Below are 72,089 nucleotides of genomic sequence, written 5' to 3'. Positions count from 1 at the left end.
AAGCGAAGATTGCTTCACATTATTATTTTGACAATTGTGTTAGAAATATTATTTTGACAGTTGTTTAAAAACATATTAATTATTTATCACATTAGGGGCGATTAAGTTACATCGATTGCTATGTATTAATAAATGAATAAAAAGTTATACTTAAGTTATACATTATATCTTCATGTTTCAAGATTTAGTTTAATATAAGGCGGGTGTTTTAAAAAAACACAATTCTAAGAACAAAAAAGAGAAAACTGAAATCAAATATAACATTAACAAATTCAAGAATGCAAATTATTCAAATATTCAGTAACAAATTCAACCAACACATGTCTACAACAACAAAGGCTGTAAATCACAAGCAGCAATGGATTCTAGCAAGCTTGTATGAGGAACTCCAAATACATCCAAATATGTCGTCAAAGGATTCTCTGCCTCAAATACCCAAACAAGTTCATCAACATCGTGCCGAGACTTGTCGTATACAACTATAGTTTTGTCATCCTCGGGCTCAACAAATGGATTCTCCATTTCTTTAGTTGTACCTCCTCCAGCAATTACAAACCCCATAAGATCCAGTTTGTAAGCCGGGATGAATTTCCCTGCAAATATAAAGGTGTAACTGTCGAAAGGTTTCAGCAGTTGAAAGAAAATACAAAACATTTTTAGTAATCATGGAGAATTGAATATCATATGGAGGAGTAGTAGGAATAAGACAAAACTTACATTGTTCAAATACCGCATTCTGCCAGCTCTTGGACCGCCCACAGTCCCATGATTATCTTGCTGCACCTCGTATGGTTCCTCGTCCACGTAACAGTTAAATCTGATTGATGATTTTATCCCTGTACAAAAGTAATAGGTATTTTTAGTTTCATATATGTGAAAATGAATATTGAGTTAAGAGTAAAGGGTTAAGAATAACAGAGTCTCACAATCAATGGTAAGGACCCAACTCCCGTTCAATATTGCCTTCAATACTTTGATAGTGCGACCGCATCCACCATTAGAATCGGTGGATGCTATGACGTGGGTCACATCGTCTCGCCACCTCATTGTCACCGTGGCACCACATGTGTTAGCATATTGTTGCATCAAGTGCTGTTTAAGAACAATCATAAATATTTCAGATAAACAGGATGAAAACTTAAACAATATGGAAAAAAAAAGGGAGATATGTCAAGAATAGTACTATCACTTCACTTGTTAATTGATTTGGGCATAAAATCCAGTCTTTGCCAAAGTTTTGGACGGATGCTGTGGCGGTTGCCTGCACGTGCATGAAAAAAAACCGGTATTTGTTAGTATTTACTAGGGTTTCATGGAAATAATTTCCCAAAACCTAACACTAGGTAAGTTTTCCTAAATACGATGGATTTACATTGAAGGTGACATTTTGAGAGTAGGGTTTCCTAAAGATTAACGAGACAACGACATCACATAACATAATCTAGTTTAGTAGTTCCATACTATTAAATATGAAAAGTTACTATTCAGGAATACGTACCATTGTGGAGTCGTGAAGATGTTGATTCTGGTTTGGTCGACGGGGAGTCGGTTGCGAATCGTCGTGAAAGGAGGCAGGAAGAGAGAGAGATGAATCGGGCGGAAATGATTATAAAATAATCATATTAGGGGGTATATATATTCATGTAACCGGGGCGAACATGTCTTCTTTCGAAAAGCGACTATTCATTCCATGTCACATGACACAGGGACTAGGGGCGAATAAGTGTTCTCTCGAGAAGCGACTATTCAATCCATTTTACATGGAACATGGTCTAGGCGAACAAATATTCTCTACCAACAAAAAAAATTAAATAAAAAAAATAAAAAATATGAATGAATTAATTGAAGCGAATATTATATCGCTGCATGTCATTTTAAATTAATTGAATTAACATTTATTAATAAACGGAAATAAAAAAAACAAAAAATAAAATAGCCAGTAATTGAGGCGAAGATTTGTTCGGTTGCTGCATGTCATCTTCAATTAATTGAATTAATATTTAATAAACGGAATATATAAAATCCAAATCATTTTGGTCTTTACATAGACGGGTAAGTGTCTTTCCATGGTAGGCAAACGATCTTCTCATGGGTGGGTATGGGGGGTTTACATGAGGTTTTATTAAAATTAATTTAAGCAAATATATCTTCGCTCATGAGGGTCTCCAGGCAAAAAAAATTAAATAAAAAAAATATGAATGAATTAATTGAAGCGAATATTATATCGCTGCATGTGATTTTTAATAAATTAAATTAATATTTAATAAACGGAAATATAAAATCCATGTCATTTTGGTCTTGACATAGACGGGTAAGTGTCTTTCCATGGTAGGCATGCGGTCTTCTCATGGGTGGGTTGGGTGGTTTACATGATGTTTTTATTAAAATTAATTTAAAAAAATACATCTTCGCTGATGAGGGTCTCCAGGCCAAAAAAATTAAATAAAAAAAACAAAAAAAATTAGAGCCATGTAATTGAAGCGAATATTATATCGCTGCATGTGATTTTTAATAAATTAAATTAATATTTCATAAACGGACATATAAAATACATGTCATTTTGGTCTTTACATAGACGTGTAATTGTATTTTCATGGAAGGCAAGCGGTATTCTCATGGGTGGGTATGGGAGGTTTACATGAGGGTCAGAGCAACGGGCGTGGAAATCTTCGCTCCCATCGCATCTCCCCCTTCCCTCTGACACGGTGCCCTGAGCGAAGATATCTTATCCGTGTATCATATGAATATTATATAATTTCCTGGCGTTAACAGGCGCTGCCGTTAACGGCGTCTTGTGTGAACCCGGGATGAAACCCAGATTCCGGATTCTCCCTCCCTCTGTCTCCTACCCAGATTGTTTTATTATTAAAATAATAATGCTGCAATCTGATTGGTCCTCCACAGGGGAACACGGCAATCGGTAGCAGATGATCTGGATTGAATTTTTTCACTAAATATCATTGTGGCATAACTTTTCTTCGTACTCTTGTTGATGGCCGCATCCACATCTGAAATAAATTAGTTTTGATGAATCTATTTTTGTGTTTCCTCTAACTCACTTCATTTTTGCGATTTTTCTTCTAGGTTTAGCTTAACAATATGGTCGGAATCCCTGTACGATGATGGTAATAATTCAGTTTTGGTCCATATTTTAATTTATGAATGTAAGATTATTTTGTGTCTTCCATATCTCTTAGCATATCCCCATTTTTTCCAACTAACCTCCTCTGGCCTTTCAATATTTTCCAAATTTAAAAGTATTCATTACTGCAAAGAATAATTATTGTTCTGAGGATACTTGATTTGAATATTTGATTTATATCAAATATTTTACATTGATTGCACATGATCATGCTAGTGGTAACATTTTTTAAAAAATTCATTTGTTTATACCACTACTTCATGAACGATTCTCCATGTATTTTATTTTTATTTTTTGTGGACACTTAAGGTTCCAAAATTTTCCATAAATATCAAAATCCTTTTGCAAATTATTCTCATGATTGATCTGAGTCTCAATTAGATAATCATAATTAATGTTATATTGTCCAGCATTAGACCAAGTCCAAACTTTAATGTCATATTCCTCTACACCCACCCGCTAAAAGGATTCAAAATATTCTAACATTATTTCATTACTAAAAATTTGTAGAAACTTTAATGTCATATTCCTCTACACCCACCCCCGCTAAAAGGATTCAAAATATTCTAACATTATTTCATTACTAAAAATTTGTAGAAGAATTTCAATATTTAAACTTTCCTATTATCAAGTAAAAGTTTATTAACATGAGTTTGAGAAAAATTACATGTGTTGTTTAGTTTGGTACCTTATGGACTCCATTATTGTTCACAAATTTTCATGATGATTTAACTTTATCTTTAGCATCCCAAAATGACGATTTTAGAAAGTGTACGATATTTTTTTTATTTCGTCCATATCTTCACTCTCACATCTTCGAATATATATTTTCTCTTTCATACTGTTTTGAGTGTTTTCGATGCATTTTCCAATTTTAGGGTTTCGCTTAACGTCTTTCATTTTAGAGCGTGAAAGGTGTTAGATATATTATTTTATTATCTTTATTAAAATTCAAGGGTATTTTAGTCTATTAGCACTTAAGGGTATTTCAGTCTATTGTAATCATTAACTATATAAACTCTTTCATTACATTTAGTTTATTTAAGTTTGCTAATAAAAAACCCTAGCCTTTATCTCTTTATTTTATCATGGTATCAGAGCCTCCATTTATGGATTCTCTTTTTTCAACCTAAATCATTCAATCTACATCTTTCGATTTGAATTTGGTGTTTGAGTCTACAATCGTCAATGGTATTTTTTTCGTTTTCACTTCCTTTTGATTTAGCTGATTTTGTTTGGAAATTTATATTTATGTCACGTCGTGCCGCATCGTGTCGCGTCGTTCCATATTCGTATTATTGTATTTGTATTGTCGTTTGGGTATTTGTATTTGTGTTGTGTTGTGCCGTGTCGTGTCGCATCGTACTGTTTCAACCTAAATCATTCAATCTACATCTTTCGATTTGAATTTGGTGTTTGAGTCTACAATCGTCAATGGTATTTTTTTCGTTTTCACTTCCTTTTGATTTAGCTGATTTTGTTTGGAAATTTATATTTATGTCACGTCGTGTCGCATCGTGTTGCGTCGTTCCATATTCGTATTATTGTATTTGTATTGTCGTTTGGGTATTTGTATTTGTGTTGTGTTGTGCCGCGTCGTGTCGCATCGTACTGTTTCGTGCCATATTTGTGTTGTTGTTTTTGGGTTGTTGTTGGAAATTTGTATTTGTACCGCATCGTGTTGTGTCGTACAATATTTGTTGTTGCTGATTTTGGGTTGGTTAAACCAGGTCTTTACATAGTTTTGCCAATATTTGTGCTGTTGTATTTGGGTTGTTGTTGGAGATTTGTACTCGTCTGATATTGGTAATACAACTACTGCTCCAATCATGGATCCATATATGTTTGAGAAGTTTAAGCAGTTTAAGCAGTTCCTCGCCTCACAACCACATGTCATGTACGCCTCCTTTCATAAAGGTTTGTCCTCGTCTGAAAATTTAGGTAAATCGTCTCCCTTATGGATATTAGATGTAAGCGCATCTAATCGTATGTCTTCTAATATTAACTCATTTGTGTCAGTCAATTTTGTTCCACCATCTTCCGTCATGACTACCGATGGTACTCCAATGCCATTGGAAGGAATTGGTTATGTATATACATCTTGTTTTTCTCTCCTAAATGTCTACCATATTCCATGTGTTTCTTTAAACCTTGTATCTTTTAGTCAATTGTGTGATTCTGGTCTCACAGTTTTGTTTACTTCTTTCAATTGTTGTGTTAAAGACCCACAGTCACAAAAGGTGATTTGGACAGGCCGTCGAAAAGGAGGACTTTATGTTTTAGATGAACTCAAAGTATCAGATGTTGCTGCCTCCACCATTGACTTATCATCATTTCGTTTGAATAGTTCATCTTCGGAATTTTATCGTTGGCATTCTCGTTTGGGTCATGTTTTTGGATCTCGTTTAAAGTTTTTAGTATCCACTGGAACTTTGGGTAGTTTAGAAGTCATGACATTTCTGATTGTAGAGGTTGCAAATTGGTTAAATTTTCAGCATTGCCTTTTTTTTATAAAAGTGTTTATTTTTTCACTGCTTCATTTGATCTCGTGCATTCTGATATGTGGGGACCTTCTCCTGTTCCTTCTAAAGGAGGTTCTCAATATTATGTTTTGTTTGTTGATGACTTCACTAGTTATACTTGGATTTATCTAATGAAACGCATGTTTAAATTTTTTACTATAGTCACCAATTTTTGAGCTCTTGTGAGAACCCACCATTCTTCGGTCATTAAATGTTTTAGGTGTGATTTGGGAGGTGAATACACTTCTAATGATTTCTCTCAGTTACTTGCCTCTGATGGTACAATTCACCAAACCTCATGTACTGACACTCCTCAACAAAATGGTGTGGCTGAAAGAAAACATCGTCATATTGTTGAAACAACTCGTTCTTTTATGTTATGATTGCTATTAGCCGAGGTTCATAGTGTGTTTTGGGATAAGCAGTTCTTACCGTTGCTCATGTAATCAATAGAATCCCAATATCTCATAATTCAGGTTTGTCCCCATCTAAAAAATTATATGGTCATTCACCTAATTATTCCTCGTTGCGTGTTTTTAGCTGTATTTGTTTTGTCCTTCGACAACATGTTGAACGTAATAAGTTGTCTCCCCGGTCTGCCTTATGTGTCTTTCTAGGTTATGGTGTTGGTAAAAAGGGGTATCATTGTGTTGATCCAGTTAGTCAAAAATTGTAAGTTTCGTGTCATGTTGTGTTTTTAGAGCACATTTCATTCTTCTTTGTTCCTGCTAGTTCAAATCATATGACCCACAAAGATCTAGTTCGTATTGATCCCTTTGACACTAAGCTCGATGAATATATATCTGATACATTAGTTCACGTTATATCCATCTCCCATGTCCCTACTCCTACAAACACCCAAATTCCGGATGAGATTGTGCATCCTCTTCCTAGTCTATCTGATACTTTGGTTCATGATACATCCACCTCTCATGTCCCTTCTCCTACGATCACCCAATTGCCGGATGAGATTGCGGATCTTCCTCCCCGTCACTCCACTCGCATTCATAAGTCTACTAAACATCTCGATTTTAAGTACTCCTCTTATTCTACTTCATTTACTTCCTTTGTCACTTTTGTTCATCGTTTTTCTGAGCCTTCATCCTATAAGGAGGTAGTTCGCGATCCCCTTTGGCAGACTGCTATGGCTGAGAACTTACTGCTTTACATCAGACTCATACATGGGATTTGGTTTTACTACCGTCTAGAAAACATGGCATTGACTCTCGTTGGGTCAACAAGATTAAAACAAAATCAGATGGTTCCATTGAGCGATACAAGACTCGACTTGTTGCTAAATGCTATTCTCAAAAATATGGCATGGATTATGAGGAAACATTTGCTCCTGTTGCGAAAATGATGATTGTTCGCACTTTGATTGTTGTTGCTTCGGTTTGCCAATGGAAAATCTCTCGAATGGATGTAAAAAATACTTTCTTGAATGGTGACCTTCATGAATAGGTTTATATGACGCCTCCCCTAGGTGTTCCTCATCAGCTTGGTGATGTTTGTAAGCTTCGCAAAGCTCTTTATAGTCTCAAACAAGCACCACGTGCCTGGTTTGAAAAGTTCTCTATTATGATCACTTTGCTTGGCTTTCTTCCTAGTCACCATAATTCGACTTAATTTGTCAAGCATACAACAACAGGACGTATTCTTTTATACTTATATATTGATGATATGATTATTACATGTGATGATCATGATGGTATTGAAATATTGAAGTCTGAGTTGGCACATTCTTTTGCTATGAAAATTTTTGGCATGCTACGTTATTTTTTGGGAATTGAGGTATTCTATTCTCCTAAAGGTTATCTCTTATCTCAATCAAAGTATATTGCTGATTTATTTGAGCGCACTCAACTAACCGACAATCGAACTATTGATACACCCCTTGAGACCAATGTTAGATATTCTTCGTCTGATGGAACTCCTTTAGAGGATTCTAGTCTTTATCGTACCATTGTTGGCAGCTTGGTATATCTTATTGTAACTCGCCCAGACATTCCACATACAATTCATGTGGTTAGTCAGTTTGTCACTGCCCCTACTATAGTTCATTGGTCTGCTGTTCTTCGTATTCTCAGGTATCTTTGGGGCACTCAATTTTACAATCTCATGTTTCCTTTCAAATATTCATTAGAGTTGCACGCCTACTCTGATGCAGATTGGGCTGGTGATCCTACGAACCGCAAGTCAACCACTAGATATTTTATTTTCCTCGATGATTCGCTTATTTCGTGGAAGAGCAAGAAACAAGATGTCATCTCTCGGTCTTCTACAGAAGTTGGGTATCGTGTCATGACCTCAACTACCTGTGAAATTATTTGGTTACGTCGATTACTTGCTGATATGGGTATTTAACTTTCTCACCCTACTCCGCTACATTGCGACAATTAGAGTGCGATTTAGATTGCACAGAGTTATGTCTTTCATGAGCGAACCAAACATATCAAGATTTATTATCATATCACTCGTCATCATCTACAAACTCACACCATCACTTTGCCATTTGTTCCTTCCTCTTTGCAGATTGTTGATATTTACAAAAGCACACTCGGCTTCGCGCTTTTGTTTTCTGACTGACAAACTCTCAATACTTATTGTTGTTGAATCGTGAGTTTGAGAAGGGATGTTAGATATATTATCTTTATTATCATTCAAGGGTATTTTAGTCTATTAGCACTTAAGGTATTTTAGTCTATTGTAATCATTAACTATATAAACTCTTTCATTACATTTAGTTTATTTAAGTTTTCTAATAAGAAACCCTAGCCTTTCTCTCTTTATTTTATCAAAAGCATCTATTCATAAGAGTAGGTTTAAACATTCAAATACTTTGTCTTTAAGAGTAATCTTCGCGGTCCAAAAATAGTCGGTTCCATGCCTTACCTATCCTTTCGAGTCCAAATATAATTTATATTTCTAACTTAATTAATGATTCTATTTGATTCATTTGTCAAATAATTTTTTTTTGTTTTCAAATTTGTTTGAGTTACTAGCTCCAAATCTATTAGTTTTGTTGTGTTGTTTTGGTTAAAACATTTTTGCTCATACTATATTCAAAAGAAAACGAAAAATATTAATCATAGTTAGAAGACTTACATGGATTCTCCAACAACTTTTCTTTTTTTCTTTCAATCTTTTGAATGATTCTTTAAACATCTTGTAACCATTCGTAGTTTCTTGATCATTATTCTGGATTGTTGTTGATCCATTTGTTTGATGATTCATCTTCGTTATGTTAGGTTTACAAACTTCTTTTGAACCGTCAAGTAAGTCGTTGAAGTCAAATGTATTATTTTCTTTTATAACCTCGCTCTTATACCATGTTGAGATTTATGCGTAAAATATATTAAACTTACCTTATTTCAAGAACGATCACAAACAAAGATAAAATTAAGACTTAAAGAGAGATAGTAGAGAGAAAAAAACGAAAAAATAATGTATGTTATAGTTTATGTTTTGTTGATGATAAGTAATAACCCGATCAATTTATATATACATAAATTTAGGAAACATACTTAATTAGCAAAATATAAAACTATAATAATATTCTATACTTTAAATAAAAAAAATCTTAAATATATAATATCTCAATATTTATCATAATATTTTATACTTTAAATAAAGTATTTTTCCTAAATACATAATATTTCAATATTATAAATTAATAAAGTTAACAAAAGTTTAACATATATATTGCTATAATACAATTATATAGCTCAAACACAAGAGTAATCTATAAGAGATTAGAAGTTACAATTAAATATATATATATATTGTCAGGTCGAGAGAAGTGGTTAATTTGGATATGTATGTCAGAGTAAATTTATACTTGGGTCGGGTCGTGGATTGACCCACCTGCCCATTAAATTAAAAAATTAACTAAAAAATGTGATATACACAAGTTTCAAACTTACAACCTCACAATATAAATTTAACATTTTAACCAATTAGGCTAATAACATTTTATATTTTAAAATTGATAAACGTATAACTTTTCTAATAATATAACTTCAACATTTTAAACAATTAAATTAATAATATTTGAAATCTGTTTATATAATTTATTATATATATATATATATTCATAATTATATATATATAACATTCCATTTATATAATTGTTAGTCATATCAATTATATATTCATACATAAAATTATAAAAAGAAATCAACAATCTTATGTGGTGTAATGGTTAAGTGTTCATTATGTATAATATAGATCGAAGATTCGAATTTCACCTAGTGCAAATTTGTAATAGTTATAAATAGAGAATAAAGAATATGTTGGTTGAAGGAATTGGGTTAGTAAGTGGGTGAGAATAATTTTGTTATACATATATAATTCTTATTTAAAGTGCCTAGATTACCGGGTTGAGAGCGGATAATTTGAATATATATGTAAGTGAAACTAAATTGATACTTAGGTCGGGTACGTTGATCCAACCGCCCATAAACTTGAAAAATTAAATAAGAAATGTGATATACACAAGTTTTGAACTTACAACCTCATATTATAAGTTTAACATTTTAACTAATAAGACTTAATATTTTAAACTCAACTTCAAAATTGATGAATGTATAACATTTCTAATAATATAACTTCAACATTTTAAATAATTAAACTAATAATATTTGAAATCTGTTTATATAATTTATAATATTTATATTTATAATTTTTTCTTCATAATTATATATATATATATATAATTGTTAGTCATATTTTATAAAATCAATAATCTTATGTGGTGTAATGGTTAAGTGTTTATTATGTATAATAAATATTAAGGATTCGAATCTCACTCGGTACAAATTTGTAATAATTATAAAAAGAGAATAAAGAATAAGTTGGTTGACGAAGTGAGTTAATGTTGTATGACTGAAATAAGTTTATAACCTTCAGTAAGAGGAGATGGTTGAGTAATATAAAATTTGTTGATGGACGAAATTGACTTAATGAGTGAGAATAATATTATTGGTTGACCAAAGTGAGTTAATAAATATTGGTAACTTGGTAAATAGTCATACATATGTACGAAAATCTCGCAAATTCTTATTTAAAATGTCTTAATTGAAAATTTTAACTTCTAACCAAATATAAAAATACAAAATAAATTTTAAAAAAACATATATATTACCGTAATATTTAGTAGAATGAGATTATACATGAACTTAATTCATTCATCTAAATCACCTGTTTTCAATTTCATATCTCATCTCTATATTCATTTAATCACTGACAAGATTATCTATAAATCGCCTATTTTTAATCTCAAATTTCATCTCTAATTCCATTTAATCATGGCATATATTTCATTCCATCATGCCACAATGATAGTCATTTATTTCATGCTACAACTTTCAAACTCTTCTAATACAACCACTTCAAAATTAAGTGGCTTTTCTACCTATCTCATCCACGGAGATTCATCAGAATCCCAATTTTATCAAGAAAATCTCAACGATACAACTCGTATGGCCGATTTAATCCGTCAGTCTAATTCCCGCCTGTCTCGTTACAATTCGGTCCTAGAACTCTCCAAAAACAAGGAAATAAAATCTAATGACATATATTCGAGAATTATGAGGACTGGTTCATTGTACCTCATGGAGATTTACATTGGCACACCGCCAGTCAAGCAGTTGGTGGTCGCCGACACCGGCTCCGAAGTCACATGGACCCAGTGCCTCCCATGTGTGAATTGTTATCAGCAAAAGAAAATCATGTTTAATTCTCAAAAGTCATCTTCTTATAAAGTATTACCATGTAACTCGGATACATGTAAGGATTTGGGCAATATGCGTGTTTGTAATGAACTCTCGGAATTAAAATGTAGATATAATGTATCCTATGCTGACGGTACAAACAGTTTGGGAGAACTAGCCTTGGAGACTTATAGATTAGGTCGCATTTCCATTCCAAATGTGGTTTATGGGTGTGGGAATGACAATCGAATGAGTACTAAAGAGATCACCTCCGGTATGTCCGGTGTCTTTGGTCTTGGAAGGGGGCCTCTCTCGTTCCTTGGTAAACTTCCCATATATTTGGGTAGTAAGTTCTCGTACTGTCTAGTATCTCATTCTAAACGAAATGTCAGAAGCAAGCTCAACTTCGGCACAAACGCGGTCGTGTCTGGGCGCGGAGTGGTGTCCACCCCCTTGGTCACCAAGCCTTCCTCACCATTATATTACCTCACATTGAAAGCAATCACCGTAAACAATATGAGAATTCTGTTCACAAGAGAAACTAGATCCATGAAAGAAGGGGGAGTTGATATTATTGGGAAGGGTAACATCTTAATAGACTCAGGCACGCCGGAAACTTATTTGCCGACGACTGTTTACCAAAAATTGAAGGATGCACTAGAAAGTGTGATTCAGGCCGACTCAATTCCAGTTCCAAAACATCCTTGGATGCTTTGCTATAAATACAACAAGAATTTGAGGATTCCTTCTATCACCTTCCATTTTGATGGTGGTGCTAACTTAACTTTTCCGAGTACGAGCACTTTCACTCGACTAGAGGATTATTTGTTAATGACGATGATACCCAGTAATAGGCCATATTTGGAAACTTTTTACAAATGAACTTCTTAATCGGCTATGATATTGATATTGGGAAAGTCTTTTTCAAACCAACTGATTGTTCGAGTTGGTGGAGGAGAATAGATGGTTCAGATCAGGAGTGGAGCATGGCCCCATAAGATCGATCAGTTTTCATATATGTTTTTTTTAATTTATTGCATGTTTACAAAGAAAAATAAAAGCAAAGTCATAAAGTTTGTTATATTACAAAGAATAAAAATCCTATGAAAAATGGTTTTACATAAAAAAAATATGGATACTATATTTGAAATTGACATTTATAGAACTATTTTGTTCATTTTCTTTTAGTATTATGTTTTAAATAAAACTGTAATCTCCTTGACATGTTTTGTGATAATGGCATAGTGTTAATGTCTCCAATAATGTGTTAGAACATGGTTCCAAAATAACCATTAAAAGAATCTTATTCATCTATAGTTTGTGTATGAAAATGAAAAACATATTACATGAACATTGGGAATGAAATCAAAATCAAAACCCAAATTAAAAGTAAACTGTATGAAAAATCTTTTCATATATATATATATATATATATATATATATATATATATATATATATATATATATATATATATATATATATATATATATATGCAAATCGGTTACTAAGATATGCTTTAGTATCTTAGTAAATCTTATACTTTAAAGTGCAGTAACATTTCTAATCGTGCAGTAACATTTGAGTTGGTCAAATTAAAGTGGTGTCTTGAAAGAATAATTGAGATGAAAATCTCAAGGTTCTTCATCACAGTCAAATTTGTTTAGTGCTAAAAACCGGAGAAGACATGATAGTAGATGTGAGAAAGATAATACGAGACATAAGAGTCAAAACAAGTCTAAGTCAAAAATACAAGTCAACTTAATGATACCATTGTGGTAAAAGTGGACACATAAAGAAGAATCGCTACAAGCTTAAAGAATGAAGTGAACGGATCTAAGTAAAAGAAAGACGACTATATATGAAGATAGCGTCTAATTAAGTAACAACATATGATCTTATCACTGTTCACGATAAGAATACAATTAACTTTGTATGCGATGAGTCAACTTGGGTGTTTGACACAGGAGTTGTCATGCATGTTACGTCAAAGAAAGATTATTTTAAATCTTATACTTCTAGTAATTTTGTGTATTAAATATGGGTGATAATGTCGTAAATAAAGTTATTTGTACTGACGATGTTTTCCTAGAATCCAGCAATGGATCGAAGTTGTTTTCTTAAAAATGTTCGACATGCTACATATATGAGGTTGGATTTGATTTCAACTATAAAGCTTGATGATGATGGTTTATTAAGTTCTTTTGGTTATGGAAAATTGAAACTTTCAAAATATAACCTCGTTGTAGCTCGAAGAGATAAGTTTACAAATTTTATAAGGATAATGTGAATGGTGTACGAAGTAAAGAAGCTTTCAAATGACACTTAAGACTTGGTCACATTAGTGAAATGGGTTGAATTTGAATGGGTTGAATTTGATGATTAGGAAAAATACTATTTCAAGCTTAAGTGAGAAAGATTTGGAGAATTGTTCTCATTGCCTTGTAGGAAAGCAAATTCGAGTATCTTTCAAGCATAATCCTCCTTAAAGAAAGTTAGAACTCTTAGAGTTGGTGTATTTAGACGTTTGTGGACCTTTAAAGGTGTGAACTATTAATGGTGCTCTTTACTTTGTAATGTTAATGGATGATCATTCTAGGAAGCTTTGTGTTAGGATCTAGATCGGGGCTGGCGGACCGGGGTCTGGCCAGTTAGTACTTTCACTCAACGGTTGGCGCTAATCCGGCTAGAGATTAACACCGGGTTTCAATACTACATAAACTGTCACAAACCCTTGAACCGAGAACATAGAGCCGACAGAAAGTAAAGAATAAGACACAGGTTTTTATGGATGTTCGGAGATAAAACTCCTACGTCACCCCTTCTTCTCGAAACCGCAAGAAGGATATTCACTAAGGAATACACAAACACAATATCCGATCGACACTTATTTGCTGCTCGATAAACACTCATACAATTCTCACAGAAATTGTAATCTCACTTCAAATGCACACTTAAGCTTTTTAAACTTAGAGAGATAAACGCAACTTGTATCTTGGGTTGTTGGAACTCTTAATTGTTGTCTCTTGTAACTACAGAACTGCATTTACTCCTTTTCAGCTCCTTCTTTTATAGGTGAAATGTGCAAACGGTCACATTTCTTCAACGGATACCTTCAGGGTAATCCTTGAATCTGATTGGTTGAGCAGAGGTTCAGTGTTGCAGAACTGACGGTTTAAGCTTCCAAGGCATAGGTCAAAACGGATAGGTTTGTCTTTTACTTAATATAGCAACTGTCGGTTGGACAGTTGCCTGCACCTGGAGGGTTGCGCCTCTGACTTATTCCAGAGTGGAAAGATCTCTTCAGGCAATCTTCTGCAACCTGTAGAGTATCATCAGACTTATATGGATATGTCAATGTTATAGTCTGTTCCTTTGGTATCATCTTCTGTAGATACTCAAAGTATCTGTTTGCACCGATTTGTAAGTTGTACTTAGTTTGATATTCTTGGCTTCTTTCTCTAAGTAGTCTCTTCATCGGTTTTCCGGTTGGATGCATTTCGGTTTAGGATGTCTACTGGTTGTTCATAGCTTCAGGTTAACCGGATAGCTTTCCGGTTTTGGATACATCCTCTACTTCTTCTTCTAACCGGTTAGATTCTTTGATCGGTTGGATTCTTGACCGTTCAATGTTTTTGACCGTTCCTGCACAGGAAGTTTATTTTTGTTAAGTTCTTATTTTTAACCGGTCTAATTTATCTAACAATTTCTCCCTTTGAGATTATTTTATTTAAAATATTCAAAACCATGTAAAGAATTTAGAAGTAGTCCGGTTGTTTTTAAAATTTGTTTGGCCGGATTTTTTAAAAAGACTTAGAAAAAGTTTTAGAAAAATTTTGGAAAAATTTGAGAAAAATTTTGTCTTTAAAGAAAAATTTTATCTTATCAATTTCTCCCTTTTTGATTATTTTATTTAAAATATTCAAAACCATGTAAGAAGTAAAACGTAGGCCGGTTTCCAAAAGTACTTTATATATATATAAAAGTAGGAAATATAATAAAGTTGACATAAACAATAGATAATTAAAACTTCTATTCCCTCTTCTTAGGCATATATCTCTCGAGTAGGTATTCAACCATCACTCCCTTTCCCGGATTGCAAGGATCGACGTCAAATCCGGAGGCAGATGTTTGACCGCCCGAGGTTCCGGTGAATGGTGAATCCTGTGAGGGAACCGATCTAAGTGGAATCGCCTCGATACCCCGTGCTCTTTTGTTCAGCGGTATATCTTCTTCCTCAACCTCTTCAACTTCTGGTGGAACTGTGTTGGTTGGAGGAGCAGCAATCGGTTCACCAATGTTGGCCAACAGCTGTTGAGTCTGTTTAGCCGCTGCCTTCTTGGAGGCCTTTCTCTTTCTGGTTGCCGGACCGGTTGATGGAGCAGCCGCCTTTGATTGCTTATTTGTTGCGGCTATATCTTCTATTATCAAGTGTTGTTAGAATAGCGGGCTGCGTCCTCATTTGCTTGAACCGCTTGTTCCGGTGCGGCATTTTCTACTACTTGAACATTTTGGGCCAGGTCTGCATCCACATGTTCCCTTTCCTTTTGTAACCGCACGTTTTCGTTTTCAGCTTCTTGGAGCTTTTGAGCCGCGATCTCATTCGCTTTCTCAAGCGCTTCGTCGGCTGCTAGCTTGGCCGCGATCATCTCTGCCAGCTATTCGGAGACCGCTTGTAGCTCGGCTTGGGTCTGGGCATGCTTCTCTTCAAGCGCTGCCATTATTTCAAGTATAGAACCGGCCTGGATACCGGATTGAAGCAGACCTTCTTCAAAAGTTTCCAGCTTTTGATCCGTTGATGTGAGTTGTTGGGCGGTTTGATTGTGACCCTCTTCAAGAGTCATTAGCCTTTGATCCATTAAACCGAGCCGTTGGTCGGTTTGATCAAGACCGTTCTCCAGAATTGTAGTTCTCTGTGTCGTGGAGTTGAACAGTTGGTCGGTCAGGCCGTAGTTATCTTCAACGGCTGTAACAATTGTTAGGATCTAGATCGGGGCTGGCGGACCGGGGTCTGGCCGGTTAGTACTTTCACTCAACGGTTGGCGCTAATCCGGTTCGAGATTAACATCGGGTTTCAATACTACACAAACTGTCACAAACCCTTGAACCGAGTTCAAGTGCGGAAGTGGTTTGTTTCAGGTTGAACCAACACACACACAGGATGAATAAAGATAGAATATGGAGAATATCGGTTTGGAAATTAGGAGGTCGGTTTAAGGTTTAGTGAATTGGTTAGAATGATGTAAGTCGGTTAGTATGAGTCGGTTAGAACACAGAGCTGGTAGAAAGTAAAGAACAAGACACGGGTTTTTATGGATGTTCGGAGATAAAACTCCTACGTCACCCCTTCTTCTTGAAACCGCGAGAAGGATATTCACTAAGGAATACACAAACACAGTACCCGATCGAGACTTATTTGCTGCTCGATAAACACTCGTACAATTCTAACAGAAATTGTAATCTCACTTTAAATGCACACTTAAGCTTTTTAATCTTAGAGAGATAAACGCAACTTGTAACTTGGGTTGTTGGAACTCTTAATTGTTGTCTCTTGTAACTACAGAACTGCATTTACTCTTTTCAGCTCCTTCTTTTATAGGTGAAATGTGCCAACGGTCACATTTCTTCAACGGATACCTTCAGGGTAATCCTTGAATCTGATTGGTTGAGCAGAGGTTTAGTGTTGCAGAACTGGCGGTTTAAGCTTCCAAGGCATAGGTCAAACCGGCTAGGTTTGTTTTTTACTTAATATAGCAACTCTCGGTTGTACAGTTGCCTGCACTTGGAGAGTTGCGCCTCTGACTTATTCCAGAGTGGAAAGATCTCTTCAGGCAATCTTCTGCAACCTGCAGAGTTTCATCAGACTTGTATGGATATGGTAATGTTATAGTCTGTTCCTTTGGTATCATCTTCCGCAGATACTCAAAGTATCTGTTTGCACCGATTTGTAAGTTGTATTTAGTTTGATATTCTTGGCTTCTTTCGCTAAGTAGTCTCTTCATCGGTTTTCCGGTTAGATGCATTTCGGTTTAGGATGTTTACCGGTTGTTCATAGCTTCAGGTTAACCGGATAGCTTTCCGGTTTTGGATACATCCTCTGCTTCTTTTTCTAACCGTTTAGATTCTTTGATCGGTTGGTTTCTTGACTGGTCAAATTCTTGATCGTTCAATGTTCTTGACCGTTCCTACACAGGAAGTTTGTTTTTGTTAAGTTCTTATTTTTAACCGGTCTAATTTATCTAACAATAGCTTTGGATTTATATTTTGAAAACTAAATATTAAGTTTAAACAAGTTTAAGAAATTGCATGCTCTTGTTGAAAGAAGGACTAAAAAAGAAGATCAAGTGTATTTGTTGTGATAATAGTGGTGAGTATTGTTGTCTATTTGATGCATATTACAAACAATATAGGATCAGTCATGAGAAGGAATCTCTATAGACTCCTGAGCTGAATGTCCTTGAACAAATGATGAACATGACAAATATTAAGAGAATTATATTTTTATTTTTAGAAATAAGTTTCCCCGACATTTTGGGGTGAAGCATTACACACGATGGTACATGTTATTAATTTGAGTCCTAAAGTTTCTTGGACGGTAACATTTCAAATAAGCTATGGACAAATAAATATGTTTCTTATGATCACCTACGAGTATTTGGATGTAGGTGGTTTGTTCTCATTCCAAAGGATGAAATATCAAGGTTGGATGTGAAGAGTTAGAGTGCATCTTCTTGTGTTATAGCCAAGATGAGTTCAACTACAAAATGTATGATTTAGTTGCAAAGAAGCTTGTCAAAAGTCATGACGTTATCTTCTTTAAAGATGAAACTATTGAAGAAACTAATAAAGCTAAAGACAATGAGTTGAAGGGAAAATATGAGTCGATAAATTTAGATAAAGTTCATTTATCACATTCATGTATTTTAACAGAAAATTGGGTGCAAGAGGATGATGTTCACATGGAGAATGTTAGTAGAAAGTAAGATGAATTACCTACAATTCTAATTAGATGATTTACGAGAGATCTACAACCTTCAACTAGATATTCTCATAATAAATATATGTTGGTGACAAATGGGGGAGAGCTAGAGTCATATGAATATGTTATTGATAACGAACAATGGGTTGATTCTATGAAAGATAAAATAAAGATAATCATACATTTGAGTTGGTACAATTACCAAAAGGAAAGAAAACTTAAAAAAAAAATAGGTGTGTGTATAGACTGTAGCAAGATGATCATGCTTCAGCTCCACGACACAAAAGTTGTTTGATTGTCAAACGGTCTAGACAAAGAAATGGTATTTATTTTGAAGAAATATTTCCCATGTTGTTAAAATGACTTCAATTAGAATTGTCTTGAGTTTGGCAACTAGTCTTGATTTGAAAGCTAAACAAATGGACGTGAAAACGACTTTTCTTTACGGTGATTTAGAAAAGGAGATTTACATGGATCAACTTGATGAGTTTAAAGTCAAGAGTAAATAGAATTGTGTTTGACTATTGAAGAAAAGCTTGTATGATTTGAAACAAACTCCATGACAATGCTACAAGAAGTTTGAGTTATTCATGTAGGAACACAACTATATGAAGACTACTTCCGACTATTATGTGTTTGTGAAAAAATTATCTCTTAATGACTTTGTTATCCTCTTACTTTATGTTTATGAGATTCTTATTGTTGGTCAAAGTGATGTTAGAATTAATAGGTTGAAACAAGACTAAGGGAAGTCCTTTGCGATGAAGGATTTTGTACCAGCGAATCAGATTCTTGGAATCAAAATCAGTTGTGATAAAAAGAGAAATAAATTATGCAAGAAGTTAATTTGGGTTAAGAAATTACTATATGAACTTGGTTTTGTGGAAGATAAAGACATGCTTTTTTTGTGATAGTTAAAGTGCGATTTACCTTGCGAAAATCTGAAAATTTCATTATAGATCGAAGCACATTGATGTGAGGTATCATTGAATACAAGATGTACTAGAACAAAAGTTGATGGTTTTAGAGAAAGTGCATACATATGATAATGACGCTAATATGCTGACCAAAGCACTACCAAAAGTCAAGTTCAAGTTTTTTGTTGTTCAATCGTGAGTTTGACAATAACCCTTCCATTGTTGTGATGGGGGAGTTTGTTGGGTTATTTGTTCGGGCTATGTATTAAAAAGCCCAACTTATTTAGAAATTCATTTGTGTTAAATAGGGGCATGATTGTCTTTTTGTAAAAAGACTTTTGGGCTATCCTCATTCTACTATAAAAGTTGGAGGAAACGACCTTATCAAAACACATCAGATAGACATCAAGTATACAATTATAGACACTAAGTCGAAAAGCTTTGGAGATTTTAGGTTTTTGACGAATATTCTGGTAGCAAATTCTCTCATCATGAATACATGAATAAAATGATCGGAACGAATGAAACTATCGGCACGAACAACACGATCGACATGATTTGCACTATAAGAAGGTCGTGGTTCTCTTATTGTGATCACGTTGCTAGTTGCTTAGTGTCGCTTGTCAAACGTGCGCACGATCAACACAATCGGCACGAACGAGCGTCTATAATTCCTAGGTCGGTCATTCATCTACAAAGCTTGGTTGGAAGGTTAGGGTTTCTGGTTTACCATATTCTGTATAGCTAGGGTTTCTAGTATACCCTATTCTGTAATTTCTCTTCTTTGTTGCTTTGTTCTGTTTTTCACTAAAATGGGAAGAAAGAAAAGTAATAAGTATAAGGAAGTCAAAGAATTTGTGATTGAAGGTTTAAGGGAGGTAGCTGAAAAGAAAATTGATATGATTGCTGAAGAAATAATCCAGGAAAAAAAGAAATGCGGCAAAAGTAAGGAACCAATTGCTGTTAAAAATTCTGAAGAAAATGCTATAGAAAAATAGGGGAAAAGAAGGAATTTGAAAGGTTGGTTATAATGAAAGTGTCAACATGTTTGGTCTTAAAAACCAGATTACCAAACTTTTAATGCATGCTAAGAATGAAGAAATCACAATCAGTAAAGAGAAAGCTCAACAAATAACAGTCCAACTCAATATTCATTATCTTCATAATTGAAATTTACTGAAGAAAACAAAATATGTGGATATAGTTAAATGGTAAGTTGATGCAATGAAGGAGCTGACGAAGCCTCCCAAAACCAAGACCTGGACTATTAAGAGTAATTCAACATGGAAAGTCAACGAGGTATGGAAGAATAAAGCTAAATTTTTTTTTGAAGATCATGCCTACAAAGGAAAAATCTACTTGGGATATATCCAAACAAAGGTAGAGGTACTCAACTCTCCTTTTGAATTAAAATTTCTTTCTAAAGTAGAGGAGAAATGTATTGATGACTAGGAGTTTGTGGTAGTTAGAAACTTTATTGGAAAAAAAAGAGTATCATTCCCAAATACCAAAGAGGCTCTAATTAAACAGTGGGGAGAAAAAAGAGGTTTGAAAAAGTTTTTGCAAACATACATGACCTCTGCTTCCTGCAGTTCAAAAAGGGCTTCAATTTAAAAGAAATCTTGGAGAATGGGCATACTTACATAGGATCAAATTGCATGAATCTAGAAAAATGGTCAAAAAAGATGAATCTACAAAACAAGCCAAAAGAAACTGCCCAAATTTGGTTCAAGCTTTGGAACATTTTAGCCCACATGTACAATGCTGAAGCGATTAGTCACTTTGCATGTACAATTGGGAAACTATTATATATGGACCCAATAACTGAAAGAGGAGAGCACTTGTCCTTTGCTAGAATTAACATTGAATTACATCCTAATAGTGTCCTGCCAATGAAAATGGTAGTTGTTGACAAAAAAGGAAAGCACAATGTCATGGAGATCTCTTATGAATGCAAACCAAAAATGTGAGTAGAAAAGCCATGAAATAGAAAAGAAAAAGAAAAAAACAGAGGAGGCTAAACTCCAAAATCAAACATTTGTAGAAGAAAGCAAGAGGATTCTGAGAAAAAAGAAAGCAACGAAAGAAAGAAAATAAAGGGAATTAAGGTGAAGAGGAAAAGCAATTTTTTTATGATGCAAAGGGTTATGATGAAAATGGAAGATGAACCTCAAGTTGTTGTTGAGGAAATTTAAGATGAAAACACCCAGAATTTCAAAGTTGAAACACAGAATTCTAAATCCGATAAAGAAGATTCCAAAACTGATGTGGAGTCTGAAGCTGAAGTTGAAGGTAATGATGAAAAAAATACAGAAATTCAAGTTGAAGATAACAAAGATAAAACCCTGAAATTCTTATAAACAATTTCTTTCTATCAAATCAGAACGGACTCGTACAAAGAGAGAATTCAAAATGAGAAACAACAATACTCATCATCCTCTTCAATACAATCTCTTTTTATCGTTAGAGGAAGAGGAAGGGGAAGAAAGCCTCTTAATGAAGATAGATGGCATGCGAAAATCCCATGCTGGGATGGTTATGTTTGATTGTAATCTTTATTTTTTTAGAATGTATGAATGCTACTAATCAGTTTTTTTAGGGTATTTTGATTGTCATCCTTAATCATAGCAAGGGTTTGTCTTGCTTTGATTTCTGACCCTCCCACTTTGGGGATTTTAATGAAATGGTTTTAACCGTTTTCCCAATATACACTTAAAGAGAGATAGAGATAGTGAGATCTCTTTTTCGTTTTAACTTTTATCTTCATTTATTTCATATTTAACATTTGATTTTAGTGAAACTCCTTTTGGACAAAAATCTCGTGGTTTTACTCCTTGATTTGAAGAGGTTTTTTCACGTTAAATTCTTGGTGTTCTTGTGTTCTTCATATTTTTGTTTATGTATGTTGTTTCTTGCTTCTAAGTATCAAATCAAATTTGGAATAGTTAATTATTACAAGTGTAATTATTCCCTTTATTCCCAATAGAAAATCTCTACCAAATATTTTGATCTGAAATTGAAAATATTATTTTTAGTACAGGGATGATAAACAACGTTGAAAAACATGAAAAACAACTCTAAATCTAATAATTTTTTCTCCATTAGGTTAAGAAAAAACGGACAAAAGTCGAGAAAAGTTTACCAACATAATTCGAGGGTATGAGCAACAAACTACTCACCAATGTTTAAGAATATTATTCCCATCACAAAAATCCAAAATAAAAAATTTGATTAAACTAAATAAAATTTTATAAGGGAGAAAACAAACCATAACTCAAATTTATTAGTAAAAGAGAAAAAATACATAATTACTGTTCATACTCAATTATTCTATATATATTAACATTGAATATTATTATTAATATTTAAATTTATTATTAAATCCATTTCAAATTTAAATATATATATATATATATTTAAATTATTATTATATATAATAAAATATAATAAATATTCACTTAATTATTTTCATAAATATTTACTCAATACTAATTAATGTAAAATATTTTAAGAATTACAGTTTAAAAACTTAATAATTAATAAAAAAATATTATAACAATTTTATTTTAAAATTGTTGACAATATCTCTAAGGATAATATATTGTTGACAAATACAATAACTTAATAATTAATAATATTATTGCAGTAATCTTATTTTAAAATTATTGACAATATTGTGGAGGATATTTTTGGCCTAGTCTAGTATGACAACTCCCTAGACAATTCTCATCAATTATGGTCTTTAATGAGTTATTCCTCATGTATTCAAAGGATCATAGTTTAAGATTTTCAATTATTTTAAAATAACATGATTGTAATAATTTTTATTAATTATTGTAGTGTAAGATTGAGTAAATATTTATTATATTATATATTATATTATATAAAAATAATAATTTAAATGCATATATATATATATATAATTTAGAATGTATTTAATAATAAATTATATAAAATAGCTTGATATTAATTATGTTAATTGAAAAAAAAATTAAGTCCTTGTTCGTATTTTTTTCAATTGATGGTACACGAGCTTTTAACTTTCATCTTCCTATTGAAAGTTGTTTAAGAGGATTTCAAAAATCTTTCGTTTTCCTTTAGCTTATTCTCATATGTTTGATTGACACTGGTATTTGAGATTTTTTTTTCGGTGTTTTTGTAAAATAAGATATATTTGTAAGCATAAAAATTTAATATACCCAAAAAAAAAGTCATACCAAATATTAATAGATCATCTATATATGCTTGAAATATTAAGAAACTTATACACATTATGGAAACATATTCATAAGAAGACATCCCTAAGAAAGATTATTTCAATAACACTTTTATGAAAAAAATAAAAATAATTTTATATCCGATAAATTCGTCTTGTTTGTTGTTGGGAAGGTAATGAATACGGACTCCAGAAATAACCAGAAACAGAAGTTTTGAATATAAAAATTGGAAGTCTTATTCGAATTACAAAACTTCAAAATAAAAAAATTGACCAGTCGAACTGAACAAAACACGACCTCAACTCGAATCTAAGTAATAAAAAGATAAAACGAGAAAATTTTATTTTTCAATTTATCGGATGAATATATATTTAGAATAAAAAGGAAAGAAAAAAACTTTACAAATTTTGTTGATATAGACCATTTATACATTCATTTATATCTATATCCAGCAAACATATATAAATATTACTAGTCTATTTAGAATGTAATGACAATCAATTATGTGAGTATTGAGTTAAATTTTTTTAAATTAATCACATTTAATAAGATAGTTTCTTTTTTTTTGGAAAAACGATTAAAATTATTTCATTAAAATTCCAAAAGTGGGAGGGTCAGAAATCAAAACTAGACAAACCCTAGTTATGATTAAGGATTACAAATCAAAAGACCCTAAAAAAACTGATTATTAGCATTCATACCTTCTAAAAAAATAGAGATTACAAACAGAAAAGATTACATTCAAAACTAACCATCCCAGCCTGAGATTTTCGCATGCCATCTATTTTCATTGAGAGGCCTTATTCCCCTTCCACTTCCTCTTCCTCTTCCTCTAACTATAAAATGAGATTGTATTGAAGAGGATGATGAGTATTATTGTTTCTCATTTTGAATTCTCTATTTGTACGAGCCCGTTCTAAATTGATAGAAAGAATTGTTTTTGAAAATTTTAGGGCTTTCACCTTTCTTATCTTTAACTTAAATTTCTGTATTCTTGTCTTCCTTATCTTCAACTTCATCTTCAGACTCCAAATCGATTTGTAAATCTTCTTTATCGGCTTTAGAATTCTCTGTTTCAGCTTTGAAATTTTGGGTGTTTTCATCTTGAGTTTTCTCAACAACAACTTGAGGTTCATCTTCCATTTTAGGCTTAATCCTTTGCAATACTAAAAATTTTCTTTTCCTTTTCACCTTAACTCCCTTTACTTTCTTTCTTTCGTTGCTTTCCTTTTTCTCAGAATCTTTCTTGCTTTCTCTACAAATGTTTAATCGTTGAGTTTAGCCTCCCCTGTTTCCTTCATTTTTTTTTGTTTCCTGACTTTTTTACTCTTCTTCTTTAGCTTTATCACATTTATTGTGCAGAAAAATATTACAGAAAGCACACCTTTTTAGTTTCCATTCATAAGAGATCTCCATGATATTGCGCCTTCCTTTTCTGTCAACAACTTCCATTTTCATTGGCATGACACTCATAGGATGCATTTCAATGCTAATTCTAGCAAAGGACAAATGCTCTCCTCTTTCAGTTATTGGGACCATATATAATGGCTTCCTAATTGTACCTGCAAAGTGACTAATCGCTTCAGCATTGTACATGTGGGCTGGAATGTTCCAGAGCTTGAACCAAATCTAAGTAGTTTCCTTTGGTCTACTCTATAAATTCATCTCTTCTGACCACTTTTCTATCTTCATGCAATTTGATCATATGTAAGTATGCCCATTCACCAAGATTTCTTTCAGATTTGAGCCCTTTTTGAACTGCAGGAAGTAGAGGTCATGTATGTTTGCAGAAACTTTTTCAAGCCCCTTTTCTCCCAACTGTATAATTAGAGCCTCTTCTGTAGTTGGGAATAATACTCTATTTTTCCCAATGAAGTTTCCAACCACCACAAACTCCTAGTCTTAAATACATTTCTCCTGTACTTTAGAAGGCAGTTTAAATTTAAAAGAAGAGTTGAGTACCTCTACCCTTGTTTAGATATCCCCAAGTAGATTTTTCCTTTGTAGGCATGATCTTCAGATTTGTTTTTTGCTTTATTCTTCCATACCTCGTTGACTTTCCATGTTAAATTACTCCTGATAGTGTAGGTCTTTGTTTTGGGAGCCTTCATTAACTCCTTCATTGCTTCAACTGACCATTTAACTATCTCCTCATATTCTATTTTCTTTAGTAAATTTCAGTCTTAGAGATAATGAATATTGATTTGGACTATTATTTGTTGAACTTTCTCTTTACTGATTGTGATTTCTACCTTCTTAGCATGTATTAGGAGTTTGGTAATCTTGTTTTTTAGACTAAACAGGTTGGCTTTTTCATTATAACCAATCTTCCAAATTCCTTCTTTCTTCCCCTGTTTTTCTACAGCATTTTTTTCAGAATTTTTAACAGCAATTGTTCCTTACCTTTGCTACATTCCTATTTTTCCTGGATTATTTTTTCAGCAACCCTGTCAATTTTCTTTTCAACTACCTCCCTTAAACCTTCCATCACAAATTCTTTGACTTTCTTATACTTATTGCTTTTGTTTCTTCCCATTTTAATTAAAAACTGAACAAAGCAATAAAACAAAAAAGATGAGCAATTACATAATAGGGTACACCAGAAACCCTAGCTATACAAAATAGGATAAACCAGAAACTCTAATCTTCCAACCAAACTTTTTAGATGAATGACTGACCTAGCAATTAGAGATGATATTGTGTCATTCGTGTCGATTGTGTTGATTGTGTCGATCGTGTGCACGTTTGACAAGCGACACCGAGCAACTAACAACGTGAACACAATAAGAAAACCGCAACCTTGGTACCGTGCAAATCGTGCTGATCGTGTCCTTCGTGCCAATCATGTCGATCGTTAAAAGGAGTGCGACACGAGGACTTAAAAGGAGTACGACACGAGGACTTCCTAGGGGGTCACTAATCCTAATAATATTGTTAGGATCGGGATCACCGATAAAGGACCAGGGTCCGGGCTAAAAGTAGACCGCTTTACAACAACACACATACAACACACGGGTACTAATCCGGTTAAAGACTAGAACCGCTCTTAACACTACACAGATTGTCATAGACTCTTGAACCGAGTTTAAGGGCAGAAATGTCTATTTCAATCTGAAGCAACGTACACGATTCGGTTTGGACGGTATTAGGGGAAGTCGGCTTGAATGAGGGGAAAGCTGGTTCGGCTAAGGAGAGTATACGTTATTTCGGTTGAGATAATTTTTATATTCGGTTGGTTAGAGTAAAGAAACTGGAAATTAAAATGGAGAACACAAGACAGGTTTTTATGGATGTTTGGAGTTGAATCTCCTACGTCACCCCTTCTTCTCAAACAATGAGAAGGATATTCACTAACTGGAATATTCAACCAAACACACTCCGATCGAGTCTTATTTACTGCTCGTCGGTTACACCACTCACACAATGATGTAATACTTTTACACAAGGTAAAATACACAGATTTCTTTACAGTTACAACGGTTCACTTTGGATCAAGAGGACTATATGAACTCAGGATGTTTTTTTGGCTTGATTAGATGAAAACGTATTTTGTAGTTCACGCGCGTTGGATATCTTTCTCTTCTGCTCTTGGCTTTCTTTATATAGAGAATATGACAACGGTCATATTTCTCTCTCATCTATTGATTGGTCAGCCGAGCCGGCTAGAGTAGCCTATGCTTTTTGTACATGTGGCAGTCATGCACGAAGGTAGCCTCTTGTACCTTGAGGATTTCTTGTGCATTTGGTTAAGATCTACAATGATCAGATTTGCCTCAATCTTTATATCGGATCTTTCTTTGCTTGTTCCAATATATTTTGTTACGTCATCTTCAGATTGTTTGTTATTTTTGAATGATCTTCCCGTTGGCCTTGTGATCTTCGATGTTTTGAACCATCTGAAATTGATCGGTTTAATACTCCTTGTCGGACATAAGTTTGAGTCGATCCGGCTTATCTTCAATATTTGCTTTGGCCGATTCTGTTTAGTCTGAGAGGATAGATCGGTTATGACCGATTAGTGAGTTCAGCCGATCCGGTTGAAGTCGTTCCTGCAAATGCAATTAATAATTTTGATTAAGTTTTTAAGCTGAACGATTAAACCGGAAGAATGTTTGACTTACTTAATTTTTCTAACAACTTCTCCCTTTTTGATTATTTAGAATAAATATTCAAAACTTGTAATCGTTGGCCAGTTTTAAAATTAACTTAACTTTCTAACAATTTCTCCTTTTTTGATTATTTAGAATAAATATTCAAAACTTGTAATCGTTGGCCGGGAGGTTTTCTAAAGAGCTTTTAAGTTTACTTGGTCGGTTTTTGAAAAGTTTAGAATAAATATTCAAAACTTGTAATCGTTGGCCGGGAGATTTTCTAAAGAGATTTTAAGTTTACTTGGCCGGTTTTTTAAAAGTTTTTCTTATCACTCCCTTTTTGATTGATTTTAGCCAGAAAGTATCAAAACCAGCTTAATAAACCGAGGAAATATTATAAATATATAAAAATAGAGATATAGATCGAAACTTAAAAATGTTAGTGCTAGGTAAGTAATAAATAAAGATTTAGTTCAAGGATTCGGATTCCCCCTTTGTTCTTTCGCCTTTGCCGCCTCCTTCTCGTTCCATTCTCTTTCCCTTTTATCCACGTCCATACACCAGCCAGCTATGACACTTTGTCTTAAAAGGTTGCGGTTGAAATTAAAGTAACCGCCTTCCGATCTGGGCGGTCGGGGTGCAAAATCGCTGGATGGGAAATTGTTTATGAAATTTTGTATATAGTCCTCCTGGGACTTCTGAGCCGGCCTCTTGCCTTGTTGAGTAGATCAGGATTGTTCTGGTCTGGCTTTGCGTTTTCTGGGATTGAGAGGAATTTCATCTTCTTCTTCTATCTCGGATATTGGTTGGGTTCGGCTATCGACTCGGGTTTCAATCGTTTGGATATTCGTATTGGTGACCTGGGTCAACAGCTCGTTTACATGAACTTTCTTCTTCTTATTACTCTCTTGGGCCCTTGTTATTACACCCTAGGGAGAACGTTTCTTTATGTTAGCCGCAGCGGCGTTGGATCTCATGGTTTCTCTTTCCTTGGCCGCTTCTTTTTCTGCGATTTCTGAGGTTATACGGAAGTCATTTGTTTCCAACTATTTCAACTGGTTTTCTCTTTCGACCTCGTCGACTTGGAACTTTTTAGCCGCTTCGGTATCGGATCGGATCTGGGACTCGGTTGCCCTACCTTTACTTATGATATCTCCCTAATTTGAACAGTTAATAGCTGCATCATGTGCAAAATCTGGGAGGTGGTATTATCGACTTTCTCGACCTTATTTTCAACTTTTCTGATCTTGTTGTCTGATACGGAGGCTCTCGCCTCGAATTTCGCTTGCCATTTTTCCATTGAGCTTTCGACCGCAGCTTCAATGAGACCTTTTATTTCGTCCAAAACCGGAACAACCGTGTGAGGGGTGTGAACCGATATTGATCTTTCCGGTTGTTCTTGTATAATTGGGTCAACATTTTCATGATTAGGGTGCATGAAAGACTTACTTGATGAGGGGGAAGTAGAACGACCATCTTCCTGCTGAGACATAGGCTGTTTGGATGATTGACCGACTTCGATGGAGCACGAGGTAGTCGACATTTGATAGCAGTCAGGTCCCGGAAACGAATAGTGTTCCTTGGTCTCTTCTTCCGTTTTCTTCTCTATTTCCGATATTTCGGCTTCAATCTTAGCAATGATCCCGTGCAAAGATTCTCTTACCTTTGTTTCCTCAGTACTTAAGACCATGACTTTGGAGGCCTCCAACATTTCTTTTATTGCTCATACTTTGGCGTTCCTTTCAGCTAGCTCGCATCTGGACATAACGAGAGGAATAAAGTATGTTTTGGTCATCCGAAACACCGTTTGTTCCAGGTCTACCAGTCTCAACCACTGTTCGGTTTGGAGAGGAATGTTGATCAATTTCTCGAATAGGACTTCACTTCGGATTTTCCACCAATCATAGAAGCTTAAGAGATTTCGAGCGCCCGATCCCTAACCAGTTTGAGAATTTTTCTTACGTAGTTTTCGGCTATATCCAGTATATAGTGATAGGTTTTCTTTGGAGATTCGGGTGGAATGTTGAGAGTAATAGACTTCCCATGATCCGAATTTTAATTGTTTTCGGTTTGAAGGGCATCATCCCCAACCAGACATGTTGAACTCTTTTCGATGGTATTGCCTCCCTGAACCGGAGGATTTTCATCTGCGTTTTCTTCTTCTTCATTAACCAGTTTTGGAGAGTCCGGTATAGTATTAGGAATAATTGGCTCCTTAAGAGCCGATTTTGATGCATGTTCGGTTGGAAGAGGATCTTCAGCACCCGGACTTGTCGTACTTTGTTCTATATCATTGCCCCCTTGAACTGGAGGAAAATCACCCGGTATTTCTTCTTCATTGTTGGCCGTTTATTTGGTTGGATCATCTAACAGGTCAGTTTCAACATCCTGACCGCCTTCTACAATTTTACTTGTCACCTCGTCATCATTTTCCCTAGTGACATCTTTCGCCACGTTTAGTACTACATCTGAAGTCCTTAACCGGACTATCTCTATCGTATCTGCAACGTTTCTAGAGGGGATTTCCTAATCTCGGGATTATTGGTAAGAGTATGTGTACTAACCTTTTTAGCAGATTTAGAGGCTCGGCTCCTAGATGATTCGGTCTGCCTTGAGGAAAGAAGTGTTTCAGATGCTTCCTTCTCTTTTACCGTTGAGGAGGATGAGACTGGAACTGAAATCACCATATTAAGTGGAATTGCTTCAATGACCGAGCCGGATGGCTTGGGAGAGGGTGTCTTTTCGGAATCACGAAACCCGCTTGACGTTTTCTTCTCAACCGACTTTCTCTTCTTAGTTGCTTTCTTAATTTTCGGTTGGCCTTTGACTACGGTTTCCTTGTCTTTAGGCTCAACCTCTTTGGAACCTTTGTCTTTTGGGACATTCAGTTCGGCCTCTTTAGTAGCCTTAGCCCTTGGAGCTCTCTCCTTATGCGGTTTTTCGGTCCTAACTTTGATATTCTCAACGTTCATGATTTTAGAGTTTAATAGGGGTGTACCTTCTCCGATTGAGATTTGGAGATGACGAAGAATTTTCTTGATCGGCATGGCGTAGGCTTGAACCCGGTCTTTTGTTCCTGCAATCACTTCACACAGTTGCTCGAAGAGCACAACGGCCCAGTCGATTTTGTCGTCTCGAACTATTCCGATCATCATTTCAAACTTCAACTGAGTCAGATTGTCAAAATTTCCTCATTTTCCCTCTAGAGATTTGGAGATAATATCTAGCTGCCACCGGAACTCCGGCTTCAATTTGCTTTTTTTGCTGGTGTAGTCCACCAAGTCTGTCGAATCATTTGATATAGCCTACCAAGCCGCCGCAGCATCGGCTTCAGATAAACCGGTATGGAAATCTCGTCCCTCACTAGGTAGTTCAAGAGTCGCAGTAAATATTTCTTCATTGATGTCGAAAGTTATGCTGCATACAGTGGCAGATATAACCCACTCTTCACACTTGCTTGGCTGAAGAATTCCAGAACTTCATCTTAAAGAAGAACAAACGGACCATTCAAGAATTTCTCTAAACTAGAGTCTTTTATGGATCAGATCAAGGTCTTGTAGTCGCTGGTTCCGTTCTCCTCAATATCTTTGAAGTCGATCTGCAAAATATGGGTAAATAGTGCGTTATCGCGTCCCATGGTGGATTGGAAGAAAGATTAAGAGAATTTGAGAGATATAAGCGATAATGCTTTGAGATTTTAGAGAGAGAAGGCGTAAGAGGATGAATGATTTAACTTCCCTATTTATATAGGAGGCGGTTTCTTTGAGGTTAAGGAACCGAATTGTCACGTCGTTCTTGGTTTTTTGCGCCAAATTTTCCCTCCAAAAGTTACTACGGTAATTTTGGATGGTAAATTAAGGAGGTAAACCAAGGGTGGAAAATTGTTGGTGGTTGAGATTTGAAGTTAGCCAAAATGGTTTAACCAAAATTTGAAGATAACTTTGAAGAGTTTTAGCCGAATTTTGAGATATTGAGTTTCAAACATTCATTTTTATAGAATGGTCAATCGGTCGTACAGCAAAATGACCGAGATGACCAGAAGTTGAAATATACAGTTTGAAACATGAATTTTTTTTTATTTTTATAGAAAATTTCCTTCTTCCATTCTCAAGATCCATTCCTGCACGGTGTAGCCGGTCCGGTGTTTGATTCTTTCAGTCCAGCTTTCCAACATAGCTTCGGTGATGGTGTTAGCCGGGCCTACCGGAACTCCTGGTCCGAGATCGGGGATGATGGAATGGATATATCAGCTGATTTGATGAGCAAAGTCGATTCTTCTTCTGGGGGTCGTGATATTATTCTTCAAATTGTTGAAGAGAAAAGTTTCTCAATTTATGGGCGAGTATTTTGTGAGTGAAATCATGAGGTCGTACACTTGCCGAGTGTAGCGTTGATTCGGCATGTGTCCTAAGATTTACCGCTGGATGAGGTCCTAGAAAATTTTAAAATGAGGGGCTAGATCATCTTTCAGACCATGGCATTCAACCGGATGGGTAGTCTCGGAGAAAATGAGTGAGTATCGCTCATTTGCTCGAACGAAAGGAGTAGGGAAGTCCGAAAATCCTTCGGATGGAAGATCGAAGAAATCCACGAAGGACTCTTCAGTGAGTCGGTAGAGGTCATAGTCGATGTAAGTAGTAATGATGTCATCACTTCTCACCTATGCATTGTTGAAAAACTCGGTTACCTCCGCCTCGAGGATAGAGTCTGAGCCTTCAAGGAAGGCTTGCAAGTCGGATTCGACTAGTGGTCGGATAAGAACATCTTTGAATCTAGAGTTGAGAGTTGATTCAAAATCAATGATGATTGAGTTTCGAAGTTGGGCATTCATCTTGAGAGATTTGAAAGGAGACGAAGTTCACGATATTTAGAGAGGGGAAGATATGATCAAGTTATGATTTTCTTTAAGAGAGGATGAGTTCCTTATATAGTGGGGACGGTTACGAACCATTTAATGAGGATGTTTCCAAAATCTGACTATTTATGTATTGTCAATATTTTCATTAAATGTTTGGTGTCTTTTCAAGGGAATAATTTTGGGAAAGTACGATGTAGACTGACCAGCCTATCTGGACTAGTCACGTCTTTTGAGGAATGATCACATCTTTTCCCAATGTTGATTTGAAAATATTCGGTTTTGGGACGATTTTTCGGCTTGAGTATTTTCGGCAGCTTCTCCCTGAGAAGATGTCGGATATGTATATTTTTAGAAGTTTAAGGTTTTAATTCCTAATATTGAGCCGAAATGGGAAAGATATTTGTAATTAAAGATATGGTACCGAGCCGATAGTACAGCACAATTATCGGTTCGACGGTTGATTGGAGAGTGAACGAGAAGGAAACATCATTAATCCGTTAAACAAGAGAAGATTTAGTAAAAGGATGGCCCGACGGTTGGAGTCTCTTTGGCCTTGGCCTTATTCCATCTATCGATCTGTTCTTGAATCCTCTCCTTTGTTAGCAAATGGTTTGGGTGGAGAGTGATGCCCGAACCGTGATAGTTGTTGAAGTGGTTGAACAGGTCGCTCAGTTGCGGAGCGTAGCCGGTTTTCTTGGAGATGATCGACTCCTTCAAGTTGTCGAAGATGATCCTAGACCAGTTCACCCGAGTTCCTTCGGTGATGGCAGCCATCATCTCGAAGATAAGTTGGGTGTAGGATTGGAACTTTTCCCTTGTCATGATGGACTTACTCAGAATTTCTCTTAGAACTTGGTATTCATTGGACAATAGGCTCTTGGGTCCCCAGGTGTTAACCGAAGTCATGGAGTCGGAAAAATAGTGTCTCATCTCATTGATGAACACTAGAGAGTATGTGAGATCGGTAACTCTTTCAGTTGGCAGATCGCAAAAGGTTGCAAAATCTGTCAGACTAAATAGAAAGGATTTTCCATGAACTTGAGCAAAGATGATATCTCGGTGTATCACCCTTGCGGTTTCGAAGAACTCATTGACTACGGTGTAGTCAATGGCATAGCGGTTTTTCAGGAATTTCCTGAGACCGGTGCTTTTAAGAGCTCGAAAGATGCATTGGATTTTATTGTCCTCGGAATGGGCAACCGATTCGAAATCGGCTATAAGAACTTTCTTAGAAAGAGAGTAAGGCATTTTTCTTGATATTGTTGCTTAGAGAGATTTCTTGTGATGAATAGTGTTTTGAGATAGGATTAGATGTGCTGCTTAAACAGCCAGATGATGGTTAGCATGCTTATTGATATCATCTTGTAATTATGATAGAGTTAACTTGTTTAAGTGTACAATGGTTAGTTCCAGTAAAAAGTAATGATGGCAAAAGGTATCCATTATGGCTTAAAAATATGGAAGAAATGTTAGTCTTTCTCTTTTAGTGATAGACATGTGTCTTCACTTTGATTGAGGTATAGACTTTTTTATGTTTCATGGGTTTAATCATCAAGGCATGCATGAAAATAGTGGTCAGTTGTCCCAAGTTAGCCGAAAAAATTCACTTACCGAAATTATGATGCATCTTATTGGTTAGTTTTCCATGACTAGTTTTATTGAGATGGCTTATTCCGGTGTGAAGAAATGTCGAGCCAAGCCGACATTTGTTCAGTTTAGGGAACAAGCCGTCTGTTTTACTCAAGTCATTTGAACCGCCCGACTTATTTACATGTAATTTGGTAATGTGAATTTGCCAAACTTAACCGGAGACATCTTTCCGGTTAGCATCCATGAGTGTTTAATTTCCTATTGATGTATTTGAGCTGGTTTTCTAAATATTCCCCGAGTCATGGCTTGAGAAGCGTAAACTTCTCCCTGAGCTCATGCCCCGTTTATTCGTAAAGGTTTAGATTTTTGAAAACATGCAATAACGTTTAAGGTATAAGTTGTTTACTGTCAGCAAGTCCCAAAATGTTTCTGAAATAAGAGAACTTAGCTTCCTGTAGCGGCTTGGTGAAGATGTCAGCCACTTACTGTTCGGTTGAGACATATTCTATCCGGATAAGTTTTTGTTGAACATGTTCCCGAATGAAGTGATGTCTTATGTCGATGTGTTTTGTTCTTGAGTGTAACACCGGATTGTGTGTGATTGCTATAGTGCTGGTGTTATCACAGAATATCGGAGATTCTTCAGATATTACGCTGAAATCCTTTAGTTGCTGTTGGATCTAGAGGAGTTGTGCACAACAGCTTCCGGCTGCTACATACTCCTCCTCTGCGGTTGAGGTGACAACTAAGATTTGCTTTTTGCTATACCAAGAGACGAGCCGGTCTCTCAGAAACTGGCATGTCCCGCTGGTACTTTTTCGATCGATTTTGCAGCCTGCATAATCTGCATCAGAGTAGCTTATTAGATTAAAACTTTAGTCTTTTGGGTACCATAGTCCCACGTCTTGAGTTCCTTTCAGATATTTTAAAATCCTCTTAACCGTGGTATAGTGTGATTGTTTTGGATTGACTTGAAATCTTCCGCATACTCCGACCGCAAACAGGATGTCCGGTCGGTTGTCTGTTAGATAGAGTAGTGAGCCGATAATTCCTCGGTAGGCTGTTATGTCTACCCCTTGACCGTCCTCGTCTTTATCCAGTTTTACTAATGAGCTCATTGGGGTAGACGCTTCGGCACAAGTGTCCATTCCGAATTTCTTAAGCAGTTCTACTGTATATTTAGGCTAGCTGATGAACGTTCCAGTGTCAATTTGCCGAACCTGGAGACCTAGGAAGGAACTTAATTCCCCCATCATACTCATCTCAAATCTGTCAGTCATTAACTTTGAGAATCTGTTACATAACTTTGGATCGGTTGAACCGAAAATAATATCATCCACATAAATTTGAACGAATAAAATGTGTTCCTTTTTCTCAAATTTGAAGAGTGTTTTGTCAACCGCACCTATTGTAAAGTTGTGATCAAATAAGAATTTCGTTAAAGTATCGTACCAGGCTCTTGGATCCTGTTTTAAACCATAAAGAGCTTTGTCCAGCCGGTATACATGACTTATTAGTTCCGGATTTTTAAAGTCTGGGGGTTGTTCAACATACACTTCCTCACTTAGTTTACGTCATCTTCAGATTGTTTGTTATTTTTGAATGATCTTTGCGTTGGCCTTGTGATCTTCGATGTTCTGAGCCAGCCGGAATTGATCGGTTTAATACTCCTTGTCGGACATAAGTTTGAGCCGATCCGGCTTATCTTCAATATTTGCTTTGGCCGATTCTGTTTAGTCTGAGAGGATAGATCGGTTTTGACCGATTAGTGAGTTCAGTGGATCCGGTTGAAGTTGTTCCTGCAAATGCAATTAATAATTTTGATTAAGTTTTAAAGTCGAACGATTAAACCAGAAGAAAGTTTAACTTACTTAATTTTTCTAACAACTACTCTCGCTCAAACACGCTTAACTACGGAGTTGTGATGGGATCTGATGCATTAGTGCTGATATAATCGCACCCTAGTTTCTTTTCTATATATTGAACATAGTTTAAATTTTAAAGTATTTTGAAAATCTTACAAACTTTTTTCTTCTGCTCTTTTATTGTGAATTTATGTTAAGATATAAAACTTAGTGTAAATTAATCACATTTAATAAGAGTTTCTTTTTACTATATTGAATATAGTTTAGATTTTAAAGTATTTTGAGAATCACACTCGAAATTTCTCTTATTTTCTTTCTTTGTGAATTTATGTTAAGATACAAAACTGAGTCAAATTTCTAGTCATACTTATAGAAAGATTGATGCTCCCACACAAATTATTCAATAAAATCTTTAGTTCAAATAAAATCTTTAGCATACTCAAATTATTCAATCTCAATGCTAAGATTTTCAGTTGTGCATAAAACTTAAACTCACAAATTTTATTTTATTTTCAAAATAATCACTTCAATAAAAAAAAAGATAGAAAATTAAAAAAATACTAAATTGGATCAATAAACAAAATGGAAATCCTAGGTAGTGGCCTTCCATAATGATGCAACATTACATAAATGTTTTTCTTTTCTTTTTAAATGGAAATATAAGGTTGTTTGTTTTAAGCTCTTCCAATTTTAGCTAATTGGATCTTCCCACCTTATATAAATATTCCCTCTTTTTAAATGATCCATTAAACAGAGTAAAAACTGTTCGAGTAAAATCACAGTAAAAACTGTTCGAGTAAAATCACAGACATAACATTAAAAAAAATTAAATAAACAATTAATTGTTTCGAAGGTTAATTTTAAGAGGAACAATAAGCTCCACATGAATCCACGCTACAATAAAAAAAAAAGTTTACCTGCACATAAATCAAAGTTTTGCGGCGTATATATGTGGCACTAAAATATTTACCGGCATATAAATTAGTGCCAGTAAATATGAAGTCCACAAGGGTCTATACCGACCCATACATTTGTGGTAAGGGTAAGTATGTGCCAGTAAATATAACTTGTGTTGGTATAGGAATAATAAGGAGCCGATAAAAATATTTACCGACAAAAAACTTGTGCCAGTAAAAATAGTTATGTTCCGACAATTCCTTTAAGACATTTTTTTATTATCAATTTTACTGTTTTAATATATTATTGATATAAATGTATAAATATATTATACAAAATAAAAAATTATATATTTTAAATAAAAATATAAATTTCAATTATCAAAATATTGTATTATTCATACTTAAATTTTAACTTAACCGCAATTAGTATTGCAAAGAATTTGGTTCATCACGACGTAATTAAGCACGTTGAGATTGATCGTCATTTTATTTCTAAAAACGTCAATAAAGGGTCTATTTGACCCTTCTATGTTACGTCACGTGATCAGGTTACTGACATACTAACTAAAACTCTTCCCAAGTTAATTTTCGAATAACTATGTAACAAGTTAGACATTATAAATATCTAGCCCAACTTGAGGGAGTGTTGAACTTCCAAAACTGACATTACTTTCCCTCTTCTCATTAGAATTACTTCACATTTCCTGCACTCAACTTTTTTCCCAAAATCAACATTTTTTATATTTTCAATTCATTTCTTGTTGTAATTGTTTTACTTCTATCTTACTCAACTTACTTTAAATATCACATGTTTATTATGTAACAAAACACAAATAATACAACACTTTTCACTCTCAAGCTCAAGTTTCTACAAAAACAAATGGACTTTTTTGTCCATTTATGGAAAAAACTCAAATGGTCCAATATTTTTTTAGCTTACCAACACATATTATGTGTCGGTATTTATGTGCCGGAAAGGGCATAAATTGGTATAGTGCCATAGATTTTCCTGAACTAATTTTGGACATCGTCTCGTGAATAACTTTTAACGATCTACTTTAATTGTTAAATGTTTTATGATTTCTTTACAACCAGATACTCCGCCAGAAAATAATAGTGATATAAATCCATCTTTAAATTTTCGCTTTTTTAGTCACCCTGATCCATGCCTCCTAATAGTCAATGACATTGTCCGGCATAACCCATTAGATTCTAGTCAAATTTCGTAAGAGACTCCACGTATTTTCAACAACGTGACAATGTGAAAACAGATGAGAAATCATATTAACCTCTTTATAACACATACGACAATGACTCACTATAATAATGCATTTTCCCATACATCAATCATTAGTGAGAATTTCGTCGTGAATAAAACTTCAACAACAAAAAAAGATTTTAGTAGGCATCTTAGACTCCCATAAATTTTTTCATTAAAGATCAATTGAGATGACCTTACTAAACAAAGTATAACAATATCCTACATAAAAGTTATTCAGATCACGACACCGCATAAAATATCGAGAAGATGGGTTTAACCCTTTTTTCTTAGCCTTGGACATGCTTTCCTCACTATTCAATCTTCTTATATATCTAATATGGTTAGAAAAACTACAAGATAGAATGTCAAACATATCTTTTACCGAAACATCTTTACAAATGAAAATAGAAGCAAGCTCGATGAAAACATTCGCCAAGCATTTACCAACATAACAAGTATCGACCCAAAAACTAATAGAGCGTTCAACACCAACAATAAAATTCGAATTCTCTCAAAAAAATTATCCACATGGCATATATACTGATAGGATCGGTGTAATCAATAGAGACGGGGGTATAACTATTGATGACTACTTCTAGAAAACGGTTTGATAGAAATCATGTTAGGGATTAATATCACTTTTTATTCTTCACAAACCCTTGCAAACTCTTGAAGCGATTAGTGCGGAACTGTTTGCTTAGGTTTGAAGTTATGAACTAATGAGAGAAGGAAAGATAGAATGTAAATGACACAGCAAGTTGTTTATGGATGTTCGGAGCAAAACCCTCCTACGTCACCCCTTCTTCCAACAATCGAAAGGATTCACTGTACTTCTTTGAATCAAATACAGTTTACTTGCTAGCTAACTGTTGAACAGAACAGGCTCTGTTCCACTTACAATATGATTAAGAGTACTTCTCAGCTAGACATATTTTGATTCTCTCTCTTGAACTTGAAGATGATGTACAAATTAGCAAATGAGTGAGCAAGCAATCAGCAATTCGTGAGACAGTAAGTCAGGCAGTTCGTCCGTTGTCCTTTGACATAAATATATATAAAAAAGACACCAACAGTCGAATCTTCTGGATGGACACGTGGAAAGCGCCCATTGGAAAGCCTCCATAGTACAAGAGTACAGCAGGCTCAGTGCACCAGGATTGTGGCCATACAAAAATGGTAGTGCGCCAAACATTTTTTTGTTATTGTCCTACATAGAAAAGGTAGTGTGAAGAATGTTTACTTACGTGGCATTCATTCATTTGTTCAAATAACTGGCGTACTGGACTATACGGATGAGTGGAGCAGAAGTAGCGTACAGCTAGTTGGTCGTGGGTAGACGTATGCTAACTTTAAACAGCTGTTGAAGCAAGGCATTAGACGTGCTCCATTAGACTGCCAAGTCTAATAAGAGTTAGACGTCAACGTCTAATAGAAAAATCTATTAGACCACCAAGTCTAATGGAGTTAGACTGCACGTCTAACTACGTATCTGTTAGACTACACGTCTAACTACGTATCTGTTAGACTGCACGTCTAACTACGCATCTGTTAGATTGCACGTCTAACTTTCAACACGTCTAAATAAACTGTTTCAGTTCGCGTCTAAGTTAGTCATATCTTGTTGCTCATGCATAAACACAGTTTAGACGGCTTAACTTCATTTTATTGAAGTTTTACACATATTCATTATCAAAATAATGTTAGTCAAACTAATTTGACCCAACATATATCACCCCAAATGTTGTATCACACGGGTCTATAAGCCTCTTGGTGAACTAACTAAACTTATTTTTATCATATTTATATTTAATAAATTAAGTCCAAGTACACTCTTGTTCATACAATTCTACTCCATTATTTGGATAATAAGATTTGATTGAAAACTACAAGATTCGTGGATACTCATCCACTAGACTATTTTATTAATCTAACTTTACTAACTCACTAAATAAATAAAAAATTCTAAAAAATGTACCCATAATTCTCTTTATCTTCATGATGATACACTAAAAAACATATATAACCTCGTAAAAATATTCTAACATGCGAAATGTTTTCTATTATAATTTAATGCTTAAATAAAATTTAAATCAAAGTTATAACAAATACTTTGGTAAACTGCTTTTTATATAGAATATTTTCTATAGTCATGATTTTACTAAAAAAATATTATAATTTGAAAGGATTTTGTTCATATAGTATAAGATTGTATATTTGATCAATTTAAAATTATTTTTTTATATAATGATCTTGATTTGACAAAAAAAAAACATTTTTTTATATCATATTTTTTTATTACTTGTGCTTTTTGAATTAATTTGTTATATTTTGTAGGTTAAATTGTTATCTAAATACTTTTTAAATTATTGTGATTTTTAATAGAAGAATTAATTATCATTAAATTAAATAAAGAGTTGATTATATAACATTAAATTATAAATGATAGAAAATAATATAAAAAAAATTAAATGAACTAAATGAAATTTTAAAGGCTAAATAATACAAATTTAATAAGATTAAAATTATAATAAAAATAATTTATCTTTCTTTATGTTAATTTAAGGAGAAAAAATAAAACAAATCAATTAAGCGGTGTCGAAATGATTTTTACTCAAAATTATGAGTGATAGTGAAATTTATCTTTTATGAAAGTTGATAAATAACGCCATAAAAAGTTCTGTCAAGTGATAACTAGATATATACCAATATGATCAAAATAACGAGAAACACATATAAATCATTAAAAGATAAGTGTGAAAGGGTCATCAATGAAAATTGAATCTAAAAACTATTTAATAGAAAAATAAAATAAGAACTTGAGATTCGACGACATCTTATTTGATGTAATGAAAGAAGTGAACATAGATTCAAGAAATGGTCACCAACAAGTGTATACAACCCAATAAAGATTTAGAATATTATTCTGGTTACAAAAATCCGAGAAGACAAATTCATTATAATTACTTGCACCGAACAAAACACAACATACATCCATTCAAATCTAAGTGATGGAAAAAAAACACACTTTAATACTTAAAAGTCACCGAAAAGGCCATGAGCAATATAACTTTTAAAACTTTTATAATTATTTTTCTAAAGAGAGAAAAGAAAAAAATCAAAACTTATTTAAATTTAGTTTTATTGTGATTTTTTTAAACATATTTTTTTTATATAATCTAGATCATGTAATAACAAATGGGATTAATTTATAAGTAACCACGAATGAGTTTATATTTTTTTCCCATATTTAAATCTTTATAATTTATTATATACTCCATTTCAGCGTTTGTTTTTAATTCAGGTTTAGTTTGGGAAATGATTAACTAGTCTTTTTATAAATTTTATTTTATTTTTTTAGAAAACAATTAAAATCATTTCATTAAAATTTCAAAAAAGGGAGGGTCAATAATCAAAGCAGACAAATTTTAGCTATTATTAAATGATGCAAATCAAACGACCCTAGAGAACCTGATTAGTAGCAATCAAACATACATGAAACAGAGATTAAAATTGTATCAAATTTTAATTATCCCAGTCAGGATTTTTATTTTCATACCAACTTGATATTTCAACATGTTGTCTTCCTTTTTCCCTTGTCATTCCTCTTCCCATTCCCCTTCCTCATGAAATGAAAGAGGGATAAATTGGAGAGGTTGATGAATAATGCATATTCTTATTTTAATTTCTTTCTTTATATGAACTCGTTCTGATTTAATAGAAAAAATTATTATTCAGGATTTCCTGGTTTTTCACCTTGTTGTTCTCAACTTGAATTTCGAGATCATTGTCTTTATTTACTTCAACTTCAGTTTTGGAATTCTCAGCAACTTTGGATTCCTCTATATCAACCTTGGAATTCTCTTCTTCCTCTTGATTAACCTGAGTATCTTTCTCTCTATTTTCATCAACAACCACTTCAACTTGATTTGATTGAGAATCCTCAACTCTCTTCAACATGATTAGGTTTAGGTTCCACCTCCTTCTTCGTACTGCTTTTTTTCTTGTACAAAATTTTTTTTATCTTCTGTTCCATGTTCTTTAACTACATTTTTCTCTTTGAAAATAGGCACCTCTGTTTCATTTTCCTACATCTTTACTTTCTGGCCTTTATGAATTTTTTGATCTCCTTCCTTAGGCAAATCATATTTTGGACTTTCATGTTGAAAGGTATTGCAGAAAGAGTATTTGTCTGCCCTCCACTCAAGTGATTTCCATGACAGTAGGTTTTCCTTTTCTGTCTACTACGGTCATACTTTTCAACAACGTGCTTCTAGGATGCACCTCAATGCTAATTCTAGCAAATGATATGTGCTATTTTCCTTTAGTAATTGGATCCATGTATAATGGTCTACCCAATAAACCTGCAAAATTACTAAGTGCTTCAGATTTGTACATATGTACATGTATATTCCAATAGCTTGAACCATATCTGTGCAGTTTCTTTTGGCTTACTCAATAGGTTCAAGTCTTTAGACCATTTTTCCAATTTCATACAGTTGGATCCTATATATGTATGCCCATTTTTTAGAATTTCCTCCAAATTAGATCCCTTCTTGAATTTAAGGAAATATAAATCATGGATATTTGCTGAAATCTTCTCCAGCCATTTTTCTTTCCATTGCTTCAACCGTGCATCTTTAGTAATTGGGAAGGATACTATGTTTTTCCCTATGTAGTTTCCCACAAATACAATATCTCATTCCTTTATATAGTTTTCCTCTACTTCAGTAGGCAATTTAAATTCAAATTGAGAATTCAATACCTCCACTTTTGTCAGTGTATTGCCCATGTAGATTTTCCTTTTATAGACATGATCTTCTGACTTTTTTGTATTGTTTTTCTTCCAGACTTCATTAGTTTTCCATGTCGAGGTGCTACTGATAGTATATGACTTAGATTTGGGAGCCTTCATTATCTCCTTCATTGTAGCAACTGACCATTGCATAATTTCTTCATATTCTTCTTTTTGCAGCAGATTCCAGTCTTGAAGATAGTGGATGTTGAGTTGAATTGTAATCTACTGTGTTTTATCCTTATTGATGACAATTTCTCCCGTTTTGGCATGCTTAAAAAGCTTTGTAATTTGATTCTTGAGCCCAACAAATTAGCTCTTTCATTATATCGTATCTTCCAAGCTCCTTCATTATCCCTCTATTTTCCTGCATTATTTTCAACAGGAATTTTCTCAGTAGAAGTTGGAGTAGATTGCTTACTTGTGTTGGTATCCTGTTGTTCTTTGATAACTCTTCAGCAATTCTTTCAATTCTTTTGACGGCTGCTTCCTTAATTTCTTCTAACACAAAATCCCTAACTTCTTTAGATTTATTACTTTTGTTCTTTCCTTTCCCCATGATGGCAGAAACAGAGAAAATAACAGAGTAATTGCAGGAAAACTAAGAAATGATCACAGATAAACCGTAATCGAGAGCAAATTTCAGCAATGTTTACAAATGCACAAGAAACCCTAAACTAGAGAAACTTAATGGCTCATTTATGATGCAAGACAATATTGTGTCGTCCGTGCAGATTGGGTCGTGCCACTTATGCCAATCGTGTCGCATGTGTGATCGCACTTCCTTTGATAAATGGTGATTTCGGTGCCGATTTGATGACTTTCGACTAGAGACAATATTGTATCACCTATGACGATCGTGTCGTATGTGCCTATCGTGCTGCTATGCTGATTGTTCTGTAATGTGTCGCCTGTGTTGATCGTTTTGTGATGTGTCGTCTGTGCCGATCGCGCTTCCTTAAAAATCTCCATAATTTTTTTCTCTCTTTCTAGGGTTTGCTTTTCATCAATTTTAATTTGAGTATTTTAAGTAATAATTTAATATGAGACTTTGGACTATAACTTAAGATAAATTGTCACTTAATTATCTTGATGGGAATGTCTTTGATTTAAAGACTCAGACATCTCCAACTTTAACTTTTAAATAAAGACCCCCTTGAGTTTTAAATGGGTAAGAGTTTCATGACAATCCGAATATAAAATATTTTTATTATCTTAAATTATACTAGTGAGTTATTAAAACATATAGTTACATAAAAGAATATAAAAATAAATTATAAAAATAATCAACAAGATCAACACAATTAAATGAGAATTTATATGTTAATAATATCACAAATTTGAAATAATTAAGACTTTAATAAAGAACGTCCAATATTATTATATTTTTTTTATAAGATAGATTTTAAAAGTCTATCACGATGAGTTGATAGAGTAGAAGAGAAGTGACGAGGGAGGGAAATTGGGAAGCGAATGAGAGAGGAGCTATGTGACATCTAGGGGTAGTCAAAAAATTCGATCCAAAAGATTTGATCCGTTGATCTTGCCGATCCAATCCGAAAAAATCCGAATCCGATATTTTTACTGGATTTCAAAATCAGGTAAAAATATTCGGATACCCGAAGTCAATCCGGTGAGTTTTAAAATTTAAAAATAACATATTTATAAAAATTACAAACCCTAAGGGCCTAAACAAAAAAAAATAGGACAATGAATTAAGTAGTTAGCCCGCAAACACACTTAACACTTAGGGTTAGATCCACCTCTTAATACCACTAGGCTAGTCTATTTTTAATATTTGTCTAAAATAATATTTTGATAATTTTAAACAAACAACATCCTTCAATTAAAATAATTCTCTATTTACCCAAACGAAAATATTATTAAATAATTAATTATCAAACAAATAAATTAGAAATATGAAAAAAAATCGGATCGGTTGGTATCAGATTGGCAGATCCGATTTCGGGTGTTTTCGAATCGGATAGTGGTCAGATACAGATCACAAATTTCATTAAAAATAGAGGTGGATATCTGATCCAAAAAACGGATCGAATCGATAGGTTTGTCCACCCATAGTGGCATCAGATTATTGACCTGAAAGAGTGTGAGGAGAAAGAGAAAAGATATATATTTTTATATTATTTTCAGTTAATAAGATTGCACCACATCATTCTCTCTTTTAAATTTTCTCTCTATCATTTTTTAAAGTAGAATAAGACGAACAAATCAATTAAAATATTGTCGAAAATTACATATTATTAAAATTAACAAGAATTTAACATAAGCGTATATACGGTAACCTGCTAAGTTGACTAAAGTGGTAAAAATGGATAATAGTGATCAAAACTCACAAAATTAATTCAAACGTATTTCGTCTTAAATTGAAGTGAAAATAATGTTAGCTTCTTTTATGTAATAATGTTAGCTTATTTTAACATAAATGAATAAAATAAATTAAAAGCATATATAATACCGTAATATTTAGTAGACTGAGATTCTAATGACCTTAATTAATTCATCTATAAATTTCACATTTTATAATATCAAATCTATCTTTATATTATTTAATTATGGCAAGCACTTCTTTCCATTATGCCACAATGCTAATAATGTATTTCATGCTACAACTTTCAAGCTCTTCTAATACATTTTCCTCCAAATTAATAGGTTTTTCGACGGATCTCATCCACCGAGATTCACTGGAATCACCATTTTATCAAGAAAATCTCAACGATACAACCCGTATGGACGATGCAATCCGTCTCTCTGAGTTCGGATTGTCTCGTTTCAACTCTATCCTAGAATTCTCCAATAACAAGGCAAAGAGAACTAATGACATATATACGAGAATTACATCAACTTACTCATCTTACCTCATGGAGATTTCCATTGGCACGCCATCAGTCAAGCAGTTTGTGGTCCCCGACACCGCCTCGGAAGTCACATGGACCCAGTGCCTCCCATGTGTGAATTGTTACAAGCAAAATCAAATCATGTTTAATTCCCAAAACTCTTCTTCTTTTAAGGTATTACCATGTGGTTCGGATCAATGTAAGAATTTGGGGGGAAATCGTATTTGTAATGATTTCTCGGAATCAAAATGTAGATATAATATATCCTATGTTGGCAATACAAGCAGTTTGGGAGAACTAGCCTTGGAGACTTACACATTAGGTGGCACTTCCATCCCGAATTTGGTTTATGGGTGTGGGAATAACAATCGCATGAGTATTAAAGAAACCACCTCCGGTGTCTTTGGACTTGGAAGTGGGCCTCTATCATTCATTGGTCAGCTTGGCGAATCTTTCGGTAGAAAGTTCTCATACTGCCTAGTACAAAATGTAAGAAGAAAGTTCACCTTACGAAATGTAAGTAGCAAGCTCAACTTCGGCACTAAAGCAATCGTGTCTGGGCGTGGAGTGGTGTCCACCCCTTTGATCATCAAGCCTTCCTCACCATTATATTATCTCACATTGGAAGCAATCAGCGTAAACAAACTGATAATTCCGTTCACAAGAAGAGCTAGATCCATGGAAGATGGGGATGATATTATTAAAAAGGGTAACATCTTTATGGACTCAGGCATGCCGATGACTTTTTTGCCGAGGAATATGTACCAAACTTTGAAGGATGCACTTAAAAGGAGGATTCTTGGCGACATAATTATAAGGCCAGACTATCCTTGGATGCTTTGCTATAATAACACCAAGAAATTCATTGTTCCCTTTGTCACCTTCCATTTTGATGGTGGTGCTAACTTATCTTTACCGAGTACGAGCATTTTCAGTCAAGGAGACGGTTTTTCATTTCTGACGATGGCACCCTCTAATAAGGCGGCCATATTTGGAAACTTTTTGCAAATGAATTTCTTAATCGGCTATGATATTGATATTGGGAAAGTCTTTTTCAAACCAACTGATTGTTCGAGTTGGTGGAGGAGAACAGATAGTTCAGATCAGGAGTGGAGCGTGGCCCCATAAGATCAGTATTCAATTTTATTTTATTTTTTAATTACTGCATGTTTACGATGCAAAATAAAGCAAAGTAAAAAAGTTTGTTATATTACAAAGAATACAAGCTATGAACAATGGATTTACATAAAAAGAAATAAGAATTATTATATTTGAAATCTATATGATACATAATTTTATGAACAATTTTGTTAATTTTATTTTAGTATTATGTTTTAAAACTACCCACCTCTGAAATTCAAATCAAAATGATTTAAAATGGTATGTTATTCAATTTTTTATACAGTATATATATAATTCAAGAAAAAAAACCACCTTAAAAACTGCAACAAGATAAATGAAACTGTAATCTGCTTGACATTTGTGTGATCTAAGTGAATGAGTTCAACAATGTCTTTCTTTATTCAATGAATGAAAAATATAGAAAGATATAAAAAAAAAAGTAAATAAATCTGTGTATATAGAATTTGATGGCAGCATCACAAAGTGAGAACACAAAGTGGAGAGGCCAGACTTTCACTTCCCAAATTAATCTAAATTTTTGGAACTCAATTTTCCAAATTAAGCTACGTTATTATTATTTTTTAATGAATTAATTTTTCTTAATTTAATTGAAAGTGATATAAAATGAATAAATTAACAAATAATCAAATAATAAATCTACAAAATAAATATAAACAATTAATTACCTAAATAACAAATTTTAGAAATAATTTATAAAATTAAAATTCTCAATAGAAAAGATTCAACCATCACGCAATTGTTGACTATGTGAGTTCCAACCAACACGACGAGGGTTAAAATAGAGCAGCCGAACGAACCAAGAAAATGGTGTTAAAAAAATCTCAATTTAAATATTTTGAATGATAATTAAAATTATTCTTTTAAGAGAGTTCCTAAACAAATATATAGTAAGATCAAATCAAATAGCTAACTCATCATTGTGAATATGAAAAATAATTTAAAATCATAAAATTTTGTCTTGTTAAACGAAAATTCGAGATGAAAAATCTGATCCAGCTAAATAATATTTCGCAAAAAATATGTATTTTAAACTTTTGTTTTTAAAATAATAAAAAAAAATATCTAATTACTATTCAAACACTATTATTATTATTATTATTATTATTATTATTATTATTATTATATATATATATATATAACATTGAACATTTTTATTAATATTATAATAAATTTTTAAATACATTTTAAATTTAACTATTTATATATATTTATGTATTTAAATTCTTAATTTATCTTATAAAATACAATAAATATTCACGTAATCATTTTCATACATACTTATTCAATACTAATTAATTTAAAACATTCTAAATTAAAAAAAAAAAATATATATATATATATATATATATATATACATATATTATAATAATTTTGTTTGAAAATTATTGACAATATGATATTGGTAGTGAATACAATAAATTAATAATTAATAAAATTTATTACACTAATTTTATTTTAAAACTATTGGCAATATTGTTGAGGATATTCTTTGTTATATCTTGTATGACCTTTATTAACTTCATCTAGGGACCTCATTACTCCATTAACCCTAGTTTAACTTTTTATCATAATACTTTTCAAAATCAATGCAAAATAAAATAAAATTATATATATTAATCCCAAGAAACATATAAATATATTCTATCCGGTTTATTATTATTATTTTGATATTTTATTTATTTTCGACAATGTTGGATTAGTATGATAATCAATTGGAATGTACCAAGAATTAATTGTTTAATTTATTATAAATTCAATTTTAGAAAGTCGTTCTGTGAAAATTATATTGACCCAGAATGATTTAATATTGTATATTTTGGTATAAAAATTGAATGTCCATAATATTAATATTTAACATTGAGCTTTTATTAATATAATAACTTATTATTAAATTCATTCTACATTTAATTATATGTATATTTATATATTTAAATTATTATTTTATATAATAAATATTCACTTAATTATTTTTATAAATATTTGCCTAATATTAACTTATTTAAAACATTTTAAGAATTATAATTTAATAACCTAATAATTAATAAAAAATATTATAATAATTTTATTTTAAAATTATTGACAATATTATTGAGAATATTGTTGGTAAATACAATAATGTAATAATTAATAAAATTAATACATTAATCTTCTTTTAAAATTATTGGCAATATTGTTAGGATATTGTTAGATACGTCTTTTGTGACATTCTTCATTGCACCTTTTATAAAATTTTATAAATTATGGTTTTTCATGAGTTATTTAATTTTAAGAAGGATAACTCACAATATCATAATTTATGAAATATGAAGAATGTGATAACATAGCCATTAATATATTTAGAAAGTTGTCAATAATTTTCAAATAAGATAATTGAAATCAATTTTATTAATTATTTAATTATTGTAGTGTAATTGTTAATATCTTTTAAATCAATTAGTATTAAGTAAATATTTATGAAAATGGTTAAATAAATATTTATTATGTTATATAAAAATAATAATTTAAAGGTATAAATATATATATAAACACAATTAAATTTAAAATGTATTCAATAATAATTATAATATTTAAAAAAATATTAAATATAAAAAATAACTTAATATTAGGTTAATTTTGAACAAAAAATAAGTTTGGGAAGTTATCTTCCAAATACTTTTTGAGAGTATCATCTTTTTTCCTTTTTCTTTTTAATTATTTTTTGAATTTTTTATTTGACTTTATTTGACATTTCTATAGTCTAAATAATATATATTTTTTTTTAATTATTTCTAAACTAATATAGTTCATTATTTAAACTAAGTTTTTTTTATATTTAAACAACTATAAATTATTATTAAATATATCATTAATTTAATTATTTAAATTATATATATTTAAATTATTGTTTTATAAATTTAATTATTTTTTTGGGAAAACATAAATTTAATTATTTATATTTTGATTATTTATATTTTAATATATATATATATTTATTTGTAGATTTTAATTATTATTTTTTATAATTATTTGTAAAAGGTTAATGCATTATTATATAAATAGGAATATTTTAAATATAATAACATAAATATTATAAAAATACGATTGTTCAAAGTGTTCCTAAACATAGTTGAAACCCAAAGAGATTAAAAATTTGAGAAACAATTATGAAAACATAAGTAAAAAGTTCGATCTAACGCACAAATCTAACATAAGATCTAGGGTTAATGATGTTAGAGATACACAAAAAATCAATTAATTTATCGATGTCTTTCATCAGTTTTATAGAAAATACCATATTTATCGTCATAATAATAGCGTTTTGATCTAAATAAAATATAGATTAACGTTATATTTTATATTTTAAATACTCCACAATGCTATTATTATGACAATCAAGGATGCAAAAAACGGGATTAATCCGCGATTAATCCGCGATTAATCGGAAATCGGAAAAAACGTTTCGTTTTTTCTAAAAATCGGTCAACGGTCTGGTCAACGGTCAACCCGATTAAATTGGGTTTGACCCGATAGTTTAAGGGCTTATTTCAAAATAATCCCTTACTTGAAGGGCTTATTTCAAATCATCAATCTCTTGAAAACCCACTCTTTAGGTTACTCTACCATTTCACCGCAGCGTCTGCGACTCGCCGACTTTTTAGACTTTAGTTTATAACTTTATATGCTTTTGGACGATAATTTTAGTATCCAACGTGACTCTGTATGAATTTGGGTGTGTTTTTATAAATGAAATTTACTAATTTAGTATTATTCTTAAAAAAATAATGAGTTTAGGCTAAAAACGATTAATTCGATTAATTTCGATTAATCCCGATTAATCCAATTAATCATTAATCTGTGTGTGTCGATTAATGTCCGATTAACGATTACCAAGGATGCAAAAAACGAGATTAATCCGCGATTAATCCGCGATTAATCGGAAATCGAAAAAAAACGTTTCGTTTTTTCTAAAAATCGGTCAACAGTCTGGTCAACGGTCAACCCGATTAAATTGGGTTTGACCCGATAGTTTAAGGGCTTATTTCAAAATTATCCCTTACTTGAAGGGCTTATTTCAAATCATCAATCTCTTGAAAACCCACTCTTTAGGTTACTCTACCATTTCACCGCAGCGTCTGCGACTCGCCGACTTTTTAGACTTTAGTTTATAACTTTATATGATTTTGGACGATAATTTTAGTATCCAACGTGACTCTGTATGAATTTGGGTGTGTTTTTATGAATGAAATTTACTAATTTAGTATTATTCTTAAAAAATAATGAGCTTAGGCTAAAAATGATTAATTCGATTAATTTCGATTAATTCGATTAATTTCGATTAATCCCGATTAATCCAATTAATCATTAATCCATGTGTGTCGATTAATGTCCGATTACCGATTACTGCAACCTTGATGACAATAGAAGATGTCACTTTTGGAAAATCGGTAAAAGTGATCGGTAAACTCGTTGATTTTTATTTAACATCTCTCATTGTTAACTTTAGATTTAATGTTATGTTTATTCTTTGATGAAATTTTTTAATTAGATTTTAATTATGTTTCCCAAATAATTAATCTCAATGTGTTTCGACTGTGTTTAGTGATATTTTGAACACTCATATTTTTTTTAATGTTTAAACAATTGTCATTTATATAATAATTCATTAACCTTTTTACAAATAATTATAGAAAATTTTAATTCAAATGCTCTGTCCTTCACAGATGAATTGTCCATTCAAGGTTGGAGGAATGGGTAATATGATGTTTGGATATTTTCCTTTTCGGATTTTCTTGAATCTTGTTTGAGTATATCCTAAGCAAAAGTGGTCCAAATCGTTGAATGACCGAGAGAATGAAGGTATGCAGGTGGCATTTGGGCCTAGGCCCATACTAGGAAAATATCTCATTTTACACATCATTTTTATTGAGGGGAGACTAAATGTGCTAAAGTTGGGATCATTGAATGAGTCTTTACATTCTTAAAAGATTGGACATATCTCGAACCCATTTAGTTCGACCCTTGGGGTGTCAACTTGAGTTGATCCAATGAAAATAGTAGCGTTAGTTTCGCCGTTGACCATAATGACTTCATCGTTGGCTATGAATCTAAGAATTTGATGAACCATGGTGGTTAAAGCCTTAACTTATGTAGTCATGGTCTACTTGGATAATGCATTCTACTCAACCCATTATTTCACCTTCTGAACTATCAAAGTCTCTGACATATAAATCAGATGACATGACCATGTCTCTAGGAATTCCAATTTTCCCAAAAATTCTCCAAGAACATATGTTAATGGATGAACCTTTGTCGATGAGGGTCATCGAAATTGTTTTCCCTTCCATTTTGATAGAAATGTAAAGGGCCTTAGTACGATTCGTCTCTATTGTTTGTAGATCTTTTTCCTCAAAGTCGATCATGTTGTGTTGTGAACTCGTAGAAAATATTCTGACTATCTCTTTACTTAACTCATTTAGAACTTATCTCTTGTGTTCAGTTGAGTGCATCGGGTTTTTCCATATGAAAATATTAGTGTTTGTCTATTTAAGTTGTCTTAGAAGGTTATCTCTTGGATTTAAAGCTTTAGGTTCATTCTTCTTTCTTCTCCATGAGGGTGGTTCAAAGGTTGTTGGCATGTTATCCATTGTGGTTTTCATAAAATTTGGTTGAAAATTAATTCCACCACGAGTTACTGTAATTTCTTCCAAATCATTAATTTGGGTAGTTACTTTTGGCTCATCTTTAACCATCCATTTCGAGACCTTGTTTGAAATGTCTTTATACTTCTATTTAGGCCAAGGATCGATCATATTGATTTCTATCTCGACATTGTGGATTAGATCCAGCAATGCATCATCATTGAGCGTAGTCTCATCAATTGTGACCATGTTGACTTGATGATCCGATAAAGGATTCTTTTTATATCTAGTTTGGCGATGACATTTTGATCGATTAAGTCTTGAAGAGATGCTAAAGGGAACTACAATTATCAGTAGCATGACCTTTCATTTGGTGATAGTCACACCAAGCATCCTCGTATTTTCCCAAGAATGGTGGGTCAATTCTCAAGGTTAGAGGTTTCATCAAGTCTTTCTCTTGGAGAAGCTCCGTGACTTGGCTCAAGGGAATACCAAGATGCTCAAAAACTCTAGGTGGTATGGGTTCATCTAGAGTCATTGATTTGGGAATCACGGGCATATTTGTCTTGGCTTGTGAGGGTTTATTAAGGCGTGTCTTTGGAGGGGGGGCATTCTTTTCAAGAAGTTGTCACCTGGTGTACTTCAGTCTTTTCCTTCTTTTGAAATTGACTCATAGTTTGGTAAGTCTTGACTACTTTTTCCTCCTTTCTTTCTCGATCGCATCATCGAGATTGTTGCCTATTTTTAGTAGTTTCTTCGTGTTTTAGAAAGTCATGACGGTGAATCCTACAAAATAGCGATCATTGACACTTTCTAAAATTATGTAGATTTGTCGTTGTTCACTTGGGAAGGAGTCGATTTCTTCAACTACGATTTTCTACATTTCTATGAAAATCGAGAATTTCTCGTTTTTCCCTTGCTTAATATTTTTCAGCCTCTTTTTTTGTCATTCCAAGTTTAGGTGCATGTTAAAACATTCTATGAATGCAGCAACTAGTTCCACGATGGTCTACAAATATACTTCATTCTATTGATGATATTACGTAGAGCATCATCGAAATATTGGGGAAATAGATGAGGTATTGTGGGATCTTCAGGTCGTAATGGAGTCATGACAGACATATACATCTTGAAAAAGATGTATGTGTAAAAGATGTATGTGTCACTCTTGCCAATATATTTAGATATGGCAGGTAATTTAATACCTATTACAATAACTAATCTTTCGGCCATTTTTATGAAGTCCTTCTAGTCATAATGTTTGTCAATACCTATGCATTTGGCTATTTTGTCAAGCTGAGATGCTGAGCTTGCATCTCAACTTGCATAGCTCAAACTTGAGTCATTTGACATTTGTATTCGGTAGAAGGTGATTGATTAACCGTTAGGAGTAGTCTCCTCTATGGTCAATGGGATTGACTTCGTCTTCATGAGTTCCATGTCGAGCCTCTATGTTTATGTTGAAAACCTCTTTCGAGTCTTCATAGTATAAGACTTCTTCTTGAGTTTGAGGACTTGGAGAATTGTGATTGATAGGGATAAACATGATTGGGATAGGCTAGGTAGGAATACGGAAAGATGAAGGAATATTTTGGGATGTGGATGACATTTGTTGATTAGCCAAAGAACTTGTGATTAGCGTGAGTTGTTCTGTCACATACGAGAGAGTTTCCTTCATTTCTTTAAATTCAGTCATCGAGACTATTTCCTATATCAAAGATTCTTCATCTATTTCGCGGTGTATGAAACGTCTAGTTATTCGATCTCTTCTTCTTGGGGCCATAACAACGGTTTACAATTGTAGACTACAATTAATGAAAATATGAGAGTTTGCATTTGTAACATAAGTACAATGTAATACATATGCTTGTAAATGAATCCTAGAAAATGAACATCTCTTTTCTGATCTTGTATAAGGAAAACATACGATTTATTATACAAAATAAGTCATTAGTTTGTTACATACACGCATCTCTCTTGATGGTATTTACCGAGAGATCTAGATATGAAAAGCAACAACAAAATTGTAGGTTTTTATGTCCTACTATAGCATGTTCCTACACTTGAATTTTCCTCTTCTTCATTCTTCTTGGGCCACTCATATTCCTCGATAATATCTGTTAGGTAATTTCTTTGTTCCTTTGGGATCGTCATCTTTGAGGCGTTGTGTCATTTCTCATGATAGCCGATGTAAGACTTGTGGTCTACAGGCCTATCTATGGCAATATCGCTTCCCGCATAAGGGGGCATGACATCATGACCAAATTATTTAAAGAGGTCGTGAGTGTAGTAAGAAGTGACTCATTCAAAACCCATGAGTGAAATCATTGGTTCGCCGTCCATCATGTAATCCATTTTCTTAATAAGGTACCATGGGAGAAATTCTCTAATGGAATTATTGTTTCGTATGAGAGGCTCAGGTATGGCTTTTCTCATCCTTCAATATTGAAGAGTAATACCCATGGAGTCACCAGGGACCGTTGGTGGGAGGCGTACGAGTTTATTGAGAAGACATATATAAAGTATTATAGGTGAGCCTCTTTTGATCATGGTGGGGATATAAATGATTCATTTAATCCCATCTGTGTTTTTTCTAAGATGAGACCTAAGGGGTCTTTGTTTCCTCTATGCATATGGTAAGATACTTTTAAGATTTTGGAGGATAGTTTGTTATCAATCAGGGTCAAGAAAAAATGAGCCAATAGTACAGTTACTGACATCATTGATGATCCCAAGGTTAGAGGAATTTCTCAATTTTTGACCTCCATTTTGGTCCATTTTTGGAAGTCAATTTTTGGAAGTCAATGGTAGTTTTCCTTATGATGCTTTCGGATGTTATTTTAGTATATATGTACTCTTGTTGTAGCATCTTTGTTAGTGACATTGATTCTACGAAGGGTTTGAGATGTAAAATATTTTTGTTTTCGATCATTAAGATAGCCCTAAATTCTTCTATGGTAGGGCACATATGTTTTCTTCCATGAATAAGGTTATAGATACATGGCTCCATCTTCTTTGCATTTACATCATGAAGTTCTTATTTATTTTTAAATTGATGAACCTCATGATAGGGGTTAGTCCAAAAATCTTATGATTCCACTCATTTCCATGAAAGTTGTCGATCCAAAGTTGGATCAAAGCGGTATCCTTTAGCATAGACATCGTCTACGATTGAGCATATAAAAAAATTCACAAAAATAATTTTTGAAAATAAGTCATACTCACAGATGTTCATTTGTCTATATATGCATACACATAATACATATATATTAGTCAAGTAATGGTTTAGCAACGAGGTTTAGTTGTTTGGGCACGTCAAACAACTAGCTTGGATTAAAGTATCTAAGATTTTGGTGTTAGGGTGAATCATAAGAGAGTTGCACTCGCTAATAGTGGAGGGGAGTTAACACCACCTTAAATCGAGAAGTATCAACTCAGTTGAGAATTTTCTCTTATTTCCACAATGTTTACGTCCTATTGGACGGCTCATTACCAAAGAGAAAGGTAGATACCATGCATTCTAGGTTCAACTCTCACAACATTGCTCGGTTTGTAACAAGTTGTCGTTCCTAATCAACAATCTTTGCACATAAATTTGTAGAAGTATTGAGTCCTATCGTATACTTCTTAAAGTAGTTAGTGTTGTATACTCTTTATAGGTTCAGACATTTATTTGGATAAAAGCATATACATCTTCCAAGTGATAGACCCTTTAGACGTGCCTATTAATTTGAAAACGTAATATAAATTTTTTTCAATAGCCATATTTCTATGCTTTTGAGTTAAACAATTTAATTCTTAGTAGAGTCTCTAGAAAGTTATAACCCCCAAAAATCTCTTGTCCCAGAGAAGCTCGAGGTTCGAGTAATTTCAACCTTGGTTTGCGTGTCGAGAATCTTTTTAATAAAATATTATTTTAAAAGATTTATAAAATATGTCCCGATATTTTGGAATTAATTATAATAATAATTTATTTATTTTTATCAAATTTAAATAATCTTTTAAATTTAGGATAATCAAATCATCATTTGATTAAGAGAAATATGTATTTAAATTAATTAAAAATAATTCATTTAAAGATTATTTATTTGATAAAGAGTCACCAAATGATTTTAAATTTAAAATCAATCAAATGTTTTGTATACGTATACAAATGTATATTTGACCCGAATTTTTTTTGAATTCGGTGTTTTGTGATACTCAAGAAATGGCTTTTACACTATATCTTTTGTACCTATTAAAAAATTGTCTCTAGTTAATAAAATCTTGGGTTTTGAATTAGTTTTATTACGTTTTATTTAATCAATTATTTTCAAGTCCTAAACATGCACATATTTTTCTTACCTTTAAAATTGTAGAATAATATTAAAAAAATCAAGGCAAAACCCTAGAGAAAATCTTTGGAGATTTTCTGCGATATCGGCACAATTGGCACGATCGACACGTTTGACACAATCAACACGATCGGCATATTCAGCATAGTCAGTACGATCACGCAATTCAGTTAATTTGGTAATTGGTTACGGGAAACGTGGTTAGAGTAAAGATCGTCGACACGTTCGGCACGATCGACACGTTTGGAACATCAAGAAACATTGGTTAGGGTTTGAACAAGGTATTCATTCAATATTGTTGTTCTAAAGTCTTATTGGAATATGGGTAAAAGGAAAAGAAATAAGGAAAAAGAAGTGCATGACTTTGTTCTTAAAAGAATCAACGAAACTACGGAGAAGGAATTAATAGAAAAGCTAAAGAAGTAATGGATGAAAAAGTGCAGGAAAGCAACAAAGACTCGATTGCTGCTCAAAAGCCTTTGGAAAATAATGAATGTATCAAGGAGTTTGGATGATAGGGTATAATGAAAGAGTCAATTTATTTGGCCTAAAGAATCAAATTACCAAACTCCTTATGCATGCTAAGAAATGAGAGATTGTACTTAGTAAGGAGAAAATGAAAAACACAACAGTCCAACTTAACATTCACTATCTCTAGGACTGGAATTTACTCAAGAAAGATGAATATGAAGTGATAGTAAAATGGTCTGTTGTAATAATGAGGGAGTTAATTAAGGCTCTTAAATCAAAAACTTATACTATCAGAAGTAATTCTACATGGAAAATCAATGAGGTCTGGAAGAACAACATTGGGAAAAAGGATGAAGATCATGCATATAAAGGAAAATTCTACTTGGGCAATTTACAGACAAAAATGGAGTTACTGAACTCTCCTTTTGAATTTAAATTGCCTGTTGTAGTAGAAGAAAATTATGTTAATGAATGTGAAAATGAGTGGTGGGAAACTACATAGGAAAGAATAATGTTTGCTTCCTAGTCACCAAAGAAGCACTTATGAAGCAATGGGAGAAAAATGGACTAGAGAAAATTTCAGTAAATATACATGATCTCTATTTTCTGAAATTGAAGAAGGGTTCAAATCTGGATGAAATTCTGAAAAAATGGCATAAATATATTGGATTCAACTACATGAAGTTGGAAAGGTGGTTTAAAGATTTGAATATATTAAGTAAACCTAAGGAAACAGCTCAAATATGGTTCAAACTTTAGAATAATTCTGCACACATGTAAATGTAGAAGCTCTTAGTCATTTTACAAGTTTATTAGGTAAACCATTATATATGGACCCAATTACTGAAGAAGAGCAGCATCTTTCCTTTGCTAGAATTAGCATTGAGGTGCATCCTCGAAGTACATTGCCAAATAAAATGACAGTGGTAGACAGGAAAGGAAAATCTACAGACATAGGAATCACTCATGAGTAGAGGCCGTAAATGTGTTCATTCTGTAATACATTCCTACATGCCAGCACGAAATGTGCTCAAGCTAAGGAAGAAGAGCAAAGAATATTGAAAGACCATGAAGAGAAAAAACAGGAAAATAAAATATATATGAGTCTACAATCAAAGAACAAAATGTGGAGGAAGAGAAGGAAGTTGAAACTAGTGAGGACTCTCAAAAGTAAGAATGCAATGTGATTGAAGAAAAGATGGTAAAAGGGACTCTAATTAAGAAGAGGATAAATGTTGTAATAGGAATTTTAATTATGGCCGAGCCTTTCAAGTTCTTTAATTCAAGAAACGAGTTCTTGATGTTCGGGACCGATGATGGAATTCAACACTCTAGCGCAGCGGACATAGAATTAGAGGAGAATTTGAGGTTAGGGAGAGAAGAGCCGAAGGGGAGGGGAGAAATACCACTAGATCACACCTAGCGGTCCAAGAAGGGGAGGAGGGCCGAGAGATAACTTAAACACCAAGTTCCAAAATATCAATTCATAGCCCCAAAAAGTGGGGTGGGCATCACCATTTAAAGAGGCTGATTTACCCAAGAGTATTCGGTTACAACAAACTTCCAACATAACAGAATTCGGTTTCAAAGAAAGATAAAAGAGAAAGTAAACAAAACAGAATTATTCCATAAAAAACATAAACGGGCCCGTATAGACACTTGGGCCGAGAGACGGATGAATAAAATATTTTAGGACCGAGGTTTTTGATGAGCAGCCCGTAACATTATCCCCCCCTTCGAAGTTCGTCGCCTTCGACGAAAAGAACATGGACTGGTCAGCCTCTAATATGCATCTTCAACTTCAAAACTATTGCTTCGGTCGGGCTTCGGCACATTCAGCAAAAGGTGCAGCATAAGACCGTATTTTCACAAAAAATATTCGGCAGAATCGCTTCAGTAGTGGAACTGGCCGGGTCCTTGCGGTCCTTTGCGCTGCTGGGTCGCTTGCCACTCCGCCCCTGTCTAGAATTTCTGTGCACCCAAGGTCGAGTTTTTCAGTGTTTAGAGCTGGCCTTGGTTGCTGCAATGTCCCCAGCGCCTGGTGCAAAAATAATTTCTTACAACTTCGATTAAACTCCATACTTGGCTCAAAAATCCATGCCAAGTCTTTTTCCCGAACCAGCATAACAGCAGCATCAAATGAGCCATAGCTTCTAATTAGATCATTAGGAATATCTTCCAAAGTCATTGCAGCTAGTAAAACAGTTTGGCCTTCGGGCTGACTCTTTACTTGCATTTTGGCAGCAACAATATATTCATCTAAGGTCTTTTCCAATGGGTTTCCCTGCATCAAACTGGCCTGCGACCGAGGAATCCCTTTAAGGACCGTGGTTCTGTCTTGCTTATCATAGGATAGGGTCAGCTTTTCAAAGTCCCAAGAAGACGGACCTAGAGTAATCAGCCATTCAATTCCCAATACAATATCATATCCGTCCATGGAAATTATCTTCATTTCTGTTTGGTATTCATTGCCTTCCATCGACCACTTCAAGTCCTTGCAAACACTAGAACATAAAACATTAGATCCATCAACCACTCTAACCGATTGTACCTGGGTTGCTATACTTTTGTGGTCTATTTTCTCCAAAATCCTGCTATTGATAAAATTATGGGTGCTGCCTGTATCGATCAAGATCACCACCGGTAGGTTCCCAATTTTGCCAAGAATCTGGAGCGTTTGGAAGGCTTTAGACCCGGTCAGGGCATGTAAGGATATGGCTGGTTCATCCCTTGAGCCGAGCAATGAAGGAAAATCATCCAAAACAGGTTCTTGGTCAGGTTCTTGATCTTCTTGATTGGCCGAAACCATGAATAACTTGGATTTACACCTATGGTTTGGTTGCCATTTTTCATTGCAAGAATAGCATAGACCCTTCTTTCGCTTTTCATCCATTGAGGCTGAGTCTAATTGCTTAACATGGCCCTGGTTTGCATTGGAAGAGGACCCATACGATGAATTCTTGAAGTCAGTATTGGTGCTCGGCCCGGCTGTGTTGGTATTGGATGGCGTGGGCAGCAATGATGCTTCAGCGCTGTACAAGTTACCACTGCTCATTAAGGACCGATATGTTGCTTCTTGGACTTTAGCCATGGCCATTGCTTCGTTTAAAGAATCTGGAAATCGCAGCCTAATGCAGTTTGCAATTTCTTCCCTTAGACCGGACAAATAACAATCAATGACGTGGTCCCTTGGCATATGTAATAACTTTTGAGAGATCGACATGTACCGGAGATTATATTCTTCAACCGACCCAACCTGTTTTAAGTTCATTAGCTGTCTCATTGGTGTATCATGTATAGATGGCCCGAATTGAGTCATAAGGTCTCTCTTGAACACGGCCCAAGATAGGGCCTCCATATGATTTCGGTTTTGAAGATATGACCCGTACCACATTCTTGCTTCTCCAGAAAAATGAATGGGGGCGATTTCTAATTTCGTGGCATCCTTAGTTTTGTCCACTCTGAAAAATTGCTCGGCAGAAATTAGCCAGCCCTCGACATCCGACCCATCAAACCGAGGAAAATCGACCTTGGTTAGCCGAGTAGGAGGAGCATAGTGTTGATCGCGGTTCTGGCCAGGGTGCGGGGGCCTAAATGGTGAAGGACCGTGGCAAGAATTATCATCATAGGGTCTGTGGCGGGGTTCTTGCATGTTTCCAGATGCCCCGCTCTCAAGGGCCGCCATTCTTTCTTCGGCCACATCAAATCTACGGTCTATGGCAGCTTGCATTGCTGCTGTTTGCTGGGACAAGTTTTCGATCAGGGTCTTGAGCGCATCCATTTCCGATTGCTGGCGAGTTTCTACCATGTTGAGAATCGGCCAGCTCTGATACCAAGATGTTAGGAATTTTAATTATGGGCGAGCCTTTTAAGTTCTTTAATTCAAGAAACGAGTTCTTGATGTTCGGGACCGATAATGGAATTCAACACTCTAGCGCAGCGGACATAGAATTAGAGGAGAATTCGAGGTTAGGGAGAGAAGAGCCGAAGGGGAGGGGAGAAATACCACTAGATCACACCTAGCGGTCCAAGAAGGGGAGGAGGGCCGAGAGATAACTTAAACACCAAGTTCCAAAATATCAATTCATAGCCCCAAAAAGTGGGGTGGGCATCACCATTTAAAGAGGCTGATTTACCCAAGAGTATTCGGTTACAACAAACTTCCAACATAACAGAATTCGGTTTCAAAGAAAGATAAAAGAGAAAGTAAACAAAACAGAATTATTCCATAAAAAACATAAACGGGCCCGTATAGACACTTGGGCCGAGAGACGGATGAATAAAATATTTTAGGACCGAGGTTTTTGATGAGCAGCCCGTAACATAATGAAACAAAGGTTGAGGAAGAAGAAGGAAGTTGATTCTCAAACAAGTCAAGTTGTAGTAGAGAAAACCAGAGAGGAAAATACTCAAACTAATCAAGTTGAAGCAGATGATACTAAGGTTGATGAAGAGGATACTAAGTATGATGCAGAGGATACTAAAGCTGATGCTGAAGGAATCAAAGGAAAGAATCCTGAAATTCAACATAATCATATTGAAGAGATAGTTGAGGAATTGCAATCAAATCAAGTTGAAGTGGTTGCTAGTGAAAACAGAGAGAAAGATACTCAGATTAATCAAGAGGAAGAAGATAATTCCAAAGTTGATACAGAGGAATCTAAAGTTATTGAGGATTTCAAAGCTGAAGCTGAAGAAGATGAAGACAATGGTCTTGAAATTCAAGTTGAAAATAACAAGGTGAAGAGCCCAGAAATCCTGAAGATCTATCAAATCAGAACGGGATAATATAAAGAAAGAAATCATAATGAGAATAGACAGTATTCATCAATCTCTTCAGTTCATCCCCTTTTCATTGCAAAAAAATGGGAAGAGGGAGAGGAAGACAACATGTTGAAATAACAGGTTGGTATAAAAATAAAAATCTTGATAGGGATAATTAGGATTTGATACAGTTTGTAATCTTTGTTTGTAATCTCTTTTTCATATATGTTTTTTTGGGGAAAATAGCTTAACGTCATTTCATTAAGAGCCCAAAATGGGAGAAAGGGTCAATTATCAAAGTTAGACAAACCCTAACTTTGATTAAAAGAATCAAACGGCCCTAGAGTATCTGATTAGAAACAAACAAAAAACAGATATCACAGACAACTAAAGCATAACAATCATACTACTTAACATTCTTGTTCAATGTAGCCAATATCATTTCCGCTAATTTCGGATCCCAGTTTGCTGCTCTCGCAGCCCACCTACTTTTTTTAATCACCTGTTTAGCTTTATTCTTCTTTGTTGGTGATTAAACTATTGCATTTGATTATGATTATTTGTTAATATTGACTTCATTCTCTTGGATCTGTTTTGCTTAAGCCATCACTAATATGATAAAATGAATTATGTTTTAGTATTTTAGGAATTTTACATTTACCTTCACATTCTTTTACTTCATTTTTGTCTGACTTGATTCGGTCTACTTTCAATGTTTTCTCTTCACTATCATCCACTTCATTCTTATCACTTCATTCCTCTAATTCTTCTCCTTTTCCTTCCTCTAACTCTTCATCTTCTTCTTTCTCTAATTTTTCATCTTTCATTTCCTTTGATTCTTCATTATTCCCATCATCTGCATATCTATCTTTAGCTTTCTCATTCTGATTGTTTGATTTTTTAATTTCAGCTTCCTCATTTTTCTCCTTAACTTTTAGCTCTTCCTTCTGTTCTTCAATTGCTTTTGCACATTTGTTACTGGGATGTTCAAAAGTATTGCAGAATGTACATCTTTTTGGCCTTCATTCATATGTAATATCCATGTCGATGGATTTTTCTTCTCTATCAACTATTGTCATCTTTGTTGGTAAAGTGCTTTTAGGATGCACTTCAATACTTATCTTAGCATATGTGATGTGTTCTCTTTTCTCTGTTATTGGGTCCATATATAATGGTTTCCCCAAGAGACTAGCGAAATGGAATTAGTGTTTCTGCGTTATACATATGAGCTGAAATGTTCCTTAATTTGAACTAAATTTGATATGTTTACTTCGGTTTGCTGAGTAGGTTCATACATTCGGACAATTTTTCCAACTTCATACAGTTTGACCCAACATATGTGTGTCCCAACTTTAGAATATTTTCCAGATTTGTTCCCTACTTGAATTTCAAAAAATATAGATCATGGATATTTATTGATACCTTTTTCAGTCCCATATGTTCCCATTATTTTAGCATAACATCCTTAGTGACTAGAAAAGATACACGATTCATACATATGTAGTTCCCAACAACTACATTTTCCCATTCTTTAATGTATTTTTTCTCCACTTCAACGGGTAATTTAAACTCAAAAGGGGATTTAAGAATCTCAACTTTTGGTTTAAAATCTCCCAAATAGATTTTGCCTTTATATTTCTCCCCATCTTCATATTTTTATCCTGCATTTTTCTTCTAGAATTCATTAACTTTCCAACTGGAATTACTTCTGATAGTATAGGTCTTGTTTTTGGGGCACTTCATAAGTTCCCTCATTATTTCCACAGACCAACTAACTATCTTCTTGTATTCCTCTTGTTTTAGTAAGTTCCAATTCTGAAGATAGTGAATATTGAGTTGGATAGTGGTTTGCTGTGTTTTTTCCTTGCTGAGCAGAATCTCACATTTCTTTGCTTGGAACAACAATGTCGCAATTTGATTCTTGAGTCCGTAGAGATTTGCCCTTTTAGTGTATTCAACCTTCCATATTTCATCATTTTTAATTTCAGGCTTCAAACTTTCAGTTTCATTCTGCATTTATTCCTCAATCTTCTGAGAGCTCTGTTTATGCATTTCTGGTTTCTCAAAAATCTGTTTTTTTTCTGTTTCATCTATCGTTTTTTGCTTGAATCGATTTCCACAAAGTCATACACTTCTTTTGCCTTATTCCTATTTTTTCTCTCCATCTTAGCAGAAGAACTGGAATGCAACAAATTAAGAATGCAGACAACTCAACCAAACTCAATTTACTTACAACCGAGAAAAGTCTACCACTAGGAATGACTGTAGACTAGTCAACTAGTGACTCTGTTTCACAACCTAACGGCCTAAGAACTGAAATCAATCGATGACCTAGAGCAATCACAACCTCAAACTTGTTCTCAAACAACCCTATCAACTGTATTTATGATTTCCTGACCCAATATTTGTGACATAAGTGAACAATTTCTAGACAAACGTACCAGACGTGCCGATTATGTCGATCGTGCCGAATGTGCCGACGATCATGACTCTGACCACGTTTCTCATAATCCACGACCAAATCAAACAACCAAATTTCGCGCGACCGTTCTGATTTGTGTCGAATAAGCCAAACATGTCGACCGTGTTGATCATGTTGATTGTGTCAAACGTGTCAGACGTGCCGATAATCGTGATTCTGATGTGATTCTCCCCTAGGGTTTCTAGTTTTGCTTTTTTTCTTATATATTTTAATTGCTACTAATCAGGTTTTTTAGGGTTGTTTGATTGTCATTCTTTAATCATGACTATAATTTATCTAGATTTGATTCTTGACCCTCCCAATTTTTAGATTTTAGTGAAATGGTTTTAACCGTTTTCTCAAAAAAAATATTTAAATGATGGTACTTGCAAATTATGTCGACGATTTAGGAATGTACCTGAAAATATCAGTTTAAGAATAAATCACAAATAAACACTTATCAAAATATATTTTGTGAAATTATTCTAAAAAATATTTTGAAGTTGTTTTCTATTTTTTTGGATTTTTAGAAAATGATTTGGGTCTTCAAACTAAAATAAAATAATTTTTGAAATTTTAAAATCCCAACTAAATAGGCCCTTAAATGCTCTCGGTAGAGGGTGTCGATCCCTTAGTTTCGGGAAAAAACTCTTGATTCTAGACTGAGACCTCTCAGTCATGTGTGAAGAACTCTCGGTTAAGATATGGGAATCCATGGTTGGCGTGTAGAAAGCCCTCAGTCGAAGGGCGGGGACTCTCTATCCTGGGCTAGGTGCTTACGATTGAGATGTGAGGAGCTCTCGGTCTTGGGTTAGGCTTCCTCGGTCAGGGCTAGAATTTTCGGTTGATGTATGGGTACCTCTCAATCTTAGGATAGGTTTCCTTGGTCGAGGCTAGAAATCCCAAGTTGAGGTGCGGGAAGCTCTCGGTCATGGGCTAGGTTTTCTCAATTAGGGCTAGAAATCCTCGGTTGAGGTGCGAGGAGCTTTCGGTCATGGGCTAGATTTCCTCGATCGAGGTGTTGGAATCCTCGGTCCTAGGCTAGGAATTCTTGATCGAGTGCGAGATTCCTCGGTTGGGTTATAAATAGCCTCATCGGAGCAAACCGAAGGCAATGATCACAATTCAAAGCTCTCAATCAATCTCATACAAAAAATTGCCATTAAAATTTTCAAGATTTTCTTGAAAATTTTGAATCTTCATATAAAGCTTTAAAGCTCAGATTTTGGCATTCATTAAGATTCTAAAAGAGTTCATTAGTGTTCTCTAACTCACAATAAGCTTCCAATCATATTATAATTTGATTTTTAAGTTCAAATTGAAATTTTTACATTTCAGTTCGACTAGTTTTATAAATTGTCTGATTGTTCAATTTTTTGATTGAAAAAGGATCCTGAGATCATTTATAAGCTTTCTGTCAAAACTAAACTGCCTCAATCGATCTAAATTGAAAGTACTCAAATTTGATTTTGAAAATTTTTAAAATCGGGTTTCTGTTCTTAAGTTATAACTCAAGAATAGTGACCCAAAAACCTTTTTTAACACGTTTCTAAGGATGTTAAAAGCATATCTAGGCCAATTATAAGAAATCTCGATCATGTTTGATCTAAAACTAATTATTTTTAATAAAAACGACATTTCAGTTATTAAATTGGTCAAAATCAATAGTTAATGTTCATGTTTTGGTTCATTCAATCATATAAAATATAAGGAATCTATTGATAATCTCTTTACGCGTTATTGAACTTTAAAAAAAATGTTATTCACTTTAAAACTATTTGATTTGAATGGAACATCATACCGGTCGAATGATGCATTGGGATGATGTTATAAATGATTATTAGGACTAAACGAAGCTTTACATGCCTTTGAATTGAATGATTAAGTCCCAGTCGAATTCATCCAATCTGTAGTTAATGTTCTTGGATTCAATTTTTACGACCGAGAAAATTGAACCCTCTCCTACACCCGACCGAGGAATCTCGCACCCTGGTGAGAATTCCTAGTCTAGGACCGATGGACAAACCTTTTGATTTTGGTTTACTGTTGGTCGAGTTCCACATTTGAAAAATCAAAAGTTTTGTCCAATGATGATGGTTGTTCGTCGCGATGAAGAAAATAAACCATAAGCAAAACGATGTCGTTTTGGATCGAATTTCATCTACTTTCTGTCAATATTTTGTAGCATTTAGTCATTCTGTTAGTGCTCGGGCTAGTGGTGTTAAGTCATGTGTTAGTCGTTTTGCTGCTTCACGAACATGTGCTTCCTCCGTTGCAACAGGCGACGCAGCTAGTTGTTGTGCGTTGGACGAGTTTCCAGCACTCATTTAGTGGTTGTAGGGTCAGTTGCACTGAATCCTCCTGATTTTAGCTACAGTAGATCACACTCCATTTTCAACCTTAAGGCTTGTTTGAAAATTGATTTTTTTCATCCCTTAGACTTTATTTTCAACCTACAAAATATTTCAAAAAGACATAATGTTGGGTCAAATTATTTTGACTAAATGTCAAAGTAGTTTGACTATTGGAATATTGATGATGAATGTATATAAAACTCAATCTATGCTGTTTAAATGTTTTTGGTGCAGGTGTATCGAAAACAGGTTATATTATAATTATTCTTAATGAGTTTCATTAGACTGATTTGGCATTAGATGAATGAAGTTAGAATTGCAGTCTAACTAGCGGAGTTAGACGTGCAGTCTAACTAGCGGAGTTAGACGTGCAGTCTAACTACCGGAGTTAGACGTGCAGTCTAATTAGCGGAGTTAGACGTGCAGTCTAACTAGCGGAGTTAGACGTGCAGTCTAACTAGCAAGAATTAGACGTGCAGTCTAACTATCAGAGTTAGACGTGCAGTCTAACTAGCGGAGTTAGACGTGCAGTCTAACTATCGGAGTTAGACGTGCAGTCTAACAATCGGAGTTAGACGTGCAGTCTAACTATCGGAGTTAGACGTGCAGTCTAACTAGTGAGAGTTAGACGTGCAGTCTAACTAGTGAGAGTTAGACGTGCAGTCTAACTAGTGAGAGTTAGACGTGCAGTCTAACTAGTGAGAATTAGATGTGCAGTCTAACTCCTTCAAATTAGTTTGAAGGGATGTACAGTTAGACGTGCAGTCTAACTAATGGAAGTTAGACGTGCAGTCTAACTCCTTCAGATTAGTCTGAAGTGAATTATAATTAGACGTGAAGTCTAATCCCATTAGACCAGGTGGTTTAATGGATGATGCTATTAGACGGGGGCGTCTAAATTCATTAGACGAGGTCGTCTAAGTGAAATACGTCTAATGCTAGGCTTAAGCAGTCGCTTGAAGCTAGCACCCGTCTACCCACGATCAACTAGTTGTACGCTACTCCTGCTCCACTTTCTTATGAAGATTAGTACGACAGCCAATTGCATCCAATTGATTAATTCCACGTATGCAAATATTCATCCCACTACTTGTTTTTGCAGGAATATCCTTAAAGAATATTTGGCGCACTACCAGATTGGTACGGCCACGATCTTAGTCCTCAGAGTCTACTATGTACTATGGAGGCGTTCCAATGGAAGTCAGCCACATGTCATTATGAAGATTCGACCGTTGGTACCTGCTCCTTATTTAAAGTATCTCAAGGACAACGGATGAACTGCTAGACAATTTGCTGAACATTGTGAATTACAAAAACTTATTGTTAGTTACTTTCTTGTTTTTACTGAGTGTTCAATCAAGAAAGAGTTAGAATCAAAGCATTGTATTAGCTGAGTGATATTCTTCATTTTGTAAGTTGAACAGAGCATATTCTGTTCAACAGAGAGCTAGTCGTGCGATTGTATTTGATTCATTGAAAGTTTAGTGAATCCTTTCGGAGGTTGGAAGAAGGGGTGACGTAGGAGAGTTAACTCCGAACATCCATAAACAAACTGATGTGTTGTCTCTTTCTGTCATCTTTTCATTCTTGGTTCTTAGCTTCAAACCCAAACAAACATTTCTGCACTTGAATCGTTCAAGAGTTTGCAAGAGTTGCAGAATAGAAAGTGATCTAAATCCTTAACAGGATTTATATCAAATCGTTTGTCCTAAGTCGTTATCAATCGTCACACCCCGTCTCTATTGATTATGCCAATCCTTTCAATTGGTATTAGAGCTTTGTTTTCTATTCTCAAGCTTCAAGAACCTCAATCATGTTTATCATCAACGAGATCCCTATTCTGTCAAGAGACAACTGTGACTAGTGGATGATGAGAATGCAAGCTCACTTGGCTGCTCTTGATTGCGATATGTGGAGCGTCATTACTGATGGCCCCATAAAGATTTAGAAGCCAAAAGTGAGTGGACTACTGAAGATAAGATGACCAACAACCTGGATAATGTGGCCAGGAATATTCTGTATCAATCGATCAACATGAACATATTCTACGAAATCAAGTCTTGTTGCTCTACTAAAGAAATATGGGAGAAGTTGACTCAGATTTATGGTACAAATGTTCAATCAAAGAAGAATCATAAAGACCAGAAAGTTTTCATGTGTATTGAAAATAAATCCAAATGGGCAGACAGCGATTCAGAGGAGTCCCCTGCTGAAAAAGAGACTGAAGCTGTAACATGCTTGATGGCAGACAACCAATCCAAGGTAAATGATGTTTTTACACTAAAATTTACCAACGAAGAGTTAACTACTGCACTCAATAAAATGGTCATTGAGTACAAGAAGTTATCAAACTCGTTTTATGAGATGAAAGTGAAATATGAAGCCAACATTTTGTCCTTTCATAAAACTTCTGAAACAAACGATTTTGAAAAAAAGAAGTATAGATCTCATCTGAGAATGAGATGCTCAAAGAACAGATTCAAACTCTTTCTGCTGAAAATAAAAGGCTAAACTATGTAGGTAGTGCATGGACAAGGTCTGGAGATACTGTCAAATATCAAATCAGCATGTTGAAACCTGTTGGATCTAGATTTGGTCTAGGATTTGATGGCGATGACCCAAACCAGTCTTACAAAAAGTCAAACTCATCAAATAACAAGTTTAAGCCAATAAGCTTTGTTAAAGGAGGTTTAACTAATATTGAATCGGATCCTATTCATGAACAAGTAGTTTTTAAAAATGAGATAACTTATGTTTAGTCGACTGTCAGCTGGCTGAAAAATAAGTTAGATGCATCCACAAGGTCTGGCAACCTAAAATCTGACTCAAAGTAAGGAGTTTTAAAAGAAAATATTCTTCAAAAGCTACGGGATCAATGGCTAGCAGGAAGGCGTCTACTATATCAAAATCATACGCACTAATCACTAAACTAAACAGGAAATCCATTAAAATAACCCAAATATATATATTTCTAAGGGATTGATTGACCGAGGACCCAATTGAATGTGGGTACCAAAAGAATGTAAATATTGTTTTGTGTAGGTACAAGTGAATGATGGTCTCGAGGAATCTGTGTGGTATCTAGATAGCGGTTGTTCTAGGCATATAACAGGAAACAGACGACTTCTCACCGATATAGCAGAGTGTTCTTGACCTAAGATCACTTTTGGTGATAACAAAAAGGGTAAGACCATGGGTAAGGGTAAGATTATCCATGGTAATCTATCCATTAATGATGTGTTACTTGTGGACAACTTGTGCTACAACCTGATCAGTATTAGTCAACTATGTGATAATGGCTTGCCAGTCGATTTTCAAACTCATGCATGCTTAATTTAGGATCAACATGGTAATACTTTGCTAACTGGTAGTAGAGTAGGAAACTCATATAAAATGAACTGACAAAAAGAATCTTCTGATCATATGTGCATGATTGCCAAGAACGACCAGAAATGGTTATGGCATAAAAGGTTGAACCACTTAAACTTCAAAACCATCAACAACATTTGTTCAAACAATTTAGTTATTGGTTTACCTAAACTTCAGTTTTCGAAGGACAAGGTATGCTCTGCTTGCCAGTTAGGCAAACAGGGCAGATCATCGTTTAAAAGTAAAAGGAAATCTCAATCCATCTGTTGCTTAGAATATTTACATATGGACTTTTTGGTCCAATTCCTGTAAAGAGCCTAGGAGGAATGAGATTTTCCCTAATTGTTATTGATGATTTTTATCGATTTACATGGGTAGCATTTTTGCCATCAAAGGATAAAACTACTGAAAAATTAATTAGAATATTTAAAAGAATTCAGAATCAGAAATCTTTAAATATTGCATGCATTAGAAGTGACCAGGGAACTGAGTTCACTAACAGATACCTATCATCTTATCTTGAGGAGTCCTGGAATTAGGCACGAGTTGTCTAGTGCCAGAACTCCACAGCAAAATGGCATTACTGAGAGAAGAGTGAGGACTTTAAAGGAAGCATCGAGATCTATGCTGGATGAATCAAACGTACCTCAGAGGTTCTGGGCAGAAGCCATAAACACTGCTTGTTACACACAAAATCGGTCAATAATTAACAAACGTTTTGATAAAACTCCCTATGAACTATATTATGGAAGAATTCCCACAGTTTCTTACTTTAAAGTATTTTGGTGTAAATGTTTGATTCATAACAATGGAAAGGTTTATTTGACCGCTTTTGATGCCAAGGCAGATGAGGGATTCATGTTGGGATACTCCTCAGTAAGCAAGGCTTATAGAGTATACAACAATAGAACTCAAACCGTTGAGGAATCCTTCCATGTAGTATTTGATGAACCTGTGGAGAGATAATCTATTGATCTCATTGAACTTGCTGACAGATTAGCAGCGACAAGTCTTGCGTCTGTAAGTGAGGAAGAAGCTCTAAATAAATGGATTTCGTTGTCTGACCCTGTGGATGATCCGGTTGAGGTTCAAACAGACGTAAAAACTCATGTTCAACAGCCTGTTGAGAGTTCAGACGTCGCGGAGTAACCCGTTCAGATGACCAATCCCTTTGGATCCAACTTCAGATGGAACAGGAATCATCCACTTGAATTGATCATCGGAAATCATTTCTCTCCTCGAAGGACAAGACGTAAAATGATGGATGAAATGGCCAATTTTGCTTTTATTTCTCAGATTGAACCCAAGAAAATTAATGAAGCAGTAGTTGATCCTGATTGGATATATGCTATGCAGGAGGAGTTAAACCAATTTGTGAGATATAAAGTATGGCATCTAACTCCTAGACCGACTGACTAGTCAATCATAGGAACAAGATGGGTCTTTAGAAATAAGCTTAGTGAAGATGGATTAGTTATTAGAACCAAAGCCCGTTTAGTTGCTCAAGGATACAGATAGGAGGAGGGTATCGACTTTAATGAGTCTTTTGCACCTGTAGCAAGACTTGAGGCAATTAGAATCTTCCTGGCATATGCATCATCTAATAACTTCAAAGTTTTTCAAATGAATGTAAAGAGTGCATTTTTAAATGGTAAATTAAAAGAAGATTTCTTTGTTGAACAATCCCTTGGCTTTGTAGATCATACTTCACCAAATCATGTTTATAAACTTGACAAAGCCCTGTATGGTCTGAAACAAGCTCTTAGAGCTTGGTATGACACTTTAACTGAATTTTTGTTTGATCATGATTTTGTTATTGGAACTGTGGATAAAACCTTGTTTGGATTCACTAAATATTCTCACATCCTGCTTGTTCAA

At 34.1% G+C, this 72,089-nt stretch overlaps 3 protein-coding genes across 3 annotated transcripts; all 3 read left to right on the top strand.

The window, feature by feature from the left end:
• The first annotated feature begins 7,344 nt into the window (after window positions 1-7,344).
• On the top strand, window positions 7,345-8,028 carry LOC124939196 (secreted RxLR effector protein 161-like). Its single transcript, XM_047479699.1, has one exon. It carries the CDS (start codon window positions 7,345-7,347, stop codon window positions 8,026-8,028), a length of 684 nt encoding a protein of 227 aa, XP_047335655.1.
• A 3,224-nt stretch (window positions 8,029-11,252) lies between these two features.
• LOC124939195 (aspartic proteinase CDR1-like) lies at window positions 11,253-12,257 on the top strand. The gene has a single exon (XM_047479697.1). It carries the CDS (start codon window positions 11,253-11,255, stop codon window positions 12,255-12,257), a length of 1,005 nt encoding a protein of 334 aa, XP_047335653.1.
• Window positions 12,258-45,589: 33,332 nt separating this feature from the next.
• LOC124939194 (aspartic proteinase CDR1-like) lies at window positions 45,590-46,825 on the top strand. Its single transcript, XM_047479696.1, has one exon. It carries the CDS (start codon window positions 45,590-45,592, stop codon window positions 46,823-46,825), a length of 1,236 nt encoding a protein of 411 aa, XP_047335652.1.
• Window positions 46,826-72,089: the final 25,264 nt, after the last annotated feature.

Source organism: Impatiens glandulifera, chromosome 5 (assembly GCF_907164915.1).
Source record: "Impatiens glandulifera chromosome 5, dImpGla2.1, whole genome shotgun sequence".
Lineage (NCBI taxonomy): Eukaryota > Viridiplantae > Streptophyta > Magnoliopsida > Ericales > Balsaminaceae > Impatiens > Impatiens glandulifera.
Note: the sequence above shows the minus strand (reverse complement) of the source record. Positions and strands in the feature narration are given on the sequence as shown.

Excerpts from the sequence above, each read along its gene's own strand:
- LOC124939196 (XM_047479699.1), top strand. The coding sequence starts at position 7,345 with ATGATTATTACATGTGATGATCATGATGGTATTGAAATATTGAAGTCT.
- LOC124939195 (XM_047479697.1), top strand. The coding sequence starts at position 11,253 with ATGAGGACTGGTTCATTGTACCTCATGGAGATTTACATTGGCACACCG.
- LOC124939194 (XM_047479696.1), top strand. The coding sequence starts at position 45,590 with ATGGACGATGCAATCCGTCTCTCTGAGTTCGGATTGTCTCGTTTCAAC.